This window comes from Lissotriton helveticus, chromosome 9 (assembly GCF_964261635.1).
Source record: "Lissotriton helveticus chromosome 9, aLisHel1.1, whole genome shotgun sequence".
NCBI lineage: Eukaryota > Metazoa > Chordata > Amphibia > Caudata > Salamandridae > Lissotriton > Lissotriton helveticus.
In genome coordinates this window covers 990,196,745-990,268,833 of record NC_136070.1, presented here as the reverse complement: position 1 = coordinate 990,268,833, position 72,089 = coordinate 990,196,745, and the positions used below count along the sequence as shown (strand labels likewise).

The 72,089-nt window shown below is 45.7% G+C and overlaps 1 protein-coding gene across 2 annotated transcripts; it reads right to left on the bottom strand.

The window, feature by feature from the left end:
- Positions 1-12,383: 12,383 nt before the first annotated feature.
- Positions 12,384-31,925, bottom strand: CISH (cytokine inducible SH2 containing protein). Of its 2 annotated transcripts, none has more exons than XM_078661297.1 (3): positions 30,175-31,925; positions 22,502-22,740; positions 12,384-15,283 (listed from the first exon to the last, which is right to left on the bottom strand). In XM_078661297.1, exons 1-3 carry the CDS (start codon positions 30,219-30,221, stop codon positions 14,787-14,789), a joined length of 783 nt encoding a protein of 260 aa, XP_078517423.1. In that variant the 5' UTR covers positions 30,222-31,925; the 3' UTR covers positions 12,384-14,786. The 2 variants fall into 2 exon arrangements, with proteins under 2 accessions (XP_078517423.1, XP_078517422.1); XM_078661296.1 differs by lacking the exon at positions 30,175-31,925 and adding an exon at positions 24,431-24,540.
- Between the last annotated feature and the right edge of the window lie 40,164 nt (positions 31,926-72,089).

Here is a 72,089-nt window from a genome sequence, read left to right as displayed (position 1 = left end):
TTTTGACTATGGCCCAGTATTATGAACGTCAGGAATTGGAAGCAAAAGCCAAGGAGGATAAAAAGGCTAAGGGTTTAAAAACAAAGGTGATGTTAGCTCAGGTTTATGGTCCATCTTATAGAGGTGGTGGTAGAGGCGGATGTGCGATGTTCCATCCTGTCGCACCCTCTTTCCCTCAAGCTGCTTTGTCTTCCGATCAGTGAGCTTATTGTAAGGAGTTTGGACAATGGCGTTTTGAGTTCCCACTTTTGCAAGTTCAGCAGTATCAGCATGGTAGAGGACACATGAGAAGCTGCCCAGGGAATTCAGGAAATAGGGGAGGTGTGGATAAACTCACTAGGTTTGAGGCAGTAGAGAATACTCAAAATTCTTCTAATACTTTTGACAGGCGAAATCAATAACAAATGTCTGATTATTCGACCAATGACTTGAAGGATTCTAATTATGCATAGGAATGCCTAGGATGTGGTAAGGAACCAGTTGAAGTCCCAGTAGATCAGAAGGGTTCCTATGTAGATGCAAATATCTTGGGTTCTACTGATCGGTTTCTGATTGATACAGGAGCTACTCGTAGTGCCCTGTCTAAACAATTGGTTCCTAGGCTCCCCTGTCTGGCTTAACAATAACATCGATAGGATTCGATGGAACACCTTACCATAGCCCACTGTCACAACCACTTGCATCTCAAGTTGATAAATTCACTGCCACATGTCCATTCTTGCTTTCCCCTAACACCCCGGATAATATTGTGGGTCTCGATATGCTCAAACATGTTCGTGCTATGATACGATGTTCCCCAGAAGGTGTGCGTGTATTTTTTGATTGATAACTACCTATGGTCGAGAGGTCTTGTCTCATTAGAGAAGATATTGCTTTGGCATCACTACCTGGTACCTTGTGGGCTACGTCAGATGCTGATGTGGGACACATGGTTATCCCACTAGTTAACATTCAAGGAAAGGAAGGTGCTTCATTACCACGACTCCCTCAATATAAAATATCTCGAGAAGGTGAAGAGGCACTAATACGTATTGTTCAAGATCTGATTGGAGTAGGAGTTGTGGAAGAAGTGCCTTACAATATCTGCAATAGTCCTATCCTTCCAATCTTGAGAAAAGACACTGATACTAAAATATACAGGTTTATCATTGACTTATGAGAGGTTAATAAGATCCTAGTGCCCCAATACCCGGTAGTCTCTAACATCACAACACTTCTTACTATGGTTCCTTCGACTGTTACTACATTTACTGTGATTGATTTGAAGAATGCTTTCTTCTCGATACCTATTCATCCTGACAGCCATTATTTGTTCGGCTTCACCTTGAATAATCGATCATTCAGATTTTGTAGAGCTCCACAGGGGTAAATAGAAAGTCCTAGCATTTATAGCCAGGCATTGAAAAGACAGCTTGGTTCTTTCCCTGTGCCAAAAGGGGTGGCTCTCATACAGTATGTTGATGACATCATGTTGGCTGCAGATACCCCTGAACAGTGTGACGAAGGAACACTGTCATTGCTCTCCTTTCTTGCATCTCACCGTCACAAGGTTTCTAGGAAGAAATTGCAATATTGTAGACAGCAGGTTACTTATTTAGGTCACCTACAGTCTAAGGAGGGACGTGCACTCACACCAGACCGCAGTCAAGCTATTTTAGACACGCCTGTGCCCCATACTCAGAAGGATGTTCGTGCACTGATCGGCCTTACTTGTTTTTGTAGGCTTTTCACATATTGTTATATCCTTGTTGGACCTTTCGACTAAAGACACTCCGATGCCCCTCCCATGGACTACTGAATGTCAGATTGCTTTTCAACAATTGCGTCAACCTCTATGTTCTGCACCAGTATTAGGCACTTCACACTCTATGTACACGAGAGGGATGGTTTTACTCTCTCAGTTTTTACACAGATACACGGTGATAAGCAGCGTCTTTGTGCATATTTTTCAGCTGTCCTCAATCAGGTCGCTCGTGCGTTGCCTGGGTGTTTTCGCTCTGTGGCAGCGGCAGCTGTGTCCATACGTCAGAGTGAGGGGATAGTCTTGTCACATAGATTGCTTCTGTTAGTACCCCATGCAGTTGATGCCTTTTTGAACCAAACCAAAACTCAGCATTTAACTAGTACTCGCTTGACAGGAAATGAATTGACACTTTTGGACCCTCATATCACCTTGAAAAGATGTTTGACTCTTAATCCGGCTACTCTATTGCCATTCTCAGCTACTCAGTCCCAGTCACAAGAGTCCCATGACTGTATATTCCTTACTGAGAAACAAAAAAAGGGTCGTGTTGACCTGCAAGAAACGCCCCTTTCAAATGTTGATGGAGAATTGTGGGTTGATGGGTCCTGTTTGAAACTGCCAGATGGCACAACATCAGCTGCATACGCAATTACAACACTTCAGACGGTAGTTGAGACAGCTCGTATCCCACAGAAGTCAGCTCAGCAGCTGAGCTGACAGCATTAACGAGAGCGTGTGAGCTTAGCACTGACGACTGTTAACATCTACACTGATAGCCGATGTGCCTATGGAGTGGCTCACGATTTTGGGCTACTCTGGAACATCACATGGGACACAAATAGTTCATGGAGAATTAGTGCATAATCTCTGTACAGCTTTGACATATCCTAAGAAAGTAGCGATTGTTAAGTGTAGTGCACAAAAGAAAGTGACTGATAAAATAGGGCAGGGCAATGCCTTTGTGGATCACACAGCCCTTTAGACTGCAATGCAGCAAAGCACTACATTTATGTATGTGGTTAGGTCACAGGCTGAATGTTGGCATTATGCCAGGCAAGAAGTGCCGGACATGCAGCGATCTGTCTCCGCTGAGGGATGAAACCAATGGAACACTGGATGATGAGAATGGTTGAGGAATAAAGATATGACTAAGTGGAGACTACCCGCTGTCTATTTACATCCCATATGACACATGGGCTGGCACATGTTGGAGCATCCTCAATAGCTTACTTATGCAAGTTTGGGATCATCCAGAAATTGCTGACACGGCTAAAAAGATAGTCCAGTCTTGTCTGATTTCCCACAGGAGGATTTGCAATACCAACTGCACCTTTTGAGGTTCCGCAAATGGATTACATCCAGCTTGAACGCTGTAATAACTTGAAGTATGTTCTAGTAGTGGTATGTGCCTTTAGTAAATAGATAGAGGCATATGCTATGAAAGATAATACAGCTCTTACTACAGCAAAGGTGCTTCTAAAAGAGTTCTTCTCTAGATTTGGTGTTTGCCAATTTTTGTGGAGTGACAACGGACCCCATTTCATTGGGCAAGTTGTGGAGTACGTCTTGAAAGGATTGGGAATTAAGCAGAAGTTTGATTCTGCATTCCACCCACAATCAGCAGGGCTAGTGGAGCGATACAATTCCACCCTCAAAGTTAAGTTGGCAAAAATTCAGGCTTACACATCTCTGAAATGGCCTGACGCACTGCCCTTGGCATTGCTGTCCATTAGATCGGTGCCACATACACGATCACACCATATGAGGTGATATTCGGAAGGCCCATGTATATTTGGGGAATTCCTAAGCCATGCCCTATACATGATGTACATTGTGTATTGATGAGTGACCACCTGTCACAGTTGACTGACAGCTTGCTTTCTATTTATCAACAGTTTCGAGAAGCTCTTCCTGACAGGTCGCGAGGTGATGGCCATGATCTACCGCCCGGTGACCAAGTAATGGTCAAAGCCTTCCAGAGGTCGAATAGCCTGGAACCAAGGTGGCGTGGCCCTGAGCAGGTGCTCTTGGCAACCAGAACTGCAGTCCGAGTGACCAATCTGAATAATTGGATCCACTCCACCCATTGCAAAGAGGTGCCATCTGCCCTGGTGGAACCTGCTGCACTCATCGACCACTGTGATATCCTGGACACAGAGAGAGGCCAAGCCACATCACCCGAAGAACCTGAGGGAGTCTTCCTGGACCACATGATTCCTGGTGCATCTCGATATCAGCTGAGACCCCGGAGAGAAACTCCATTGCTGAAAAAGACTGGTTGAGCCACTGTCCTGGGTTAGTGAAGGTTGAGTTGTAAAGGGGGGATCTATTAGTGACATCCGTCTCAACCTTAGTGAAGAAACCTACGGCTGCCCAGGACTTTAGCGTTCCATCTGCTTTGTTGTTCAACTTTGAGATAAACATGCCTATGGAGAAGACACTGACTGCTATGAGGATCTGTGACAAAAAGACTATGTTCATTGCTGGGTTTACTTCTGTTGCTGTCGTTATGCCAGTGATAACTTGGATTATAGAGGAAGTGGCTCCATTTCGAAATACACTGACTGTCACTACTCATGTTCCCATTGAGCATCACTATTTCTCCCTTCCCTATCATGAGCAGCAGCACAGAATGTCCTACCTCAATAATACGTTCATTCAGATGTTGCATCACCCCCATAATGCTACGAACATCATCAACTGTTGGGTGTGTGGAATGATGCCAGCTCATCAGAAAAAGGGAGGAACACCTTTGATTCCCCTGCCATTTTCACACAATGGTTCTTGTCAAGCCTGGTTCGCATTGCTGTGGGCTTCTGAAATTGCTAACATTACTAATGCTAGTGTAGGTTGACTGAATGCCCAGCTCAACAAGGTGTGTTACCCTGATGAGGAAGGAGATCCACTAGCTAATGGAATTGTATGGGAGATGGAGGAGTATCGTCAAGGGAACTCCTCCACATGCTATGTTTTTCCGAACACTCGCACTGTCAAGGGTAATGGGCCTCCTGTTATAGCTGTTACTAGAGCACAAGCAGACATGCGTGAGCTGTATTGGTAGCATTCCTGTGGGGAAAAGTGACTGCACTAAAACACTGAACATTACTGGAATAAACAACAGCAGTTTTATGTCATCACACAATACTTACTTCATCTGCGGAAGTAAAGGCTATTACCACCTACCTGTTGGGTGGTATAGCACTTGTTTTGTGTCCTTTTTGATACCACCTGTGTTTTTGGTTCCTGCATCCTACCATGAAGACTAAACTGTATAATGACATTTCAAAGAGGACAATAAATCACGATGAGGTGGATCAGACTGATACTGCACTGCAGCAATATGTTGACTTTAATTTGGGGTTGTTCTTCTTTGTTGGTGCTGCCTTAAACAGCTGGAAAATCTGGCGCTTGACACGTGTTGTAGAGGCTGTGACCAACCAGACAGCTATGGCACTTGGGAACATCACAGAAGAACTGCAAATTGCAAGAATTGTGACACTTCAAATCGGATGGTGCTCAACGTTGTCCTTGCAGATCGTGGTGGTGCATGTCGCATCATCGGGAGCAGTTGTTGTGTTTTCATCCCTGATCACACCCCTGCAGTTTTTGATGAAAAACTGTAAATTGCATAAAATTGCTGCTGGGACTCACCCCAATACCGGAACATGGACTTTACCCTGTTGACTTTGGACACTATTTGTTACCTGGGGCTCTAAACTGTTGACAATACTATGTATATTCTTTGCGATCCTACTGTTATATTGTTTATGTCTAGAATGTGGTCCAGTGCTTTGTTCCCTTTGTGCCTCTGCTTGTATACCTACCAAACGCAACGTTATGAATATGAACGCCCAATATGTATTAGACCAAGAAGTTAATGAGATGATGCAAATAGATGTTCAAGATGTTTTCCTTGTTCCTTCTAAATCTTAGAGATGTCTTCAGCTAATGCTAAAAGGGTTGTCTGTGGAAATTGGCAGAGATCACTGTTAGCATGAGCTGAAGCCATTTTGTTTGTGGCATACATGTTAGTTAGCCACGTATTTACCATGTGCTTCCCCATCTTCGCTGTTGCCTGCTTCTCTATTACGCCGGAGTCATCATCTATAGTTAACTCTTTCAGCACTGAGCCTGAGCACTGTGCATGCTTAGAAAGGCCTGTAGCTACTAGAATGCACCTGTTACAGACTTAACTGTCAGGCTATTTTAACTGATGTCAGCAACTATGTAACTCCTCTCACTCTGTTGACTAAGTGATTCTCATGTACCCTTATATGTGAATAGCTATTCGTGTGCACACTTGTACCGTCTCTTTTTGAACCTCCATGCTTACACTGCAACTATCACAGTATATAATCACCATGGTTTCTGTACTCAATGTACTGCCTCATACATTGCCTGAGGGCTATGTATCGATGTAGTTCCGCTCATGAGTGATAATAAACTATTTCTTTGATACTACAGCTTCCGTGCCAATCTCTATTTAGTTAGTCTAAAGGACCAGTGCGCAAAGTCGGGCGAACCCTTGCACTGGTGAGCCTCTGAAAGGCTCAATCCAACAATCCAATCCTGGATCCTTGTCAGAGAGTGCAACAGAATAACTTCTGTATGCACTCAACAAGGCTTATGGGCCTATAGTTACTCGGTATGTTCCTCTCACCTTTCTTGAAGACGGGAATCACTTCCGCTCCCTTCCATGATTCAAGGATAGGGGCACCCCTTCAATGGCGTTGGAAAGCGCCAATATGTAGTTAGACCAGTTGTCTTTATCATGACGGAATACATCACCTGGAATTCCGTCAGGCCTGGGGCTTATGACGGACAACTGCCTCAATTGAGGTCGCAATTTTACTTTTAGTAAAGAGGGCCACATATTTAGCTAAGGATGGCTCAAGGGAGAGTGCCAACATGGTGGGACAGTTGGAGTTGCTGTATCAAGCATTAAAATGATCATGCCAAATGCAGGCTGGGATGTTACTGACTAATGGTGATTGACTCTCCAGGCTCCTCCTCGCAACTAGGGCCTAAACTCTTTTTAGATCTTTGAGGGTGCATGCTTTCCCAATTTGTCTCCATTTTTCCTCATCCCACTCCCTTTTCGGTCTAGTAATAGCTGTTCTATAGGGCCTTCTTGACTCTCGTGTGGTGACCATATTCTTTGCCTTAACTACTGCAGCGAGTTGACGTCTCAAAAGTCTAAACTCTCGTGTGACCAAGATTGCTGCTTTGGTCTCCCTTGTCTGCTGGTAGTGTAAGGCAAGTGAACAACAAAATGTAGGGCTAGCTGTTCGAAGTACTGGGTGTGAGTATCAATAATCCCCCCCCCTCCCTCACCGCCCTCCCAAGACCTCTTGGTGGGCTTCAATCTCTGTAAGTTGGGCTATTAAGTCCTGTTTGATGGATGAGAGTTTACCATTGTCTCCCAAAATCCTATGCCACTTAGGGCGGCGTTTATCATTAGTAGGATGTAACTCTTTAGATATAAGTTGGTCCTTGGGAGCGCTTGATGGATTGCCCCAGGGGACATCATACTCAGGATTAGAGGATTATGATCACTGTCAGTGCTATTGGCTACAGATAAATCTATTAGGGTTGACCGCAGCCATAAATCAACTAAATTATCCTCAAAACGGCTCACTCCTGTCAGCCCAATGAAGGTGTTCTCACCTCCTTTATCTGATTTTGTACTCCCATTGGTGGCTCTCAGCCTATGCTCCAGAACCAGTTAATTTAATTGTAAGGCTGGTTGAGATGATTTCTTAATAGGAGATAAATCAGGGGTAGGGTCAGACCACAGTTTATCTTCCTCTTTAATTTCATAGATATCATTCGTGCCTAGGGGCTCGAAGGTTACGTTAAAGTCACCCGACAAATTAGTGGATATGAAGCCCCCCTGTTATCAGGGAGCTCGTCTAGTGATTGCAAGGTGGCTGACCTCCCTCCTTCTCTAGTGCCTCTAGCAAAAAACATTATAAATGTCAAGGATAAAGCCAGTGTCGCCCTTCAGTGGGATTGCTAAAATATCTGGTCTGTTGGTAGGTAGCTGTAGAATTCTACAACTAAGCGCAATGCTAATCCAAGTCAGCAGTTCGCCTGATGGACACCCTTGTTTGGAAGCAATGGCCGGGCAGTGAACCGTTGCATAACCTGACATATAAGTTGCAGTCAGGCTCCAAGGGCCCTATTCACAAAAGCAATCTGAGTCAAAATCCTAACTTTACAACTTTTGGTATTCACAGAAGGCATTTAGGAGTAGTAAAGTTAGGATTCCTAACTTTACTACTCCTAAACTGAGATTAAATCCTAACTTTACGACTTTTGGTATTCACAAAGGGCATTTAGGAGTAGTAAAGTTAGGAATCCTAACTTTACTACTCCTAAATGCCTTTTGTGAATACCGAAAGTCATAAAATTAGGATTTTATCCCAAATTACTTTTGAGAATCGGGCCCCAAGTTTCTTGGAGAATGTAAATGTTGTGTAGGTTGATAAAATCTACCCAGTGTGGAAGGCACATTTCCTTCTAACCCGCCACATTCCATGAGATCAACTTAAGCAAATGGAGGCTTATTAGAGATTGAGAACTGGGGGGACGAAGCTTCACTAGCATGGCATCATTGGAGGACATTGTGTTGGAGGGGGTGGTTACTAAAGTTTGGGAGTGAACCTCCATTCCTGGCATCAGCATTTTAGGTGAACCCATTAGTCTTTTGTCAACCCTAGAGGTTTCTTGTGAAATTTGGTTCGCCTAGCAATGGAATAGCCCATGTCCTATCAGGAAGCTGCGGATTGGGGACTTCACCAGCTGATTGCCTCACCACTGATGTCACTGAAGTAGGACTTAAGGTAGATGCAAGATTGGACTCGGACGACTCCCAGAGACGAACACAGGAGAGCCAGGCAGTGTAGATGTTATGCTGGGTGAGATCGGACAAGGTTTCTCCCCAATGTCTAAAGAAAGGTGTCTCTCCGCTAACATGATCTCCTTAGCAACTACGTTAACAGCTCAACTAAAACTGAGTCCAGTTGGGCCGGCTTGGGGATTAGCAGTGGCCCCCTCCTTCCCCACAGTCTGCCTACACTTGCCCATGGTACAAATTTGACTCTAGTCGATTAAAATAAAAAGACCAGACTCACCATAGCCAAGAGTAGGAAGAATCAATAAAAATAAAAAACAAGAGATGTGGCCCAGTCCAGCCTCTTCCAGGAGAAGACAGCCTGTCTTGGCCTGGGCACATGCCTGGGAGCATCCCACGCTGCTGGATAGGAGAGGGCCTTTTGATGCGCCCAACTGATGCTCTCCCACATACTCCAGGGGCACACTAGGGCTTCTGGTGCTGTTAACCCCCACTCAGGCTCCACAAACAAGGTCAAGCACGTCCCACGCTGCGGGATAGGAGCAGGCCTTTTGAAGCTCCTGCCCGACCCTCCACCCAGCAGCACCCTAGGGTTTGTAGTATTGTTAGCCCCCACTCAGGCTCCATGAACAAGGGCCAGTGCTGCGGTCCTGTTTCCTAGGCTCAGCAACCAGAGTTTAAAGCTGCACAGCACCTTAAGGAAATAACTTGCCTTCAGAGTTTGATGTGCTCTTCCTCCGGTTTCGAAAAGGCAAGTTCGGAGGTGCACTTTCCTTGCCTCAGCAACCAATTCTTTGCTTGTGAGTTTGTAATAAAAGTCGGCCTTGTAAGGGCAGCAGCATGGGCTACATTTAGAACCACTTCTATAATTGTGGCCAGCTTTATCACCCCTGTGATGTAACCAGTCTGACTACAGATATTTTAGTAAGTTACACAATGCCTGTGGTTTTGCTGGCTTTAGCAGCTGCTTTCAGCTGTTTTATGCCACTGCAAATTTTTGTGAAGATTGTTTAAACGGTAATACAACTAGGTTATTTTTAAAAATAAAAAAATTAATTAAAAGGGTGTACAATGGAGCTTGGCCTGTCTGGATGTGCTGTCTCACTTCAGCTAGGCCTATTCTCTTATGAAAATGTCGTCATTATGCAATAACAAGGACTGCCACCATAAGTCTCATTTGATCTTTGTAATCGGTGGTCTTGCGATGGGTAGATTTGGTACATACGCTCTAAAACAATTTTAAGATCACAAAAATCTCGGAAAAACTCCCATGCTTCCATAAACACAGTCAATCTCTGTGCCTGATTTCCATTTCTGAGTCACGGTGTCTGTTCCAACTCATGCCTTCGCAATGGCCAGCATGGCAGGCGTGATGACCTTTACTGGTAGTCCTATCCAATCCTGGATTTCTAGGGGTAAAAGGGATCTTAGACGATAATTGATAGTTGACAGGGGTTAGACGTTCTTCCCAACTAATTACTCTTGGGTGCCTCTGGCACTGACCTTGACACCTATGGTCTCTTCAGGACTTGAAGGCACCAGCAGGAAGAGATAGTAAACATTTTGAGACCTCCTTTTATATTCTTTACTTTCTTCTTCTTGCCCTTCCCTAATCTCCACAGTAGAAAATAGGAGAGTTCTAGCTTGGAAAAGGGGTCAAACCTGCCAGGGCATTGAGGGTTCAGGTGTGCCTAATCTGGCATTTCAGTGAATCAACATCCAAGGAAATGGATGCTCCTTCTCAATGTCTCTTTGATGCTTAGTGGTTCATTTAAAGTGGGCAGGCGACTTGCCAACCCCTAAGAATGGGAAAGACACATGCCTTCCCCAGCGGAGACCTGCTGAGATCCCCTCCTGCCTGTTGGGGATCTTCATGCCTTTAGTGCATCTGTCATCCTCTTATCCACCACCAAATAAGATGCTAGAAACGTGTTCCCCCTGCAGCAAAACATTGAAGCGAATTCCCCTGTTCACCTTTCCACCCCTTTGTACCTGAACTTGAAGGTTGTTTCTTATTCTGGAGGGAAAAGCTACTTAAAGAAACCTGTTCTAGAGAACGTTCTCAGGGAAATTGTTTCCTCTAATTTCTCCCAATGAATGGCATGCTCTGGATGTCAAATCCATGCTGGTGCATGCCCTTTGTGTCGACAAAATTATTTGCGGTATCCCGCCCCCAAGATCACATAGATGTTTTGGTTTTCCTTTTGCGGGCCTTAAGCTCTCTTTCCTTTTCTCCTATCTGTCTCCCATCTATTTATCTTTTATGAGGAACACCTGGCCACACCCTTCTCATTGTTTCTCTCTTCATACACAGTCTTATAACTCAGCTAGCTGATTTATTTACCTTCTCTCTGAATTTACTTGTGTACCCTTTACCCTAATGCTTAACTAATGCAGTGTCTCGTACCTCTTCCTCTACGTATGCTGCAGTACCTCTATCACTATCTAAACCATTCTTCCTACAGCCTTGTATCCGTACTGCTACTTATACCAGGATGCCTTATATATTCTTATATCCTAGTACCTTTACCCCTGCCTATACTATGCAATAGTATCTCTAACACTGCCTATACCTTCTTTCTTCTCCGCCCACCTATATAGCAGTACCATTAGCTCCTCTTATACACTAGTATTTCTGCCAAAGTACCTCTGTCCCGACCTAAGTCATGGTCCAGCAACCTCTTCTGATATACCTTAGTAGTCTACCATTATACACCAGTACATATAGGACCAGCCTATACAATGTTACCTCTACTAAAGCCCTCGTGTTCCATCCGTACTTATAATAAAGATTTTTTACAACCTTCCTCGACCCTTGCATGGCCACCCCTTAAAACTCTCTAGCTCTTCTATTATACACGACTATACTCTAGTACCTAAACCTTCGTTCTTTTATTTTTACACCTACCTATACACCAGTATCTGCAGCTATACAATATTGCCTTCACCTCTACGTATCCCCAGCTACCTCTACCCTATATAGACCCTAGAATGTATTTTTTATTAACGGAGTTTCTACAGCCTGCGGTAGTGAGGACGGTGCTCTCCGTTTTGTTATGTTTTCTCTCCAAAATTCGGTAGACCAATTTTCAGTTGTTACCTTCACTTTAACATGTACAGCTGGCGGTTGCGCCCTAGTTAGTTTTGTGCTAAATAATTGCAATATGTATTACATGCATACACTCACTTCTGGGATAGTTCTTATTTAAAGTGGTCAGATACACGAGCTCTTCTTTCAACTACATACATTTGCAAAAATAAAATGAATAGATGCTGGGGGCGAGGGGGTTTCCTCGTGCCTGCTTAGACAAGTTATCTTTTACCAAGAGCAAAGGGGGCTACTATGAGGCGACCGATTTATGGCCCTTTTGCAGCGCTTAGAGTCCCCACCGATTTGCTTCACTGTTTTAAATGTTATTATTCAGGCACTAAGTTTGAGAAAGATATTCGCACAATGAATTAAATTAGGCGATGTAGAGGTTGTACGGTTTGTTTTTATCTGATGTTTAATGACATTTTATGTCTTTAAATATATTTTGCTCAGTATGTGAATTAAGAATGTATAATGAATTTAATTGGGACATGTGGGCTTTAAGATTTTATTTGATATTTGAATTGTTTTTTATTTCTTTTATATTCTTGATGCTTGCCAAATGTATTTTTTCTTATGAGCTTTTGTGGTCTATATCCGACCGAATAAAGTTCTATTTGAACTCTGACCTTTTTACTAAAACAACTTCTTAAAAAGCGGTACAACTATACCCAAATAACAACAGCACAATATTTCAATACAATTTCAGTTTTTATTTTTCTATATTTTTTTTTAGAAAAAAGAACAAACATATTTTCAAGTCACTTTCCTTCCTTGACCACTTTTTCTCGTGCTTGCATTCACTCTCCCCTCTTGGGGTGATGAGGGTAAGGGGTTGGAATGGGGAAGGGCTTCATTCACACTCCAGATGCAGGGGACGTCTCAAAGGAGTACCCTGCAGACTGGTAACAACCATCAAGCAGCCCCTACCCCGGCTCATTGAAAGGATTGGACAGCACCATCGAAGTACACTACACGGACTCCGCGGCGGCCTCCGGATGCGACCGTCGATCAGCAGCACCATCGAACAGTGTCCTCACCCCCACAGCAGCACATTCACACACTGAAGGACAGAAGAGCACCATTACACTTAGCCAACCTGGGCAACACCTTCACTTAGTGTCCCAGAACAGCAGGGTCAAACTGTCACTCTCTCTCACACCAGTCGCAGTGTATTGTATACTCCCACGAAGCGAGGCAGAGGGTATAAATATCATACATAACCCATCAGAGTTGGGTGAGGTACCCACAGGTTTTTAGGTCACACTGGGTGTCAAAAGGGTGTTTTGCGGTTGGTGCACAGCACGTATTGAGCTAGGATTGTTGTAAATTTGCTACGTCCCACATGGTGGGCAGTTGGTATATTGGCCCTGCAGGGAAGAGATACTGACTTTGCCTAGCCCATGTAGTACCAATTTGATATTTTCGGGTATTTGGGGGTCCTCGCCATCCCTGTGTAGCATGAGACAAAAAAATGTTCAGGTGGCTGATTTTTGTTGTTTGCATTGCTGTCCTTCTACATGTTCTTTTATGTTTTTGGAACTTGCCGTGCTCTTTGCCTATTGTGGCCAACCATTGGAGCATGCTGCTCTATTTCTTGTGTGGTCTGTCTAGGGGAACTTTGTGTCTTTTGTTGCAGGTCTTGGGGATTTGTTGTAATGTCTGCATATTTGTTGTTTGTCTGCTTGGCTTGTACTGTCTGTAATGCACCATATTCGGAAGCAGCCAGTTTGTAGAACTTGGTGTTCTATTTCTGTATGCATGTTCAGTAAATAGGACTACCATTCTTTCTCTGTCTGAGGTTTCTCTACATTATATAATGTTCATTCTGTTTTTTTAGTCTTTTCTAAGGGGCTTGGCCTGCTATCAGTTATCCTCTGCCTATTTGCCTTGCAGTAGGGTCTATGTCTTTGTTCAGGTCTGTTGGTTTTCCTGTGATGTTGTTCTGTTAATTATAGACAGTCCATAGAACTTAATTTGTTGTCTGTGGGAATCGGTCGGTAGGACTTTACATGATGCCTGCCTGTGGTGCTTTGCATTCTCTGGATCTGCTGTGGTGTGTCTGTGGACCTTGCTATGTTGTATGTGTTTCGTGTACGTCTGTGGGCCTGGCGTGTTCTATTAGTGATCATCTGACTGAAGGACTTGCCATTCTGCAGTGGCGTAGCAAGGGGGGGGATGGTCCCTCCCGGGCGGCACTAGTTTTGGGTGCAGAGCTCCACCCCCCTACCCCGCTCTTACCAGAGGCTGTCGCAGGGCAGCAGCCGCAGGAATCGGCGGAACCCACCTTCCCCCGCTCGTACATTCGGCCGCCAAGGGCGGCAAACGTAGGGGCCGCCACAGGCGGTTTAAGGCCTGGCTACGCAACTGCCTTTCTGTTTGTTGGTGCCTACTGTTATTTAAAAGGCTTGCCTGTCAGACTCCTCTTTTTGTTTCCTGAGGTGTTTAGTCTGGCGGATCACCTTTGCTGTTTGTCTGTTAATTGTAGCCTGTCTGTGGTGCAGTAGCGTGTGTGTGTGCTCTCAGTACAAGGATATGTCACATAAAATACACAGTTTGATGTGGCTTTCCCTATCCTAGTTTTGGAGCATAGGCAACATTTCACATCCTATTGAACAACCTTTCTATCTTCAACCCCGTAAAAATAGAACCAACAGTTTAGAAAAAACATAATAAATTGCAAACTATGAAATAAAAAGAATGACTTGGAAAATAAATAGAGTTTGATAGAATACAATCTGTGGTTGAGGAGCTGCGACGGAAGGTGCTTGGGTTCAAGTAGTGTGTGTGCATGTGATTTCCACGCAGCGCCTCCGCTCCCATGCCCTTTGTCCCAGCCTTCATCTTGTCCATAGCGCTTGGTACCCAAAGCCTGAAACCCCAAGTCCCTACCCATCTTTAGTGAGCAAACGGAATCAGGGGAGAAACGGCAGAATGAAGGCAGGTCCTTGCCGTGCCCCCCCAACCTTCCATAGTGAGTCTTGGGTGGAGATCAAGGAGCCCCATTCTTTTCTTCCTCTCGCTTGGCGGGTTGAACTGCTTTAAGCGGTTCTTTGGGACCAGCATTGTTGTTTTTGTGTCTGTTCTGACCATCCTCAGAGCTGGAAGGGATATCGCTGCAGGAATTCCACCATCCGCCTGGGCAGTGGTAGCTCTCCCGCTGCTGCTGGTGGCACACACTGGTTGATGCGCAGTCGGCAGAGGTGCTGGAGGCTGGAGGCCTTGTCCTTGCGTTTCAAAGGCTGGATGAGCTTTAGATGCACAGCCGCAGGCTCTTTGGGCACAGGTGGTGCCGAGGCAGGGGCTGGTGCATCACCACGATGTTCCGCTGTGCAAGACAAGACGTAATGCTGCACCAAGCTAACAACATCCGGGAAGGCGAGGATACGTGGCTTAGACAGGCAGTTGGTGTCCAATCGGAACTTGCTGTCTGAATACTCAATGCGGACATTGGTGGGACCACGGTTGGTCTTGACGGAAAGAGTGAAGAGGTAACTGGGATGGGTGCTATCCCTCACCAAGAAAGTCCCCTCTGGCATCTTCAAAAGCTGCTGCTTAGCTTCGCAGGCCGTGATGGAACCCCAGTACCAACCTGAAAAAAAAAGACCAGAAAAAAATTAGCATTACATTGAATTCACTATCTGATCAGTTAGTGTGTGCCTTGTGAAACACCTGTAAATGCCGGATCTAGCTCTTGCACTGCTTAACTGAATTAATTAAAACACAGGTAAGCCCCATGACTTGATGAAAGATCTCAGAGTATAGGTAGGAACAACAAGTAAGAAACTTCAAAATTAAAGAATCTTGCCCATAACTATTAGACTTCACAAGGATTTAATATTCAGACTTATGGCACGTTCTACTATGTCTAAAAACAGGGTTTGTTTTCCAGACATGGATGTGCGTCACAATATCAAGGAACAAAATATCATCCTGACATAATATTGCAACCAAAATATAAACTTTCACTATATAATGAGAACATGTCATGAGTTTGTAATATGTGAGGTTATAAGCTGTGCATGGCGAGGACGTCTGCTATAGTTACTTGAAAAAACTATAGATTTTCATTGGCTATTTTCAGTTTAAAATGTTACATTTGAACTGACATTTTCACCTAACTATGACGTCACTTTAACCTTGTCTTTTTAAGTGTATTTCTGGTTTTTTTTCCTGCAAAGTAAGATACTTTTACCACATCTAACTATAACGTCAATTTAACCTTTGTGTTTTTTCAATGAAATTAATATATATACAATATATTTAAACAAACAAATCCGCTGATCACCGTGCTTCCTCATGGGGGTGTCGCGTGGGGCCGGGCACGGTTCCCAGCAAAGCAGTGTCAGCAAGACTCCACTTATACAGAGTCACATGCACTCCGGTAGAAAGTGCAATCCAGATTATTAGTGGCGCTACAGACCCTGCAGTGCCTTTCAGCCACCTGGTCTTGTTATACAGTCACAATTGCCACTGTGTTGTTATAGTTCGAACCAGGGCTTACATTAAAAAACAAAAATAGGTAGCAGGGCCTTCCTCAGGAGTCACTGCAGTTTGCACCACCAGTTTGCTCTGACAGAGCTGCCAATGACAGAGTCACATGCACTCCGGTAGAAAGTGCAATCCAGATTATTAGTGGCGCTACAGACCCTGCAGCGCGTTTCAGCCACCTGGTCTTGTTATACAGTCACAATTGCCACTGTGTTGTTATAGTTCGAACCAGGGCTTACATTAAAAAACAAAAATACGCGAGAGGAGGACATTTGACCACAGTGACACTATTGGCCCGAAGCGGCGTCGCCCTGGTGGCGCTACACCTACTTACCTTTTTTTTTATTGCTTTCTATGCACGTGTGGTAGGGGGGGGTTGGGGGGTGTCCGGGGTTGGGGGGGTGGAGTTGTGGGATAGGGTGGGTCGCTGGGGAGCTTCTATACTGAGCCTATTTTTTGAGTCTGCTCCATCATTTGCTGCCTATGTAATTGCTGTTTTGATATTGTCGTGGTGTTCTTCGGTTGTGGAGATGCCACATTCTCAATGCTCATTTGCTCAATAAAATTGGTTGTGAAAAAAAAAAATATATATATATAGGTGCCAGGGCCTTCCTCAGGAGTCACTGCAGTTTGCACCACCAGTTTGCTCTGACAGAGCTGCCAATGACATTGCATACACAACTACAAACCATCATACTCTTAAAAGTGACAATTTCAGGCACCCAAAGCTATAAAAACGCCCTGAGTGGTAGGTATTAGTAATATTTACTTGTGTATTTCATTAATAAACAGCTGTTGTCCTTAACTCTAAATTCTACTAACAGTGCTGCCATGTGCAGACTGTCATAAGTACTGGTGCTGACATTTAAGTGCCGGTGCCAAGCACCGAAACCAGCAGCTCATAATAAGCACTGGTTAGAATCTAGTTACCATAGGAAATTGATTGTTGGGATTGCTAATAACTGTTGCACTGTTTTCACAAATCTTCACGAACGTTTCCCAAAAAAAGAAAGAAACAGTTCATCCACCTCCGTCCCTTCCTTGAAAAATTTGGGGTGATCCATCAAGCAGGGGTCAATATTTAAAGGGGGTCCCAAACCGCGATTTTCCCATGTTTTTTCTATAGGCTATTTTAGACACTGCTAGAGCCAAACAAACTGAATGGAATTACTTCAAATTCGGCAAACCTTACATCTATATGCAGAAAGCATGCTTTTTGGAATCTGTTGTAAATCTGTTTAGTAGTTTTTGAGAAATTAATGTTCACAATGTATAGATATGTGGACAGTTCCATTCGCTGAACTCTTGGAAAAGTCCTGGAGGCACACAAATTCAAATAATAGAGCGACCTGATTGGCAGAGGCGATTATTTTTTCCATCCGCTGCCTCGCGGTGGTGAGAGCAAGAAGCTCCTGTGAGTCTCACAGGTGCTCATGCTCTGATTGTACTGGCTGCAACATGAAGAGCGATATGTTGAAACTGCCAGTATAGGACATGGGGACTCAGTGCCAGTGTCCCAAAAATTATTTTTAAAGAATAAGGTAAATGTTGTAGGGCTTGGGTACTCTAGACCCTCTAGACCTTGTGGTGGTGTCCCAGAGGGTCCACCGAAAGCCAAATTTCAAAAAAACTTATTTGGGGCTGCTGTGATCTTGCAAGATTTTTGCGGGACCCAGCACAACCCCATCTCCCACAAAAGTTCCAAAGAAGCACAGCGGTCACGCTGGATCCCATTAATGCATTAAAAAAATTAATAAAGAGGGGGTTGGTGCCTGTGGGCCGCAGACGGACCCTTGGCCCTGCGGTTAAATACATATTGTGGACAGCCAACGTCCATGTGTGGTGGGTACCAAAGGGGGTTGGCCTGGCCGTAGGCCTGCACCATGGGCAATACACGCCGTGCATAGAGGAAAGGCATGTGTGGTGTGGGATTGCATGCCCCTGGGGGGGGGGTTAGGGTAAGGCCAGGCACTGCACACAACCCCAATCTGCAGCTAGCCTTTGGCTGTGTATGGTGGGGATTCCCATACTTACGTCTGCTAATAAAATATCACTTTGCGTTAAAAACCTCCTAGAAATTTACTGAAAAAAACAGAGGCTATAGTGATATTAGGTATGGTAATAATATCTTACTATACATTAAAAAAAAATTTTTAATGTACTGAAAAATATAGAGGCTACAGTGATATTAGGTATGGTAAGCTTACTTTACATGAAAACAAACTTTAAAAATTCACGGAAAAAAAACAAAGGTCAATGTGACATTACAAGTAGGTGGCTATGTCAGTATAAACATAAAATGTTAACTAAAAAATAAAACATAACAATTCAATTCAAGTTATAATTAACAGAGGTAATTATAACTCTTGCCTTCGTTAAGCACTGCTTATGACCTTACATACTACATCACGGATGACATGTTGTATGACATCACTGATGACGACACTATGCATGGTGGGGGAGCGAGTTATAGTTACTTACGTTCATTTTGTTTAAAATATTTTATTTAAACTGATATTTTCACCAAACTATAATCTCATGTTACACGTTGTTCACATATATATATTCTGGACATATGTTTTGGAGAACGACACTTAATCCTCAATGTGGTGGTAGAACACCCTCTCGTTTGTGAAATGTTGTTCTGTCTGCTGGATTGCAGATTTCACTCACAGGTGTGAACGTCATCAAAAGAGTGAGGCTGACTAATTTGAGATGACTTTCCACTGGCCAAGGGTGGCTATGGAAAAGTCTAAAGACACGAGTTCCTTGTCTGGAAGTCAGTGGTACTGTTTTGCTTGGTCATGACTGCTTCTTCAGTGTCATATAGCAATGTCAAGTTCAGTTTCTTGATTCAGTTTAAACCAATTAACGTAAAGTGATAACCTGTTATAATTATAGATTTTACCAATTAATGTAAAAGGACAACCTTTCGTAATTATAGATTTTGTAGACGATTCACAAAAGCATTTATGAGCATGTAAAGTATTGCTACAGAAGATCGTTTTTACATCCTCTTATATGCCATTGTGAATTGGTACCGACACACCCAAGCACCCAATGATAAAAGTGCAAAAAGGGCACAGACCGTTCTATTTGTACTAACTGCATGTGGCTAGTCCCTGAATAGTCTTGTTTTATAACATTTTGCCAATGAATAATTTGTAAAAAAAAAAAAAAAAAAAAAAAAAGAAGTGCTGGGGCTCTAGTCTGGAGGCAGCTTGCACAGACCATTACTCCTGTTGGTGCCACCTAAAACAGAACCAACTACTAATTATGGGAGTGGGGAGAGGTTGTGAGGTAAAGTCGGCTCAAGATCCTGTGATTCTGGGCCCTCACTGAATCTCCCCGCAAATGAATGTGTCTTAACTGGTGCTTATGAAAAGCGCCGGTGTTGATTATTAAGTGCCAGGTCAGCACAGGAAACCACCAGCTCAAATTAAGCAGTGCCTTTTGCAAGTAAAAATACACGAAACAACAGTTAAAAGAGCACTACATGAGTACTACTTTGCGTACTCAAAGAAACCTTTCTCTATAGGTCTGTTTATGCATTTGTCTATCATTTGGTACCCTACTATTGTATACAAAAACAGCCTGGTTATAAAGAACACATTGTAATCTTTATAAAGTTTGTTAAACAGGTATTATAATCTACTCCTAAGTGTGGCTCTGCTGAATGAGAGAAGTCAGAAAGTGCCTCACGTAAGCACGATCCATGGAGCTACTGGTTGGTACTCACCAGTTTGCTCGTTCTGTCATCATCAGCAACTTTCTTGACAGAAAAGACGTGTGGCCTAACTCTTAGGCTCATGTGAAGTGGTGAAAAATTAATAATAACGTGTTAATTATGGTGTCGTCTATCAAACGTCTAAGCCTCGTAATGTGAAAAGAAGTGAATAAATCTCCTGATTCAAAATTAGATGTGAACGACTATCCCCCAAGTTCTTCCTTTTAGTAGTATCCACACTCAGTTAAAACCATGGATGGTGCTTACGTGAGGCCCTTTCTGACTTCTCTCCCAATTTTTCTTTGGTGGGTGTGAGAATAGCTGTGGATGGTTGATAATTTTTTCATGAGGAACATTTATAGGTGGGAATGACTAGATAATTTAGCAAAGCCACACATAGGAGTGGATTATAATACCCGTTTCCCTGCATAGATGTATGGTACTCCTAAACCGGTAAAAGTAAGACGGCCGAGCGATCCGGTATCTCTCGCACATTCTAACCGACGACCGGAACAGGAAAAAAATACCCGTTTTAACAAACTTTCTAAAGACAATGTGTTTTTTATAACCAGGTTGTTTATGTATGAAATTTGTGAGTGGAGGTCTGTCTGGTTATATTCCCTCTGTTGCTCCTTAGTTTGATTGCTGATTGCTACCCTACTGTTGTAAGTTGATGTATGTATAATATATTGGGATGCCAATAAATTGTTTTTAAATAGTTTTTATTGAATGTCTGCTACTGCAGTGGTCAGGAACAGTTAGGGCTGCAAGATTCCATCACATGCTGCACCCGGAGCAATGGCCCACTTTTTCACAGGACATACAATGGGAAACATCTGAAATCCAACAATACAAATCTGATGCATTTTAAGATTTCCCAATGCTGTGTCCCCAGTAAGAGTTGTGCTCCAAATGGTTTCTATGGAAGCAAGATCCCTGCAGACACAAAATGGGAAATCTTCATCCATATGTTCTAGTCACACCACGTTTTTTTACCCTCACGGGTCTCTTAACAGAACACAGTATTTAAAATCCTTTCACTTTCACACCCTTTTCCGTATAGGGACTATTAGCAGACTTTGGTGATGTTTAAAGGGTTTATGAAACAACCCCTTTGTAATAAACCAGAGATCAAAGCATTCCATGCAACACAAAATGGCATGCCTGTTATGTACTGGTGCAGAATTGAAAAATCTTCAACAGCATGAAATAAGAGGGCTCAAAACATTTACGGGTGCATCCTCACTCCAAATGGTGCCGAAAACCAGCATTCTGGTTGATGTATTGTGTGCTTTTTGAGCCGTAAAGTGCAGGACAGAGAAAGGCAATGAAGCCAAGTCGACCTCAACTCAAGCAGTAGGACCACAGTGTGTAGAATACGTTTTGGAGAACGCCGTGTTAATTGTTTAGAAGTGCAAAATAGATGGCACCTGGGCTGCCCTTGAGAAAGCTTAAGACCAGCAATACCAGCATTTAATGCAAAGTGGACAGGGGTTTCTTGAAGCACTCCCTACTGTGCTAAAAGTCCTGCTTTCTTCCCAATTTTTTTCAAGGAATATTTGTGAGAGAAAAGAAGTTGACTTAACCCCTTCACGTAAAGTGCTGGGAACTAAGTAAAAAGGATTCCCTGTTATCCGCCATTTAGTAAAAAAAACTATGCCTTGAAGCTGAAAAGTGCATGTGTCATGGCTGTCTGTAAGAAAGTGGCATTGGGCCTCCCTGGAATTCATGCTACATTCTCTGTTTTCTATTGCAGGACCCATAGCTGCTGTGCATGGAGATGCAAAAGTGTAACAGAAAAGCTCAAACTCTCAAAATTCCACCAACAAGACTGGACGAGGAAACGCTGGCATAGGGAAAAGAATCTGCACTAGTCACATCTGGTTTTTACGTTTTACCAGGGCCTATAATTCAATCAGCTGAAAACACTCTTCCGTGCTTCAACATGTTACATATAAATATCCTGCAGCTGATGGTTTCATATCACTGCGCAAGCCCAACTGTCCGGGGGTGGTCAAGTGCACTTGCACTAAACACTTATAGATTCTAACCAAGGCCACTGGAATTATGCGGCAGGGAAGGGACAATTTATGCAGCAGGTTCTATTTAATTATGTGGCAAGCACAGGCAAATTATGTGGCATAAAATGACACATTTTGTGCTACTATTACTTCTTAATTTTGTCATTATTACACGTTAACGTGGTTTAGGTAAGGTTTCATCTCCTAAATTCCAGTTTAATGCTACCAGCAATACACAACAGATAGATGACCAGTCAATCTTTGCGAAGGATCTTCCCCCTGTGCTCCAACACACATTTCTGAGTTTTTTGTAAGTTTTGATACCTTTAAGATAGAAACATTTCTGCTAACATTTGCAAATTATGCATAAGTAGATGAATTATGTGGCAAATCCACAGGTATGCTCAAAACGCCTTGGCAGCAACATCTCATAATTCCAGTAACCATGATTATGCCCCTCCTTGTCACTGCTTCTTCACTGCATCCTTTTCAGGACATTCTTTCTGCCACCAATGAAAGCACAAGCAACAAAATTGCTTCCCAGCACTGTGTAAGCGCCTCAATGCCTCACCTGACTCCCTCAAGAAGGAGAATGTCTTGGCAATGCAGAGCAGATCTTCCTCCGGGTCGCGGGCCCGTGGGGTGGATGGAAGATGGCTGATCTCCAGGTGCGAGGTCACGAGGGCAGTGGGAGGGGTCTCTTCTTGGCAGGCCTCTATGGCCAGAGGTTGCATTATCTGTTCAGATAGGAGGGCAGGGAAGCTCGCCAACGACAGCCGTCCGATCTGCTCACCCACCAAAGGCTGAGACCTGCAGGGAGAGGTGGAGAGACAACGGTAGGTAAATAAAACACTCAATGAAAACATAAAGCAATAGAGTCCGTTCGAAATGTTGCATCTGCATCACATAATTCCACATTCAAAATGGCCGCTTTTGTGACCAATTATCATGATACAAGTAGAGACCAATAAGAGGAGACAACAGGATATTAGACAGCAGCCTGTGTATAGGAGAGTGTACAAGATGGAGAGACTGTGGCTTAGTGAGGGTATAACCCAGACAATAGGCCCAAAATGTTAGAGAAAAGGTGTTTGAAAGTAGTAAGTGTTTTGTGCCAGAGGACAGGTCAGGAGGCCCCTTCTACAGGTCAGGAGACCCCTTCTACAGGTCAGGAGGCCCCTTCTACAGGTCAGGGGCCCCTTCTACAGGTCAGGGGCCCCTTCTACAGGTCAGGAGGCCCCTTCTACAGGTCAGGGGCCCCTTCTACAGGTCAGGGGCCCCTTCTACAGGTCAGGGGGCCCCTTCTACAGGTCAGGGGGCCCCTTCTACAGTTAGTCGTGTGTGTCAATCACTGTCAGTGCAGGAATGTGTTTAATGGGGGGGGGGGAGTTCTAAGTGTCCGAAGGTTTGAATCAACAAAGGTGCCAGCAGGTGTACAGCTGCTTAAAAAAAGACGTAGCTGCAACACCCGCTGATCACACACGTCAGACTGAGACATGTAGACATCCCCAACATGTCCCAGATAAGTGGAGGGTGCTCAAGCCTGGCGAACCTACTACGGTAAAACCTGTGCTTTGAGCCTTCATGAACCCTGTCCTCACTCTCTCCTGAAATCCTAAAAAATGTGCGTGGCAGAGCGGTTCCCTTGGCGCGATCTCCATCTTGTAGGTCTTCGCCCTCCCCTTCCTACGGAGGGAAAGGCTGAGCGCCCTTTGTGCAGACCTCATCGCCGCGGTTTCAAAGCACTGCAGAAAGGTGGTGTCAGCTGGCGCAGAGAATCAAAGTCCACATTGATACCAGTGAGTTCACACTCCCAGCAGCTGTCCAGACACCGAAAGGATCCATCAGCTGACCTGGGATACGAAGCCCTACTCAGCTGCAATAGCAATTCCAAAGGTGCTCTGCTGATCGACCTTGGAATGATGAATGGCTGAGTAGGTCGTGTCAGTATTCAGACTCGTGGTTGGTAGGTCACACACAGATGAAAGCATTCTGAAGAAATGCCTTTCTGCGAACAGGCTCCTTTACCTATGGAACTGGTAAAGGGAAAATCATTATCCAGGAGCGTGATTAAAGCGTATCCCGTCCGCTTGGGAAATTTCGCGTGCAAAGGTATTTTGGCTCATTTTCCACCAATGTACTGAGCTGGGTAGGTTTTTGTTTGCACCGTTTTGGGGTTTCAGAAACGCCTCACCTCCATGCGAAGCACCGTAGGCAAACACGAAAACATAAATTGGCAAAATTGTGCAAACGATCAAAAATAACGGGTTGTCGTTTATTTTCGTTTCCACGTTTAGAAGAAGAAAAAAAAGCTCCGGCTCTGTATTCGACCCAAACCTGAACAGTACCTATAAGAGCTGTTTCAGCCACCCCAAACCGCTTCGACCTAAGGTCTCCATTCGAAATGAACGAGGGGCGCTTGATTCCTACGCGGCGTAAAGACAGCTTTTTCGCCCACCCCCATTTCCCTCGTGGGTTCGAGTCCACTGCCAGGACGCACAGAGAAGGTCTGGAGGCCTTTACCACAGGCTGGCTGTCGGCTTCCGTGCACGCTGCAGCGGGTGCTCCAGCCTGAGCCATCTTGCACGTCTGCTTCCTCTCTGAGCGGGGTGAAATGAGGTTATGAGAAACCCGAGCAAAACGGCGAAGCTCTCCAGTAATTCCACGCTCCGCCTTTCCCTCGCTTCGGGCTGTTCTCTCTCGAGTCTGCCCCCTCCTCCTCTTCTACACACGGACGTGGAATATTTGGTATGCTCCCTCCTTTACATCCGTGTCTCTTTGCCTTCTCAGACCTCGTGCCTTTCTCTGCCCTTCACATCTCTTTATTTCATCTCGCATTAATTGATGGATCTTTCCTTTTCTTCTCGGTGTTTCATGTCTAGCGGTATAATAAAACCGCAAATAAAACAAATACAGGTCCCATCGGGTATCAAACATGCATTCACTTCCGTAGCTGTCTGTTTTCCTTTTCCCTGTCTTGCAGACTCCAGATCTGTCTGCCTCGTTCCCTCCTTGTCCACATCCCCAAGCATTAGATGCATCTTTCTCCCTTGGCTTCCACACCGCCGCATATCATATGTGCTTTTTTTTAGCCCTGCTCACCCCTTACTTGCTTTTTCAAAATCCCCAGACCTCAGGTCTGTCTTTCTCTCTCTTCTGTGCCTTACCCACTTTCACACATCCCAGACACCTGGCCTTTCTTTCCCTCACTTGCCTCACATTTCTTCCTACCTTCGCCAGGCTGAAATCATGTATATTTCTCTCTGTCTCATTCTCTCCCTTCCACATCTGTAGATTTTAGAGCCTTGTTTACCTCCCCTCTTGTTGACCTCCCCTCTGTCTCTCTTCTCTACTTCCCTCGTGAACAGACCTCAGTGCTGTCTTTGGTTTCCCTCAGTACCTTCCATTTCTTTCTGCTGTTCCTAGACAGCACGTCTGACCTTGCTTAACTCCCTTTCTCTCCTTCCAGCAACATCCACAGACAACAATGTGTCCTTTATCACCCCCCCCATCTTCCTTTCCCACATCCCCAGACACCAGGTATGTCTTCCTCTCTTCAATGTGTTCCACATCCCCACATCCGAGACAGGTCTATCTTTGTTTTCTCTTTCTCTGCATCTTTCGTCTTCATCCTTTACCAGACATTGTTTTGTCTTGTTATCACCTCTCTGCCCCATTCTCTCCCCTTCCAAAGCCCCCACAGGACTGTCTATTTTATCTCCCCTCTGCTTCCTTCTCTCCCTCCCCCAATCCTCATACATCAAGGTTATCTTCCTCTCAAATCTGCCCTCTACTCTTCCCGCATCCCCAGACACCAGGTTTGCCTTTTTATCCCCTCTGTCTCCGTTTCCCCATCCTCAGACAGTGCGTGTTTCTTTGTCTCCCGACTCTTTCCCGCCTTTATCCCACTCCCAGATTTTTGGCATCTCACCATCCCCCCTGACTTTGTCTCCCTCTCATTCTCCATCAGGCAGACATTCCTTCTTCCCACAGACTCCACAACTCCCTGGCTCTGTCCCTTTCTCAATCCGCGAGACAGCAGGCATGTCTATTCATATTGCCGCCGTTTCCTTGCCTCTCCCTCTCAGTGTCTGTCGTGGACTGTGCTATGCGTCCCTCTAATCCAGACACTGTGCCCCCGGCCCCTCCCTGCTTTAATTTCTTAGACAGAAGAGCTGTCTGGGCCACCTTTCTCCCGTACCATCTGCTAGTCTGGTCCTCGGGGCATTGAGATGCCAGGTTACCTCTGAGCTCCTGAGACACCTGGGCAGTTCTGCTTGGGGACACGTTGCTGCTGCGCATGGCACTTTATGTGTTGCTTCTATGGAAGTGGCCGGACTGTTGTCCTGCTGGACCACTGTCGAGGGAGGGTGGGACAGGCCAGAACTACCCAACATTGCAAACTGGGGCCACCGCCCCAAAATGAAATGCAAGTGTGGGGAACATGAACAACTACACACATTCAGACACTACGTCAGCGTCAGCCCTGCATACATGCAACTAGCGATAGCAGATAGAAAGGTGTCACACACACACATACATCCTACCCGTGTGGGCTCCTGTTAATCTTACTAAAGCAATCACACGCATCCTGCGTGGCACAGACACATACAGCATGAAGTAATCCTTAAGAAGCGCGCACTGAGAGCGCCGCATCGGCTCCAACTCCGTGCACAGATGCAGCACAAAAGAGAAATACTCCTAGCGCTACCTGAATTACGCGTCCCAAACAGACACTGCGAAGGCATAGGCAGCCGACCCACACACCTGACACAAACTGGCAAGAAGATGCAACTGTAGCGGGCATGGACCAAAGCCGGTCCCGCTGCACCTCTCAGGGCGTTGCCCCTCTACCGAAGGCCGTTTAGTTTTCTTTCATGCCTAAATTACAAGTTATGGGCTAGAGGTGGGTTTTTGCAAGGTGTAGGGTCAGTCATGGATGAGGGAAGGGGGGGCTCACGGTGCAGTGGAAGCCACATGAAGTAGGGTGTGTCGATGCGGGCCTTGCACCGTCCAAACGTCGGCTATGGGCAAAGTGCGCCCAGTGACCTCCACTTCATCCCAAATCAAGGTGCATTCTGGTACTTGATGTTCTGCCTTTTCGACTACAAGCACACATATCGGGGTATATGTGATAAAGCAATGTATGTTAAAAAAAGTAATTTAAACAAGGGCATGACACAAAGGTACACTCAAGAGCTTTGATGAAGTACATGGACACATCAAAAGGGAAGGGGCCGGATGACATTTTAAAAAGGTATGTACAGGGCAAATAGTGCACTGAGGGTTTAGTCAGGTAGACATAGGGCGGGAGGTCTTTACACCCGAGAGAAAGTTCTTCATTACACAGGAAGGCATTTAAAGAGAGTTGCCCAGAGTAGGTCACACATGAAGTAAAGTTCCCCAATACACGTGAAGGAATATGAATCAGAGATTCTGAGAAATAAAGATTACACAAGAAGGCAGTACACCTGAAGGAAAGTTACCCATAAGAAAGGTTGCTCATTAAATTTACACATGAAGGAATGTGTTGCTCATAAAGAAAGGTTACACATGGGAAGTTACCTACAGAAAAAGGACACTCATTAAGAAGAGACGCCCACAGCGAAGGGGTTACCCATGGAGAAATGTTACACAGAAAGAAAGGTTAACCGTAGGGAAATGTTATACAGAAAGAAAGGGTACCCATGGGGAAACGTTACACAGAAAGGAGTTACTCTAAGAGACATATTACCCAGGAAGAAAAGATCACCTCAAATAAACGTTACACATGAAGGAAAGTTACCCTCAGAGAAATATTACACAAGAAGGAAAGTTAGACAGACATGAGAAAGGTCACAGCTGAAGGAAATGTACTCATAAAGGCTACACATGAAGGAAGGGTTTGCCCATACACAAAGGTTACACATGGAGAAATGTTCACAGAAAAGAAAGTTACCCATAAAGAAATATTACACGTGAAGGAAAGGTAACCTTAAAGAAAGGTGACACATAGAGAAATTTTCACATATAGGAAGGGATACCGTAAAGAAATGTTACACATGAAGGAACGTTATACATGAAGGAAAGTTACCCCTTAAGAAATGTTATGCATGAAAGAGAGTTACCCCTTAAGAAATGGTATACAATCCCCCTAAAGAAAGCTATATACACAGAGGAGAGATACTCACAGAGGTACACATGAAGGGATATCACCCATAGAAAAATATGAATTATGAAAGAAAGCTTCAAAGAAAGTTAAAATGCGAAATAGATTTACCCATAAAGAAATGTAAACCTTAAAAGATTTACCCATAAAGAAATGTAAAACTTGAAACAAAGTTACACAGGAGGGTGTGTTAAAAAGGTTGTAATGATTGGAACACACAAAGGAAGGCTACCCATAAACATGTTACACTTGAAAGAAAAGTTACCCACACACACGTGAAGTAACGTTACAAAGAAATAAGTTTAGCCCATGCAGCGAACATAGCTGTAACACAGGTGGACATATAGAAGAATCTGGTTACATAGAGAAAGGGGGTTACAGGGGAAGCGAGGTTCCATATGGAACCAGGGTGAACATGCTAGCATTATTCCAAGGAAGCAGGAATACAAATGAAGTGGAGGTGCTAATAAATAGGATTACATGTGAAATAGGGATACAGGAAAGCAGGGGTACCCACACATCTTGCTTTCTGGAACATCCCGGGGACACCGTGATGCATATAACGAGATGCACCTATAGCTGGGAGTTGGTGACCCATGTTTCCATGTGAATTATGGGATACATATAAAACAGGGAACACAACATCAGGGGCAACAGCCGAGGTGGCTTAAACGTGAAAGCTGCATATAAAACAGGAGTACACGGGAATCTGAGGACCGAGCAGGGGATGGGGACATAGGAGGCAAGAATACGCGTGGAGCAGGGAATACGATGTTCCCCTGAAGGAGCCAAGCACACAGCCTGGATACACAGAAGTGAGAGATCGCCTGGGGTCGTGTTATACATGAAACACGGGAGCAAAGGAAGCAAGGGTGCACTGCTACGGCGAAAGCACGACTGCATGTCAGCAACACTGAGAGACGGGAAGCACAGGGCTGGGGCAACATTACACGTGAAGCATGTTGCACGGGATGCAGGGTAACTGTGGAGCAGGGGTACACGCGGGGAAGATTTACAAGTGAGGCACGGCACATGTGAAGGAGGGCTACGCCTAAGGCAGAGCTGCACAAAAAGCATCAGGTATGGGAAGTGGGGTACTTGTGAAGATGGGGTACATGCAGGGTATTTAGAGGTTTTCTATAGCGCTAACAAGACCCGAAGGTATCAGAGCGCTTCACAGTAGAATCTTCACAGGGTAGAATTACAAGTGACGCAAAGAACCATGGGAAGCAGGGCACATGTGGAGGAGGGTTACACCTGAGGCAGAACTCCACCTAAAGCATCGGTCACGGGGAATGGGTACTTGCGGACAACGGGTAAACGCGGGGCAGAATGGCAAGTGAAGCAGAGACACATGGGAAGCACGGCACATGTGGAGGAGGGTTATACCGGAGGCAGAACTCCATATCAGTCACGGAGAATGGGTACTTGTGGGGATACGGAGTACATACGGGGCAGAATAACAAGAGAAGCACAGAAGCACGGCGCATGTTGAGGATGTTACACTTGAAGCAGAACTCAAAGTAAAGCATCAAGCACGGGAAAGGGGGTACTTGTGGGGAAGAGGTAAACGCGGGGCAGAATTATAAGTGAAGCACGGACACAAGGGAAGCAGGGCACATGTGGAGGAGGGTTACACCTGAGGCAGAACTCCGCGAAAAAGCATCCATCACGAGAAACGGGGTACTTGTGAGTAGAAGGGGTACACGAGGGCAGAATTACAAGGGAAGCACGGAGACACAGGAAGCACAGCACATGTGGTGGATGGTTACACTTGAAGCAGAACTCCAGGTAAAGCAAGAGGTAGACGGGGTAGACGCCGGGCAGAATAACAAGGAAAGCACGGCTCATGTGGAGGAGGGCTACACGTGTAGAAGAGTTAAAAGTGAAGCACGGAGACAGGGGAAGCACTGCACATGTGGGGGCATACCTAGGGCAGTATGAAAGGTAAATCAGGGGCATGGAGGCAGAGTAAGCGTGAGGGATGGGGGCCGGCTGCGGAAGATCACACGAGAAGCATGCGGACACTGAAAGCAAAGGTTCACCAGCAGCAGGTGCACCTAAGAGGCAGGCAGTGGCGGCCGAAGCCTACTTACCCTTGAAGGCAGAGAATCATATCCGACAAGGACCAGGAGAAAAGCATGAGAGCTTCGAAGTCACGGGTGGATCGCTGCTCCTCCGTCTTCTCTGCCGGGCGTCCGCTTCAGATCCCCCACGATGCTCTCAGGACCGCCGTGACTCCAAGTCTACGAAGCGACATATGGCCCAGCCAAGTCGGTCACAACGGCAAGTGCCCTCGGCAAAAACACGGCACCTTGGCGCCAAGAGTCTGCTGCCAAATCGGACACAAAGGAATTTCAGGGGGAACCCCCAGATACTCGCGTAACTTCAAAAACAAAAAACAAGATCAGTCCCGAAAATGAAGATAAAAACCGTTGCGGAGCGAGAAGTCATATACGTGAAGAGAAAGAAATAGACCGTAATCTCCACACAGTATTCTAAGTAAGCGTAGAATGCTGACGTGGGCTGGTCGTGCTCACTGCAGACCTCAAACTGGGAGTTATTTGTAATAAAAATGGGGTGAATATGAGAGGCAGCGAGAGAGAGAGAGAGCGCTGGGTCATGCGTCCGCCTCTGCTGCTGGCAGGGAAGGAATGCGTTGCCTGACGTTGAGCTCTTTGCTGCTCGCTGTGGGGATTTTTTTTATCTATTCCAGGAAGAAGCCGATTCCAGGAACCGCATTGTGTGTTCACATCACAGCTCTGGCATTAGTGGAGAAGAAAAACAAACATGTGCGTCGCACACACAGGCACACTTCCGTGGCTCAGACAAACAGGCAAAAAGACACACATTCTGCGGCATGTAACGTTTTACTAAAAAGTAATACATTAGGCACACAACTGAACGTTCAGAAAAAACACCAAGACTCTGAGCGTGCAATGCCTTCACACTTTCACCGGTCGCACTAAAGAACCACATACTATGTCCAGTTGCACAGGCAGACACACATGCAGAAGACAGACATGTAAAATGGGAAAATCTAAGAAAAAACACTTTTAAACAAAACGCTTCAAGGGAGATCCAAACAAATATAACGAAACAAGCAATAACGCATAGACGAGTGAAATAGAAAGGCCAACTAACACAGCAGTACACCAAAGCATACCTCAGACACGCGACACACAAACATACCAACACAATCACATCTACACACTCGCATATACATTAGCAACATTTGAAAGCTATTCTATAGAAACTTCGGAATGCGTACGACACTCACATTTGTACAAAGTTTAGAGTCACTTGTTTTACAGAGATGAAACGTGGATAAACTTGACTTGTTTAGTTTATCAGAGAACACCATTGACTTATAACCGCAACGTGCACCTGCAGAGACCTACTATTCGACAATACAGTACAATAAACAAAGTGATAAATACACATGTTCGATACATAAGTACAATCAAACTATAGACAAAATACACCGCACAGCTCAAATACACATACTAGGGCGATAAAAGCAGTAACCACACGCTGTTATAAATAGAAGCGCCTGCCTTCCTTTTATCTGCATAGCCTACATTAACACCGAGAAGCAGTGTGTGTGGAGGATGGGGAGGAAAGTGAAGTGAACCCCCAGGGTGTTCTTGTCTCTTTGCTGGGTAGAACAGGGAGGAGGGTGGCATGCTGACAGCAGAAAGAGGGCGGGGGGCGCTGTGACAGAAACAGTAGTAACGAAAGCGGTGGGCGCCGTGTGCTATTTTTCTTCCCTCGCCTTTCTCCGCACAGCCCATGGCTGTCGAGGCAGCCGAAGCGGGAGGGAGGAGGGTGCGACTGGGGCTGAGAGGAAATACCTTTGATAGATTTCCAAGAACTTTCCAGGAAAAGTGGGCGGGCCCGGACGCGCCGCGCCAATGGGCGGCGAGCTGGGTCCTTCCTGACGCAGGAGGAGGGACGGATGTGAGTCGCTGGGGCCTTCTGCGTCACGCGAGGTGCTGCGCACCGCCCCTTCCAGGCATTGAGAAAAACCGAGCGAGGACACGAAGACGCTCGGAATTCCAAATATAGCAAACGGCCGCGGGTGCGAACACATGCGCGAGAGCCAAGGAGACCGTCAGTGCAGTTTCCACATATAAAAAAAAAAAAAAAAATCAGATTTGAGCAACTGTAGATTTTTTTTCTGGAGGACCCCGGGGTGCGTATGAAATAAAAATGGTTAAATGTTATATCAGTTTATTTTGGCGCTCAGAGAAAGATTTAAAACTGTGTGGGTAGAGACACCTACCGTGGAAAATTAAATATAAAGTACATTTGTTGCTGCTCCGTGTAAACTGGGCGCGTGCCAGTCCTAGCCCTGGGGCAACACAAACAGGCCTGAACATTCAGAGTGCATTGCAGGGCAGGATTTGCAAAGTCACAAACAAGACTTTGGTAAACCATGGCTTAGCCAGGTCTGCTTCGTCATTATACATGAGTGGAAAATGAGGGTTCCTGGGGATTGGCAGACCGAAGTATGTCCACTCCTTGGGTGCTTCAGGCAGGCATTCTGTGTATGACCTAATTTGGGAACTGAGTGGAGCCTGCTGGTTCTCCAAAGTAGACTTGAGATCTGGCTATTCTCAATTTACTGGGGATGAGGAATCGCAGTATGTTATACCTTTTCATCACCGACATTGGTCTGAGAAGCTACAAGATGCTCAACTTCAGGTTATCAAGTGCTGCAGAGGTGCGGTGGGGCTACCAGCCTTCGTCAATGTAAGCAACATACTGGTGTATGATAAATCTTTGCAGAAGCATAACATGAGACTTGGATGTGTTCTCCTGTGGATACACGAGTCAAGGCTCACGCTACACCAGAGCAAATACAAATTCCTAAAACAGCAGATCAGCTTATTTAGATATACCGTTTCTGCAAAAGGGGTGACCCCGACCCCCTCAGATCCAGAAAAGATTTGTGACATAAAGGAAGCGTCTAAGAAATAAAGTGGGGAGGGTCACAAGGGGAATATTTAACGACCGCAGCACCTCTAGCCCCTACAAACACTAGAAAAAACATGAAAGAGGTGCCAGGTCCTCAAGAACTGATGGTGTGCCGTGTCAGAACTAGACCCGAGTGTCCATCAAACCACATATATGAAATAACACTGGGCTAAAAATTCCCATCAGCCCACCCATTGGCGGAATATCGTCATGTGGGATATAGTTCATAAATCCAGATCTCGTCCAGCACACCTGGTAGTGATACTGAGATGGATTTTGAAGCCGTATTATTAGACCACAGTGTTTTTCAAATGGTACTGATGGAGTGCAGTGCTTGTGAAAAAACTAGAGTGAAAATGGAGTGAGGATAAAATTGGCTCATAGGACAAAAAATGAGTTTAATATATATTGTCTTAGGGTCAAACTAAAACAACGCCAAATAGTTTAAAATAATAACTATTTCGTGGCGCAGTGCAGTGGGGTCGACATGTTTCAGCTTAAAATGGAACAACTGTCCAAGCTTTCTTCAGGACCAGATAGTAATAGCAACTGCAGATGTGAACAACAATGCTAGTAAAGTTGTACAGGTATATTGATTTGTCCTACCAGGAACTTGGAGCCCCAATGTTAGCTGGCAGGTATCTTATCATACGTTCTTTCCCAGCATTTCGTGGGAAGTTACCTCACCTCGCCCGGCACCCGCTCGGGAAGAAGGAGGCCCCGCTCTGTCCGTCGGTGCCTCAAGGCCAGCGTCCGAGTGGGAGTGGAGGTGGAGGGAAACACCAAGGACTTTGCCTAGTTAACTCTCAGCCCCGACAGAGCTCCAAAGTGTACCACCTCTCTGATGACCGAGGAAGGAAGCGTCCCCGCCATCCGATAGGTATGAATTTTTAAAGGGATGGTCAACTATTGTGGTAGTTTCATCAAGGACTTGACCACTCTGACTCACTGCTTCAGACCTCACCAAATCATCAGCCACTTGGATGTGGGGCAAAGAGTATGAATGGATATTCCAAGTTACCAAAGATGCCCTCTTAGCTGACATCACACTAGTTTATTTTGAGCACGTGAGAGGCAATCATAGCCGAGGATGCCAGCCCAAAAGTATTAGTCGGCGTGTTAATGCAACATCAGGAGTGTGGGGAATGGGCACCCGTGGCATATGTGAGACAAACATTGACCCCAACTGAACAGCGATACTTGCAAATAAAGCAATCACAATACAGTGGGAGTGCCAGCACTTCCACATATACATGTACAGCCATCCTTTTGTTGTCACAACTGACCACAAACCCATGATCCTAGGACTGGCATCAAGGTCACCCACACACATTGAAAAATGGATGCTACAATTGCAGGAATATGACCGCCAGGTGGAATACTGCCCTGTATACCATGAGCTGGTGGCATATCCAAACTGCTACTTCCTACGGGGACACCGCCTTGTCATTCCCAAATGCCCGACCACTGAGGTGGTGCAGCTGGCCTATGCTGGCCCTATAGGGATGGTCAAGAAGAAAAACAGGCTCTGGAGTAAGGTATGGTTCCTTCTCATGGATGAATTAGTCAAGATGATAGTATGGTCTTTAAGCTGCTGGAGCTCCAGACCCGGTAGCTCCGGTCATTGCAGAATAAGAACCTCAGCAATCATGGGTATGTGCAAGTCTTGACTTAGATGGGAGAGATATACTCTTGTCCTCATTAACAACTATTTAGTGTGCCCAGAAGTGGAGAACCTCAGTAGCCATGGAGGCCATGAAATGCTCCCCAAACTAGAAAAAGTATGGCCTTTCACGTCCTCCTCAAAGAAAGCCGGACCAACACTGGCCATGCTTCAAGGGCAGGATATAGGGACATATCTGCTGTCTCTGGACATAAAAAGACTCACAGATGATGGACGGAATGCAGAGCAAATCAAACATTCTCCCCCAGTCAATAGATCTGGGTTAAATCCATCAAGCACAAGAGGCTCACTCCTTGGTGGCCTCAAGCCAATGAAGAGGGGGAAAGATTTATGAGGACATTAAATAGTCATTAGGATAGCCCACTCCAACCAGCAGTCGCACAAGTAGGCAGTATACTTGTTGCTACGAGACTTCCGACAAACTCCCCTCACAACCACTGGACAACACAAGGACAGGGTAGTACTGGACTATATCCTTAATCATCCAAGATGGACACACACCCTGATAGATAATCGTCAGGTGCTGAGGAGGAGATATACGACCGGCACTCGAGCCAACAGGTGAAGATAGATAAAGGTGCCTGATCTGTAAGTGGGTGAGCAAGTGCTCTTCAAAGATCGCTTCCCAGGGGGCAAATTCAGACTCCAATTTGAACGACTCCCATAGGTAAATATTTAGAGGCAAGCCACAAAGGTGGCAGTCCTGAGGGGAGAGGAAATGGTCCTCAGAAATATTTCCCATTTCAATAAATTCCAACCCATGCACCCTGCAACTGGAGAGAATCCCAGTGATACGGAGTCAGAGCGAGAAGATGAAGATTGGTTATATTACCGTCAGGAAGAGAAACTCACAATGGCAGTTTCTACTATTGAAGTGCCTGAGCAGACTCAAAGTTGTAAACCTGAAGCTGAAAATGCCCTAGACCGAAGTTAGGAGGCGAGGGTGGATTCCCAGGAGACTCTAAGGAATTGAGAAGGGCACACCAGGTATTGTCTCAGAGGCTATCCAGCCCGTACAGGCGGCTGAGAGATCATGTGTGAGCAATCACAATGTATTCTGATAGGACTAAACTGGTAGTTCTGGGGTGCACCCCAGTTTTCTGAGGGGTGGGTTATTGGTGGGTGATGCTGTTGGTTTTGAATTGAGGTAGTTTGTGTTCATGTGATATTGCCATGCTCTAAAAGAGGGAAGGAGTGTAGTGAATACCAGTGATGTAACGGGTATACACTCAGACCTTTAGACCACTGAAGGGGAAGACGGGGGAGTTCCATTTGTTCAACCGCCATTGTGGGTGTGTCAGTGTGGTCCCCCCATCACGTGGGCCACCGTAAATAAAAGTGGGCACAGCCAGGAGAGGTCAGGAACACCACCTGGGCCCAGAGAGCATCGCAATCCTAGCTTGTCTGTGCCTTTATTTACAGGCAAGAGGCATTGCTTTCGGTGAGCGAGCCTTGAGCTGCATGCTACGCTGACCCCAACACACAGTCCAGGACTGCAGGCTTAAGGGATTGGTAGCTCAGGCAGTGGGTGGTGTGACGGTCAGCTCACTAGTGGAAGACCCCAGCCCCTGCGCTAACTCCGGACGGCGTGAGCGCGAGTAGAAAGAAATATGGGCGGAGCTGCGCCAGGACCGTCGGCGCCTAACCGTGACACGGTGTGTGTGTGTTCTTTGCCCCGTGCACCAAGGCCTCTTACGCCTCACTAGACGGGCAGGTGGCCCCCTTGAATGCTACATTGGCGACGAAGGTGGGAGCAACGCACGCCTGCTTGTGCTGCCTGCTGGGCAGCACTTCATCGACCAAAGGCTGCGACACACGCTACAAGCCACACCACAGGTGGCTGAGGCCCTCACCAGCTGCGCGTGCAGCATCCAGGGAGAAACAGGACACAGCTGTCCTTCCTTTCCAAACTCAACCTGTCCAGGTGTCCAGCACAGCATCCCCTCAGGTGAGTCATGCACGCCGCAGAAGAGGGCCCCCACAAGCGCACCTTGGCCCAGGCTGGCCTGCCCACGTGCCACACGGCCGTACACACACATGGTCCACGCAACGCCCAGCGTTTCCCGCACCACTGCTTAGCACACCAAGGCCCACCACTGGGGCGAAGCACCCTCGCTGTGTCACCCAGTGGTACCCACCGCTACCACCATGGGAGATCCGGATAATGACGCGCAAGTCCCGGCGCCAGCGACCACGCACCATCCTTCTTCAGGAGTCCTGCCTCCATTCAGCGAGTCAGCAGACCCTGCCACGGCAGAGCAGAGGTGGCAGACCTGGCTTGGCCGGCTGGACAATTATTTCATTGCCACCAGGGAAAAAGTCTGGGCAGTGAAACGCTCACTACTTCTACAGTATGCAGGGGAGAAGATCTACCCGCTTTTCAAGCATCTTCCTAACACAGGGCCTCCTGAGGACTACGCAGCAGCAGTCACCGCCCTAACCGCACACTTTGACCCTCAGCTGAACCTAGACTTTGAACATTTCAGGCTGAGGCAAGAGAAGCAAAGGGAGAGTGAATCAGTGGACGCTTTTCATCCACAGCTAAGAGAACTTGCTTTTACTCACCTCGTGGGAGACAGAGCCGCGGAGGAGATCAGGGCCCAACTGATCCTGGTAATACGCAGCAAAGTCCTGCGTGGCCTCATACTCAGGCAGCCAAACATACCCACGAACGGCATCTTTGTGCTGGCACGCTCCCATGACCTCTCAGCAGCACGGGCAGAAGAGATGGACCTTGCGCTAGTGCGAGGTGCTGACAAAGGTGCCGTCATCAAGACTGAACAAGCTGACGCCGTCAGAACGAAAGACAAGGCCCACAGACCACGGGATCGCCAGCCATAAACACCGAAGAATCAATGTGGGTATTGCGGGTATGAGGAACACCCCCAACAATCATGCCCACCACAAGGGAAAACATGCACCAACTGTGGTATCGCAAACCATTTCGCCTCAGTATGCCGTAAGAAAACACAGCGTAAAGAAGGGAACAGACCCAAACAGATGTGGAGGATGGTCTGCCAGCTGTTGTGTGTTTCGTTAACGTCCCCACCAGGAGGAAAGGAGAAAGAACACACAGTCTACCAGGAGAATGACTCTACATCAGAGGATGAGGAAGAGACGTACCTAGTCTCATTCACCCAAGCACTGAAAAGTCGAAGAAGGCCCCAGCCCCGATGCACAATACAGATTGCAGGGTCAGAAGTCAACACGGTAATTGACACTGGCGTCAGTGACAGTCATGGGGATCCAGCAATATAACAAGTTGAGGCCAATACCTGAGCTCAGACCGTCAAAGGCGAAGATCTTCGCATACGGAAACAGCTTTCCACTATCCCTCCGAGGCAAAATGAGAGTGCCAATGAGGTCCAACAACACTGAAATTATGATCGATATTCACTTTATCAACCAGGAGGCAGACACACTGCTAAGTAGTCACACCACAGAAGACCTGGGACTGGTGACATTCCCCAGGAGCGTACAGGCTGACCTGAAAAAAGAATTGCTCAGCCAGTTCGAAGACCTATTCAAGGGACTAGGACGAATAAAGAGGGCCCCCATCAAATTACATATAGACCCAATCCGTCACGCCAACAGCGCCAAGGCACAGGAGGATACCTTTTCACCTCTGGCCGCTGGTAGAAGAAGAGCTGCAGAAGCTCGAAGATCAAGGGGTCATAGAGAAAGTGACCGGGCCCACACCATGGGTGTCACCCATGGTGATCGCCGAGAAGCCTCGCCAACTGGGGAAGATCAGACTCTGCATCGACATGCTCCTCACCAACAAGGCCATTCGACGCGAACGCCACATAACAAAGACCATGGATGATATTGTGGCCGACTTGAACGGTTCCAGATGGTTTTCGAAGCTGGACCTGAATGCAGGTTATCATCAATTACTCCTTGCGAATGACAGTCATTACATAACCACATTCAGCACACACCTGGGACTCCGAAGGTATAAATGGCTGAATTTAGGCATATCCTCTGCTGAGGAAATATTCTAAAACGCAGTCTAGGAAATCCTAGTCGGTCTGTTGTAAATAAAACAACGGTATTATTAAGCATTAGCTGAAGCCATAATGCATCAGTCCAAATATCTAGTATAGGGATTCCATTTTGTATTTCGAGTCCGCCATTTTTCATGCCCTACATTGCCATGTGCTCAATGTTCTGATTGTCCTACCTCTCTGCCAGTTACACTGTGGATTCTACCTAGCAACAGTTATTATTAGTCCTTCTTGAGAGTGTAGCGCATGCTCAGCAGAAGTAACAGTTGTTCCTTATTAGCATAGCCCTCCCATGTTCTAGAAATACTGTTAGCTCCACCCACTGATATATTTGGAAATGTCCTTACGTGGTTGCAACCTCTGTCTAAGCTGTAAGCTGAACCCCTTCCACTGTGTATAAAAGGGGCCATGTGCTTGTATTCAGTGTGCTACTCTGTACAATACTGTAGAAGTGTTGTGGAGGTTGTATCACCACCTTTAAAGGTTTATTAAACTATGTTTTTGTATTTCCAGTTTCCTTGCCAACTTCATTTGTAAGTCTAAGGACTTTGTACACAGAAGGGCGAACCCTTTCGGTACCTTTGGGCCTTGCTGAGGCCTGAACTCATCAATTGGCGCCCGTCACGTGGGGCTCATCGGCGACTCGGAGGCTCGAAGGACTGGTCGTGACGAAGGAGTGGAACTCTGCCGGGGAAGTGATCACTGCCAGCGGCGTCTTTAGTCCTGGCATCCTGAGGTATTTCTTCCTTCCTTCCGATCTGACCATCTGGGTGGCGCCGGTCTTCGACTGAGACCTCTTCTGTCGGTTTGCTTTGGATAAGCTGTTTGAGCAAATTGTGGAACTTGGCAAGTGGAATCTGGACGCTCGTGCTTGGTAAGGACCAATGTATGGTAATTACTGTGAGTGTTTATGGTAGCCAGTGATTAGCAAGGCAGTTTTAGGATACGCTTGCTGTGGCTTATGGATATGGATATGGATATGGAGATGTTTGGATGATCGATCATATTATGATTATGAATATGGGTATATATGCGTTGCAACACATATAGGTAGGCAATGTGGAGATTTTTCTCCAACATATGGTTGTGAGCGGCGCAACGATTAAGTGCCATTTTTCTGTATAATATTGCGTATTTCGCACTATTTCTAGCATGTCTACTTTTAGCGCACTACGTAAGTGGTGCTGCTGTGGAAACCGGTTAAGTCTTGAAGAATCGCAGCCGGCTCCCCCAGAAGGGACGCCGAATAGGGATATGTACATTAAGTTTGGTCTTTCCCCTATAATGTACAGCACATTGTGGAGGAAGTATACCAAGAAGGATCCTGAGTTGAGATGGCCTTTGTATGGTTCGTTTGATGTGCGCAAAATTGAGTATGTGGAACAGTGCCTGTGTAAGCGCCGAGCGAGACAAGATATGTTTGAGAGTGTGCGAATGTGGGTGAAAGAAGTACGTGAGCGTGAGAAACGTGAACATGCGCTGATTGAGAAAGAGCAGAGGAAGAATGTGCGTGAGAAGGCGCAAGAAATGAGACAACGTGAACAAAAAGACGCGGAAGAAAAACGGGAAAAGGAACGTAGATTGCAGATATCTGGCCAATATCCCATTCGTCGGCCTCTTTATCCTGTCCTTAATAATTCTGATGATGATTTTTCATTACTAGATCGTTCTCCGCCTCCGTATGCTGGCCCGTCTGCTCCGAAAGGGGAAGATGAGGATTCTGGATCATTTAAAGATAAGGTAGACACGCGGTCTAAGCTAACATCTGATCGTATGGCGGAGCTCCGACAAATTTCTTATCGTATTCTTAAGGGTACAATTCCTCTTGCTGAAATATTGTTGTCTCTTGAAAAATGGCCGGACAGGGAAAAAATTTATTTTCTTGAAACCTTTTCTGATGAAGTAGTCGGGGCTTTTCGAAAATATTCTCCTGTTCTTGAACCTGATGACATAATACAAGATAAGAAAGAATTGCGTAAAGGTCTCTTTTCTCCTTCCCAGGCAGCTGATGCAGTTCGACGGTTATTCGTATTGCGGGATGAGGCGTCTCGGTTACGAGAAGAAAAACGACAAAAGACGGTGGACGACAAAGAGACGGGTTTGAGTGGCGACGGGAAACAATCACCTATCTTTTCTTCAGATAAGGTCGATATTGTGCATGTTAAACCTATGCGAGAGGCAGCGCCTTTGTATGTTCCTCCTAAAGGAGCGGGTACTAGTTCAGATAAAGATTCAGCTGATGCCCGAGGGTATTTTATCTATAATTGGGTATATACTCCTTGGAATAGAGCGGATGTTATGGCCTTAAAGAAAGCGTTACCTGACCCACGGAAAAATCCTGCTGCCTTTTATGAGGAAGTTGAGGGGGCTTTGAATTCTTGTACTATGACATTAGCTGACGTTGATTTATTCTTTGGTCTTATATTACCCCCTGACATGTGGAGATCAGTACGGAAAATTGATGATTTAGTGACGTTTAAAGCTAAATGGGAAGACATTGAGGAGGAGGACAGAGCTAGGAAACCTGCGCAGAAACCACCCCAGCTCATTCTAGACCTCCCTGCTGCTATTTTGATTAAATTAAAGACGATTATTCCCCCTAAAAAGATTGACTGGACTATGTTAGCATCTTGCAAGCAAAAGACAGATGAATCAGTTTCTGACTTCTTTACGCGATTTGAAGAAACTTTTCATGATTTTAGTGGTCAGTCTCTGACGGATGACACGGGTCGACATCTGTTTGTAGACAAATATGTTTCAAATTTATTACCGGGAGTAGCAGCTCGGTTGAAAGCGAGTGAAAGCTCCTGGACGACTTCGACTCCGGCATCCCTCCTGACTATGGCTCAGTATTACGAGCGTCAGGAATTAGAAGCAAAAAGTAATGAAGATAAGAAATCTAAGGATTTGAAAACAAAAGTTATGTTAGCACAAGTGTATGGACCACCCCAGAGAGGAAATAATAGAGGTGGTCGGGGTTTTTATGATTCTACATATAACCGCACAGACTTGGCTAAAGATCAATGTGCGTATTGTAAGCAACGAGGCCACTGGGCCAATGAGTGTCCTTTAGCGCGAGAACACAGGGCTATGGGACGGGGTAGAGGTTTTGGGAGAAATCGTGGGGGTTTTTCTGGACCACGAGGTAACCTAAATGATAGGGCTAGATTCGAATCTAGGGAGCAACAACAAGGAGGGTCTAATACCTTTGATAGACGAAATCAGTATCAGATGTCTGACTATGTGCACCCCGAAAGTCATGATTCCCAATATGCATAGGATTGCGTAGGATGGGGGGAGGAATCAGTTGAAGTACCAGTAGATCAGAGGGGTCCTTATGTTACAGCACATGTTTTGGGTTCTACTGATCAGTTTTTGGTTGATACAGGGGCTACTCGTAGCGCTTTGTCTAAACAATTGGTTCCGAGGGCTCCCCTGTCTGGCTTAACGATCACATCTGTAGGGTTCGATGGAACACCTTCTCTTAGCCCATTATCCCAACCCCTTGCATTTCATGTCGACAAATTTACAGCACCATGTCCATTCTTGCTTTCCTCAAACACGCCTGACAACATTGTGGGTCTAGACATGCTGAAACATTTTAGAGCCACAATCCGCTGCTCCCCTGAAGGAGTACGCGTGATTTTAAATGACAATTACCCTGCAAAAGAGAGAGTGTGTATGGTCGCTGAAAGTGCTGCATTAGCCTCTTTACCTCACACGTTGTGGGCTACTTCAGACACTGATGTGGGACAGATGGTCATTCCTCCGGTTCACATTAGTGTGAAGGAGGGAGCTGTGTTACCACGCCTGCCTCAATATAGGATTTCACAGGAGGGTGAGGAGGCGCTCATACAGATTGTGCAGGATCTCATCCGAGTGGGGGTGGTGGAAGAAGTCCCATACAATGTTTGTAACAGTCCTATTTTACCAATCTTGAAGAAGGACACTGATACTAGGGTATATCGATTTATTATTGATTTGAGGGAGGTGAACAAGATAGTGGTGCCCCAATACCCTGTTGTTTCTGACATCACGACACTCCTTACCTTGGTCCCACCAACAGCGACAACATTCTCGGTTGTCGACCTGAAGAACGCCTTCTTTTCGATCCCTATTCACCCTGATAGCCGTTACCTTTTCGGCTTCACTTTGAATAATCGATCGTATAGATTTTGTAGAATTCCACAGGGCTATACTGAGAGCCCTAGTATCTACAGTCAGGCGTTGAAAAGACAGTTGGATTCCTTTGTCTTCCTTGAGGGGGTAGTGCTTATTCAATATGTCGATGACATTTTGTTGGCTGCTGACACCCCTGAGCAATGTGAGACTTGTACGTTGTCCTTGCTTTCCTTTTTGGCTTCTCACAATCATAAGGTATCTATGAAGAAATTGCAATTCTGTAGACCTAAGGTGACCTACCTAGGCCACCTTTTGTCTAAGGAGGGGCGTGCACTTACATCAGATCGTATCCAAGCCATCCTGGACACACCAACACCTTCTACACAGAAAGATGTTCGAGCATTTTTGGGTCTTACGTCCTTTTGTAGGCAGTGGATACTGGGGTTTTCACATATAGTCAAACCACTGTTAGCGCTATTGACAAAAGACACTCCAATTCCCCTTCCTTGGACAGATGAATGTGAAAACGCTTTCCAACAGTTACGTCAGGCCCTTTGTTCAGCACCAGTGTTAGGCACTCCTGATTACACGAAACTTTTCACATTATATGTACATGAGAGAGATGGATGTGCGTCATCTGTGTTAGTACAGATGCACGGGGACAGGCAGCGTCCGTGTGCATATTTCTCGGCATTGCTCGATCCTGTCGCTCGGGCATTGCCGGGGTGTTTTCGTTCGGTCGCAGCGACAGCTGTGTCAATACGTCAGAGTGAGGGAATAGTGTTATCTCACAAGCTGTTAGTGTTGGTTCCCCATGCTGTTGACGCCCTTTTGAATCAAACAAAGACGCAGCATTTAACAAGTGCCCGTCTGACCGGATATGAACTAACGTTGCTGGCTCCCCATATCACATTGAGGAGATGTGCTACGTTAAATCCAGCAACATTGTTACCATTCCTGACGACTCAGCCTGAGGCACAAGAAGCACATGATTGTATTTTTGTGACTGAGGAACAGACAAAGGGTCGTATCGATCTCCAGGATACGCCTTTCTCAGATGTAGATGGAGAATTATGGGTGGATGGCTCCTGCCTGAAGCTACCGGATGGTACGACTTCGGCAGCATATGCCATCACTACTTTGTATACTATCGTGGAAACAGCACGCATTCCACAGAAATCAGCCCAGGCAGCGGAGCTGATCGCATTGACACGAGCATGTGAGCTTAGTGCAGAGTTGTGTGTGAATATTTATACAGATAGCCGCTATGCTTTCGGAGTAGCGCACGACTTTGGCCTGCTCTGGAAGGAAAGAGGTTTTCTGACATCACACGGAACACAAATTATGTATGGAGAATTGGTGCACAATCTTTTGACTGCCCTGACATTTCCTAAGAAGATAGCTATAGTGAAATGCAGTGCACATAAGAAAGTTATTGACAAAGTAGGGCAAGGAAATGCTTTCGCTGACCAAGTAGCACGAGAAACTGCAATGAGACCTGACTCCACTTCAATGTATGTTGTGAAGTCACAAGCAGAACGATGGCATGATGCTAGGAAAGAAGTGAGGGAAATACAGAGAGTTGCTTCTGATAAAGAACGAGAGCAATGGTCTGAAAATGGAGAACTGGATGATGAAGGTTGTTGGCGCAACAAACAAATGGATAGGTGGAAGTTGCCCACAGCTTTTGTCCAACCTATGGTTCAAATGGCACATGGGCTAGCACATGTTGGAGCTTCAGCGATTGTGAAATTGCTTGCGCAAGTTTGGGAGCATCCAGAGATTGCTAGCACGGCCAAGAGAGTGGTACAGACCTGTATGATCTGTCTTAAATACAACCCAGGGAAAGGAACACGGACTCCAGCAGGAGGATTTGAAATACCTACTGCACCTTTTGAAGTCCTGCAAATGGACTATATCCAACTTGAACGCTGTAATAATCTAAAGTACGTCTTGGTAGTGGTGTGTGCTTTCAGTAAATGGATTGAAGCCTACCCTACTAAGGACAATACTGCAATGACTACAGCAAAGGTGCTACTTAAGGAGTTCTTCCCTAGGTATGGTGTTTGTAGACTATTATGGAGTGATAACGGGCCTAATTTTATAGCAGACGTTATCAAGTACGTTCTGAGAGGTCTGGGGATAAAACAGAAGTTTCATGCAGTGTTCCATCCACAGTCGGCTGGCTTGGTGGAACGCTACAATGGAACACTGAAGCTTAAACTAGCAAAGATCCAGGCTTCCACTTCTCTGACTTGGCCCGACGCTTTGCCTTTGGCATTGTTGTCAATAAGATCAGTACCACACTCCCGAACCGGCCTTACACCGTATGAGGTGGTGTTTGGTCGTCCCATGAATATTTGGGGAGTGCCCAAACCAAGTTCCGTATATGATGTACCTTGTGTATTGATGAATGACTATCTGGCACAATTAACTGATAACTTGGTTTCTATTCACCAACAGGTTCGAGAAGCACTCCCTGACCGGTCCACAGGTGAGGGTCATAGTCTCCGACCCGGTGACTTCGTCCTCATCAAGGCGTTCGAGAGGACGAGTGGCCTGGAGCCCCGATGGTGCGGTCCCGAGCAGGTTCTGCTCGCAACAAGAACGGCCGTCCGAGTGACCAACCGGAAGAACTGGATTCACTCCCTTCATTGTCGCAGAGTGCAACCCGGATTGGTGGAGCCTGCCGTGTTGACTGACCATCGAGAAATCCTGACTACAGGGAAAGGCCCTGCTGTGGTACCTGATGAGCAAGAGGAGTTCTTCCCGGACCCGACGACTTCTGGAGTAAGAAGATACAACCTTCGACCCAGGAAGAAGTTTTCTGCTGTTTAGACTGCTGTCAGAACGGCCTCTTGGTTGGTGCAACGGAGAGCCGATGAGGCAAGGGGGGGGGATCAGCCTTGCATTAGAGTAGTGACACCCGTCTTGGCCCGTTGGTGAAGAAAACAACAGCCGCCTTGGGGGAAGAGTTCTGACAGCCTTTTTTTTAGTTTCAGGAAGATTTGCGAGACATTTGTTCAACATGGAGAGAAAGAAAGTGATCTGCGCCTTCGGATTTATTGCTAGTGTGGCAGTTGTTGCCATTATCACGTGGTTTGTTGAGGATGTAATTCCTGCCCGTGATCTATATGTGGTTTCTACACCGGTGCCAGAGGAGCATTTCTTTTATACGCTCCCCTATCAGGAATCAAAACACCGCTTGTCCTTTGTAAATAACACCTTCATTCAGATGCTACATCATACCCACACTGCTACAAATGAAACAAATTGCTGGATATGTGGTATGATGCCAGCGCACCAGAAGAAGGGGGGAACACCGTTTATACCTCTCCCTTTCTCTCATAATGGTTCTTGTCGTGCCTGGTATACTCTTCTATTTGCCACAAGAAAGCCTGCTGTTGGAAGATTACTTTTTAGACTAAACAAAGAATGTCACCAGAATAAAGACGGCTATCCACAAGCCAATGGAACTATATGGGAGTGGGAAGAATATCGACCAGACAATGAGTCTACTCCCTACATTTTTACGAACACTAGAGACACTGTCGAAAGTGAAAAATTTGTGATCTCAGTTGCACAAGCACAAGCGGACTTATGCGTACAAAGTGTTGGGAACATCCCTGTAGGTGTTAGTGATTGTATTAAAGTCTTAAATATAGATGGTCTGAATAATAGCACATTTTTAGCATCCCATAATACATATTTTGTATGCGGTAATAGAGGATATTATCGATTACCAGCTGGCTGGTCAGGAGTATGCTATGTATCGTTTTTATTACCACCAGTGTTTTTAGCACCTGCCACTTATCATAAAGACTTGAAATTGTTGAATAATGCCACTGTGAATAGATACAAACGTACTTTATCTATCGATGATGTGGACCAGACCGATACTAGTTTGCAGCAATATGTAGATTTTAACCTAGGGTTATTCTTTTTTGTTGGAGCTGCCCTAAACAGTAGAAAGATAAGAAGATTAACTAGAGTTGTAGAGGCAGTGACCAACCAAACTGCTGCAGCACTAGGAAACGTAACTGAAGAGTTGCAAATTACTAGAATTGTTGCCCTGCAAAACAGAATGGTGTTAGATGTCATATTAGCAGAAAAAGGAGGAGCTTGTAGACTTATTGGAAGTAGCTGTTGTGTCTTCATCCCAGACAACTCGCCTTCTGTTTATAATGCCATAAATAAACTGCATAAAATAGCTGCTAACATACATGTTGATAATGGTACATGGACCTTCTCTAGTTGGTTTTGGACCTTATTTACTACATGGGGTTGGAAGATCCTCACTGGCCTTTGTATAATAGTAGTAATTCTTTTTTCTTGCTGTATGTGTATTCAATGTGGTCCTATGATATGTTCCCTTTGCATTACCTCTTGTATACCCAATAAGAAAGCTGTTTCCGAAGCTGCTTATCAAAAGAGTCTAACTAAAGAGATTTCTAACATTATGAGCATTGATATTCAAGATGAGTTTGATGACTACCCTATGAAATGGAATGGCTTCAGCTAACGCTGAAAGGGTCGTCTGTTGTAAATAAAACAACGGTATTATTAAGCATTAGCTGAAGCCATAATGCATCAGTCCAAATATCTAGTATAGGGATTCCATTTTGTATTTCGAGTCCGCCATTTTTCATGCCCTACATTGCCATGTGCTCAATGTTCTGATTGTCCTACCTCTCTGCCAGTTACACTGTGGATTCTACCTAGCAACAGTTATTATTAGTCCTTCTTGAGAGTGTAGCGCATGCTCAGCAGAAGTAACAGTTGTTCCTTATTAGCATAGCCCTCCCATGTTCTAGAAATACTGTTAGCTCCACCCACTGATATATTTGGAAATGTCCTTACGTGGTTGCAACCTCTGTCTAAGCTGTAAGCTGAACCCCTTCCACTGTGTATAAAAGGGGCCATGTGCTTGTATTCAGTGTGCTACTCTGTACAATACTGTAGAAGTGTTGTGGAGGTTGTATCACCACCTTTAAAGGTTTATTAAACTATGTTTTTGTATTTCCAGTTTCCTTGCCAACTTCATTTGTAAGTCTAAGGACTTTGTACACAGAAGGGCGAACCCTTTCGGTACCTTTGGGCCTTGCTGAGGCCTGAACTCATCAGGTCTACCGGGGGTGTTGAACGTGAGTGACAATATCCTCATCCACTCGCAGACTGCTGTAGAACACTATCATCACGTGAGAGCCACATTAAAAAGACACCTGGACCACGGGGTCACCCTACACAAGGAAAAGTGCCAGCTGTTTCAACAACGGATAGAGTTCTTTGGCTACACATTTACACAGGAAGGCATACAAGTGGACTCCCGGAAGTCCCAAGCCATCAAGAACGCATCAGCCTCTCTTCATGGCTGAGGTCCGCAGCTTCTTGGGGATGGCTACGTACTGTGGCCGCTTCATTCCAGATCTAGCCACCATCGCAGAGCCACTTTGAAACCTCACCTGAATCGATGCCATGTGGCAATGGGGTCCCGCCGAAGACACAGCGTTTCAAGCCATCCAGAATGCTCGCCTCGACCACACCATGCTGGTGTACTTCAATCACGCCTGGCAGACAGAAATACTTGTGGATGCCAGCCCCGTTGGTTTAGGAGCCGTCCTCACTTAGGAACAAGAGCCAGGACGATGGGCCACTCTAGCATATGCCAGCAAGGCACTATCCCCGACTGAGAAGAAATACCATCAAATAGAAAGGGAAGCCCTGGCAATCCACTGGGCCTGTAGACACTTCCATTTGTACGTCTGCGGACACCCATTTACCGTCATCACGGATCACCAACCCTTGGTGCCGCTGTTCAAAGGATCAGCACCCCACCCACCACCTCGTATCAAACGGTGGGCCATCGGACTCCAGCACTACGAAATGGACGTAGTCTACCGACCTGACGCCAAGAACCTGGCTGATTTTCTTTCGAGGCACCCAGACACGACAGAAGTAGAAGGTGCAGAACCAGACATCAACACCATCATAGCCCATCTGAACATGATCTCGGCACTCACATGCCCTCAAGCATTGACCCTCGAAAAGGTGGCTACAGCAGCCAAAAGAGACCCAGTAATCACCAAAGTCCAGGACGCTGTCCAAGGAGGACGATGGCTTCAATTCCTACACTCCGTGAACTCATGGTCGAGCTCGGAAAAGGAAAGCTTGATGCCCATATGTGGAGTCAGAAGCGAGCTGAGCCTCACCCAAGGAGGCATCCTACTCAGAGGACCGCGCATCGTCATCCCTGCATCCCTTCAACTACGGGCAACACAGCTCGCCCACGGAGGGCACCAAGGGGAGGAGAAGATGAAGGTCCACATGCAAGAAAAGGCCTGGTTCCCGGGTATCGATGCATGCGTGTAAGAGACAGACTGGAAATGCACATCCTGTCAGGTAACGAGTGGGCCCGAGAGGCCCGCAACCATTCACTCTGAGGAACACGGGTAAAGCCCCTGGGAGAAGTTGAGCGTGGACTTCGGGAGTTTCCTGGGTCACACTAGCCTTAATCGACAGCTATTGAAAATACCCAGTGGTGGAAGTCATGAACTCAACACCTTTCCTGCATGTTGGCCCAGTTCTAGAGAAGATATTTGCTAGGTTTGGTTGTCCAGAGGAACTACGAAGTGACAACGGACCCCCGTTCCAAGGGCACGAATTCCGTGAGTTCCTACAACATCATGGCATCCGGCATAGGTGCATCACCCCGCAATGCCCAAGCCAATGCGGAGATTGAACGTTTTATGCGGACAATCAATAAGACTTCGCAACACAGTAGCGGAGCAAAATGACCAGGAAGCAACAACTGCTGAAGTTCCCCCTCACAGCTCAACGTGCCAAGCACCCTGGGCGTTAATGTTCAACGGCAATCGCCGGGATGGCCTCCCCATCGCACCATGGTGGTCCCCCCCTCCCTTTGACCAAGAAGGCACCCTCTGGCGAAGAGAAAAGTGCAACACCACCGCCAGCCAGGCCCGAAGAGCAGTATCCCGTCAGCTACAGCAAGGAGATACTGTCATCATGAAAGACCAGAGGCCAGGAATGAAATTCCAGACTCGATATGAGCATGGTTACTGGATAGTGGTCGACGCAAAGGGGACCATGGTGACTGTTGAGAAAGAAGGGGAAACAGTGACCCGCAACATCTCGTGGTTTAAACAAGTGGACATGCCCACCCTCCCCACTGATGTCGCTTGCCATGCCAAAGACCCAATGCCAGCCAGGAAGAACCCAAAGGAACAGAGGACCACCATCCGGGGCCAGCTCCATCGCCTGCAGGTCTGGAGGCAACCCCTGAGGCTCTAAGTCCGCATCTGGTGCCCTGCACCCTGGACCCTGCACCAAGCCCCCACCCTGGACCCTGCACCAAGCCCCCGCCGGGGCCCATCCAGGTATGCCCTGAGGGAGAATCCCCCACCGAGCATGCGCCTGAGAGACTTTGCCTGTCAAGTAAGTGAACTGTGAGATTCTTGAGATCCAGTCAAGAACTGAGTTAAGATGGGATGTGAAGGTCAGCACGCTAGTGTTTCTGCCGGTGCGCGCCGGAAGATCCCAGCCCCTGCTCTCACACTGGACGGTGCGAGCGCGAGTATAAATCAATATGGGCAGAGCTGCTTAAGGCAGTCCATGCCTAACCGTGACACCGCATGTGGGTTCCTTGCCACGCGCACCAAGGCCTGCTGCACGCCTCACTAGACGGGCGGGTGGCTCCTGTGAATGCTACAGGTGGGGTTAAGATGACAGGGTTAAGAACACACAGGATTTGACCTCTTCTAGGGAGCACTGTGGCCCTGGGGGAAGTGTCTAGGTTCCTAGAGTTGTTGTTAGTGTAGAGAAATGCAAAGTATGGTACATGTACACTGATCCACTCTAATGTTAAAGAGAATTAGTATCTGGGAACAGACGAGCTTGAGGTTTCTCCCCAACACATGATCTTTGGGTGAGTGGTGCACGTCAGGGACTAGTAGAAGAAGAATATGGTAGTTAGTTTTAGGGGTGAGTATGAGGTGACAGTTTGTCACGAAGAGGAGGTCATAGGGAGCTGCTTTGCTTGTAAGTATTTTCCTTACCTTCCCTCGCCACGATCAATCGTAGGCTCAGTGGATTTCACTGCTGTCTCCCATCACTCACCCTAAATGGGCATGGGTTATGCTGCAGCTTCTGTTGTTTGTCAGCTTCCCACCGCTCATATCCTCCAGGGGCCATCTTCCTCCTTTTGTAGTGCCTAACCCTATTGCTGGTGCCTCAGTAATGCTGCATGCAGGAAGGGTTAAAAACCAGGGTATACTGTTCTGTAGCATTGTCTTCTCAATATATGCTTTTTCCTAAACCTATCAGTAAAGAATTATTTAAATTCGATTCCGCTCTAATGTTGTATTCCTATTGTTAATCTAAATTATTTCCAAATTCAAGATGGCCACTCAGTCCTGGATTATCTCACATGCTGTTTGACACTAATTAAGAGGAGTCTATTTGGAATGTAATTGTGCCTGCTTGATTCCGTGCTCTCTCAGACTATTTTCTCTAGCTTGTCCCTTATTTTCTTCTTGCTCTTTGCCTTACTGCTTTGCCTGTACTCCTGGAAGTGTTTCATTTCATATTCATCTCATAACTTTATTCGGATAAAAACATATCCATAAAAGAAGAGACACATTATACAATATTAAAACATGCGTAGTTACAGTGTCTTAAAAATGTACGCACATAAAAGTTCAATACAATACAGAGCTATTAAAATACAAACATACAGTATTCATCGAGTTACGAGCTCGGACAGCAGTTTTCAAAAAGGCCCCCACACAAATCATTAACTCAACCTCTCTTAATTTGAGGAGAGTCCTGTATGCTTCTCTATGATCAATATAGAACTGTCTCTTAAAAAAGGAAATAAGAGCAGTTTTGTATATTACATCTAATACTCGCAAAAAAATAAGAAATGTAATAGGGATTGGCCTGAACGCCCATCACATGGGCAGGGAGAAAAATCAAGGTTAGCTCAAATACCCATAGAGAAGCACAATAAGTACGTAACAGCACCTGCCCTTAGATGAAAAAGGAGGCCTCGCTCCCAGCGGCCCATAGGTCTGGTTAGATAGCCAGCCAGTAGATGGTCATTCACAATGTCCAAAAACAATGTCACACTAGGTCTACTGGTCTCTTTGGCCATCCTATCCTCATGGAAGCATTTGTATAGGGCTGCCTGAAGCTCCCTTTTGCTTACAGTGTCAAGAGGGTTATGAAAAACGTTTCCATGGCTAACCCTGCATAAACTTGTTCTCACCCCTGCTAACCATGGAATATCCATACCTTTCTCACATTTAAGGAACTCTGCTATAATGTCTCTGGTGAGGGCCGTCACCTTATTTTTCCATATAGCTATCCAAAATAAGGCAGAGTGGGCTCTAATGTACTTTTCGACATAGTGTAAATTTAGTTAGCTATGACACACATATTGGGGCACAGAGATTGGGGCTCACAGGAGCTTACGGCAAAACCTGTTCTCTTCATTCTTGGATATTATAGCAATTGGAGATGCCACAAACCTCTGCCCCGTAAGTTGCTGTAGGTGTGCACTGAGCCTTAATTATTTTTAAATAAGTAAAATGCCCCCCCCTTCCGGTTGAGGTAAGCTGTGTACTGTGTTAATCGAATTAGAGAGTTTATTCCTGCAGTAAACAGTATGGTCTGTCCACAGGCCGTTAGAAGCAAAAAACAATCCCTGATATGGAAAAGTGCTTGTGCATTGTAAACTTTGATTACCAACAGAGAGGGCATTTATTGTGTGCTTCCTAGTTCCACAGGCCATGGTAAGAGATTTTGTAAAATTAGTGCCTAAATCTTATGAGGCCACAAAATCCACAAAGCCCGTACTAAAAGGTGCAATGCTTTCGGAGTGCGGCCCATTAAGACCGCATCATCTGCGTACAATAGGGATGGTAGGATGGACCCTTTAATTCTTAGGACATCTTTAGTAAGGGTTTTTAAAAACGCATGTTAATTATTAATATATAGAATACAACGTAATGGGGCTAAAACACACCCTTTTCTTACCCCTCTAAAAACATCAATATCGGTTAGAAACTTCCCCATGTGTGTTAATTGTCACCCTGGCCATCAAATCTCTGTGTTAATAGGCTAAGAAATGCACTAGTGTCTCATCCATTCCACTCTTTAAAATTACAGACCACAGCCGTGATCGGTTGACATATTCAAACACTGAGGTCAAGGCCATGAACGCCAAATAGATGAGTGAGCATTAAGCAATGGTGTATTTCCCAATATTTAAATTTAGATTGAGACGCTGTTCTATTGTGCCCACACTGTTTTTAAAACCATGGTGACATGGGTGCAGAATTGAATTCTCTTCAGGCAAGTCTTTGATTCTGTTACACAGGACCCTACCCAAGATTTTCAGTGTGGTATCTGTCAAAGAAATGGGCATGTAGCAGCCAGGCTGGTAACGGTCTCCCTTCTAGGTCGAGCCTAGCGCAGCACGCAAGCTCTGCTCTAGGAGATGACCTTCAGGAATCGGTCTGCACTTTTGAAACACTTGTGCTTGTGCTGGCATCCACCTTGCGGGAGCGAGCAGCGGCGCTCAGGGGCCATCTGTTTTTAATTAGCATGGCCACGTGCGCTTGTTTATATTTGCCTGCTTGAGGTCGCTTTCACTTTGCTAGTCATGCGCCTTGGGAGCAGCCACTTCAGCGGGTCAAGTAAGAAGCAGACCGTACTCTCGCTAACATTTTAGGGAAACATACCTCCACTAAAATCTTCATCGGATACCACATTTAAGAAAGCATTTGACCAAGTTATGGCCCTGTTTTTGTAAAGCAATTTTACAAATAATGAATGTTTGATTTGTTATTAACAGGGTTTAGCGTCACTCGCCATGGGCCTCCTTTAACCCTGAAAGGTTGCGCTAGCCTCATCAGGATCTCAGATTGTGAGATACGTTTGTTTGCATGTGGATATCTGTTGAGGTGCATAACTGGGCTTAATCTCAATTGCTAGCAAGACTTGCTTTACATCAATGGGGCTATTGCACGACCTGAGGGGGTGCTTGTGAACATTTTTACATCATCGGAGTATCTGCTAAGCAGATAGTCTCCTAAAGTACACATGGTGGACAAGGCAGTACGTCTGAAAATGTACATTTTGCGAAGGCTTTTTTAAATATGTGCTCCTTAGATTTTCTTGCATTCGCAACATTGTGTAAAATATGCTCTAATCGTACACGGAAGTATATAATTCAAACAATTTGACTTAAAAAAACTTTTTGGGCATATTTACCTCTATCCAATAAACAGAATTGTCAGTTGTATTCCAATTTGGAAGTGGTAAAGCTGACTTCAGTATTTTAATAAGGAAGCAGTACATGTGGCCTGCTGGATGAGCACAAATAAATTAAAACTCAACGCTAACGAGACGGAAGTGATCTTTTTTGGCAAAGGCCCCCCCTCCTTCTGTTCTCTGGTGGCCGACAGAGATGGGACAGGCTCCCTCGCCTAGCCACTCGGCAAAAAATCTGGGAGTGCGGTGGGATGACAGCCTGTCCTTTGCATCGCACATCCAGCAAATAGCTGGCTGCTGTCTGTGTAAATTGAGGAATCTACGTAAGATTCTGCGACTCTTACCAGTAAGCTGCCGAAAAACAGTAATCCATGCCACAGTTACTTCTAGGCTGGATTACGCTAATGGCCTGCATCTGGGCTTACCTAAGTACCTTATACAGCTACTGCAATTGGTCCAAAATGCGGCTGCGAGACTATTAATGCGGATCCCTTTCAAGCACTCGGTCTCTCCGCATCTTCTCTTCTCTCACTCCATTGGTTACCAGTAGCAAGCCGAATCAAATTCAAGGCACTTACACTGGCCTTCAACTCTCTGTTTGGCACCTGCCCAAACTATCTGAAAACTCGGCTACCAAGATACACCCAAGCTCGTTCCCTCCGCTCCAACAGCCGTGTTCAAATCACAGTTCCTCGAGCAAATAGAGCTCGGCTGGGAGGACGGACTTTTTCGGCCAATGTGGCAACACTTTGGAACTCCCTGCCCCCAGCTCTTCAGCAGGCCCCCTCCGAGCTCTGTTTTAAGCGTATGCTGAAAACCTGGCTCTTCGCCCAACCGCGCTAGACGCTAATACCCCCTAGTCCTCATGGTCAAATCCTGTTCTTGTTAGCGCCAGGACACCTCCTTGCGAGGTAGCTGTTCGCGCTTTACAAAACTCCGTATTATTATTATTATTATTACATTACACTGTGATTAACGTTGGCTCCAGGATGCTTCCTTTAATGCATTTTTCAATGTTGCTCTACTAATGCAGCAATTCAGAAATATTTATTTATTTAAGGATAATTCCCAATTCTCTTAAGTACCCGGTGAAACATTGTTTTATTACTTAACAATTCTAAATCGTCATATTTTTCTGCCTTCTGTGGTTTATTTGTGGAGTTTTCTTTTTTTTTTTTAGTAAACTGGTGCACCTGTTGGTATTTATAGTCGTGTCAATTTTTTACTAAACTTTTTGTCTTGGCACCTACACTCTTATTTTTTTTTTTTACTTAGCAGGGTTTCTTTTATAGTTGATACAGTAAAAGTATAACAAGCATTGGTATAGCCAATAGGTCTCGCTTTTGGAACCTTATAAGTATTTAGTTATGCAGCACAATATCCTTGGTGCAGCAACATCAACTGTTGCATGGCTAAACACTTATAAGGTTCCAAAGGCTAGACCTATTGGCTATGCCAATGCTTGTTTAAAGATTGGTACAATAAGAGAGGTTGACCATGTGCTTAGTAACCGGGAGCAAACTAAGTTATTAAAAACATTAAACAGGAGCGGGGCCCAAACATCTGTATTTTATTTAATGAGATCTATTGGCACCCCGTCAGGCCCTGGGGCCTTGTTGCCCATACTCTGGTTTATTTATTTATTTTAATTTTATTTTTATTTTATTTAAGAAGTTTTATAGGGAAACAACCTTTACAACGCAATTTTTACAACGAACTACCATTACAACGAATTTTTTACAACGCAAAAACTTTTACAACGCATACCATTACAACGCAGGATTTTACAACGCAAGTACCTTTACAACGCATACCATTACAACGTAAGTATTGGTAAGTATATAATTATTTTTAAAATATTATATGTTTGGGTTTTTGGGTAAAGGGGTATTTTTAGGGTTCAGGGTCAGTTTTCAGTTTTTGGGTAAAGGGGTATTTTTAGGGTTCAGGGTCAGTTTTCAGTTTTTGGGTAAAGGGGTATTTTTAGGGTTCAGGGTCAGTTTTCAGTTTTTGGGTAAAGGGGTATTTTTAGGGTTCAGGGTCAGTTTTCAGTTTTTGGGTAAAGGGGTATTTTTAGGGTTCAGGGTCAGTTTTCAGTTTTTGAGTAAAGGGGTATTTTTAGGGTTCAGGGTCAGTTTTCAGTTTTTGGGTAAAGGGGTATTTTTAGGGTTCAGGGTCAGTTTTCAGTTTTTGGGTAAAGGGGTATTTTTAGGGTTCAGGGTCAGTTTTCAGTTTTTGGGTAAAGGGGTATTTTTAGGGTTCAGGGTCAGTTTTCAGTTTTTGAGTAAAGGGGTATTTTTAGGGTTCAGGGTCAGTTTTCAGTTTTTGGGTAAAGGGGTATTTTTAGGGTTCAGGGTCAGTTTTCAGTTTTTGGGTAAAGGGGTATTTTTAGGGTTCAGGGACAGTTTTGGGTTTTTGGGTAAAGGGGTATTTTTAGGGTTCAGGGACAGTTTGGGGATTATTGGGGTACAGGGTTAATTTGTAAAAATAAAATAAAATTATATTTAAATTAAATTAATTAAATGTAATTAAATATAAATTAATTATATTTTAATAATTTAAATTAATTTAAATTAAAAAAAATATTTTTAGGGTTCAGGGTCAGTTTTGGGTTTATGGGGTACAGGGTTAATTTGTAAAAATAAATTAAAATTATATTTAAATTAAATTAATTAAATAAAATTAAATACAATTTAATTATATTTTAATAATTTAAAATAATTTATATTAAAAAAAATATTATATACTTACCAATATTTACGTTGTAATGGTATGCGTTGTAAAGGTACTTGCGTTGTAAAATCCTGCGGTGTAATGGTATGCGTTGTAAAAGTTTTTGCGTTGTAAAAAATTCGTTGTGATGGTAGGCGTTGTAAAAGTATGCGTTGTAACGTCATACATCCAGTTTTATATAGCGCTTGCCTGAACCGAGGGTATTGGAGCGCTTTACAACAGTTACAATGCAGAGAATCACAAAATACAGTAATAGTGTAGGTCGATTAGCAGCAAGTTCGGTTATGAGGCTTGCGGACATAGATTAGAAGCTGTGAGAGGTGACTGTTTCCACACTCTGGCTGCTCCTATTGGGTCCCTAGGGAGAGGTCGAGGAACAGGACTTTGAGCTGGCTTTTGAATTTTTCAAAAGAGGTAATAGTTCTGATGTGGGGGGGAATAGAGTTCCAGATTTTGGTTGCGCTCCCGGCAAAGGATCGAGCCGGAGTTTTTTGTTTTCGAGTTTTCAGTGCAATGAGTAGAAGAGAGTTCGAGCTTCTGAGGTTCCTGCTCGGACCGGCTTTTTTGAGTTTGGCCGCCAAATATTCAGGCTTGCCGGTGTGCAAGGTTTTGTGTGTGAGGCAGGCTGTTCTGAAGCTAGCCCGCATTTCCATTGAGAACCATTTAAGTTCTCTGAGTGCCGGAGAAATGTGATCAAATTTCTTGAATCTGGTGACCAGTCTGGCTCTCTTAGCTGAGCTCTTGATGTGTGAGGTCATGTCCAGTTTCGGGTCTAGCGTGATACCTAGTGATTTGACAGAGTCGGCCATGGTGAGGTTCCCATTGAGCGCATCGATAGCCTTAAACCATTCAGCAATTATGGGGTTCTCCTCTTTGTTCGAAATGAGGAGAACTTCGGTTGTATCCGGATTTAGTTTAAGGTAGTTGCTAGACAGCCAGTGTTGGACGTCTCTCAGTATGTCATTGAGTCTTTGGATGTCCTTGATAGAGGAGGATTCCAGGTAGATCTGCCTATCGTCTGCTTAAAGATTGAAGCAGATTTCGGCTTTTTTGAGGAGTTTGGTGAGGGGTTCCATGTACATGTTGAAAAGTTGTGGGGAGAGCACTGAACCTTGTGGGACTCCCTTGTTGACTGGATGCTGGTCGGATGCAAAGTTTTTGATTTTGATTCTTTGAGTGCAGTTGTGTAGGAAGGATGAGAACCATTCGAGGACCACCTCGCCAAGTCTGTCTCTTTCTTGGAGAGCCTTAATGAGAAGTTTGTGGTCTACCGTGTTGAAAGCTGCTGATTGGTCTAGGAGGATGAGGAGGCAGCAATAGTCTGAGTCTAGTGATTTATGGATATCGTCGATGATGTTCAGGATCGCGGTTTCAGTGCTGTATCCTTTTCTAAAGCCAGACTGATGGGAGTTTATAGCTTCCGCAAAAATAACAATCGATGGACGGAATGTTGCACAATGGCAAAACATTCACCCCCATCTGGGTTTAATCCATCGTTATTTTGCTCACCACACCATCCCAGTTCCAAGCCATGTCTTCCCTGGACCGGAATCAAGCATCCTAGGACCGGTTTCTGGCTATCAGCCTTCATCAGCCAGGATAGCTTGATTCCAGTGGCATGGAGAGCACGGGACTCACGTCTGAGCATACCCGTCCCACTTGGGGTGACAAATGCAAAAACAACAATTGATGGATGGAATGTTGCACAATGGCAAAATATTCACCCCCAGTCACAGATCTGGGTTTAATCCATCATTATTTTGCTCACCACACCACCCCAGTTCGGACATGGCATATGCAAATCAGTCTTGACCCTGTGCCTCATGGGAACAGTCCAACCCGAACTGCCAAATCATGTCTTGCCTGGACCGAAATCAAGCATCCTAGGACCCGTTTCTAGCTATCAGCCTTCATCAGTTGGCTTCCTCCACTTCGGCCAGATACGTCATTGCTCCCTTAGAGATGGGCAGCAGGGGTGTCTCGTCATCATGAGACGAGGCTGCATATATCACTGAAAATTGTGCCTCCCACTCTTCACTAGTTATGTTGCAACTAATTGGTGTTAACATCCGACCCTTCGCTCGCATATCTTTTACAGCTGCCCTGAAACGTTTACTGTTTTTTTGGCTTGCCACATTGGCAAATGAATCCCATTGTTGGTCCAATACCTCTTCCTTCCTCAAGAAGATGACCATCTTATATTTTGTCCTTAATAAGGTCACCACTTGCGGGTGTAGGAGAGTAGGGTCTGCTATCCTATGGTCACCCCATTTTTTGCTTTTTGCTTCACTGGTTTTCGACTTAATGTGGCTGTGGGCCTGCTAATCAGACCCACAGCCCTGCTGTTCTCTCTCTAAATTTCACACCATGTACTTTAGGTACATCACCAATTGGGATTTGAGTCACTCTTATGAGTCCCTGTACAGTGTACCATAGGTACCCAGGGCATAGGTGCACCCAAGGCCTGCCAGGGGCTGCAGCATATCTTTTGCCACCCCTGGCTGGCCATCCAAACTGACACAACTGGCTGATCACTCAGCTGGGGCAAGGCCATGTAATCACCCCTTGCTTAGGTATAGTATTCCTATATCTAACCTTATCTGGACACATATGCACCTATAAGTCACTCCTATGGCAGGCCTTAACAATCCTGAGGGCAGAGTGCTTGGTTTTATGTGAGATGGTGCTCTAGCATGAGCTGAGCCTGTCTGCCGTTTTCGGAACCATGTCCTTATAGCTGTTCTAGGATATTGCATTATAATCCTCGCGGTTATTGCTAACTTTGGTTTGGCTTTATCAAAACATGTCGTGTAAGGTGTCATACGCTTTGGAATACTACCCCCTTGCCAGTTCTGGTGACGGGGGTAGCATTCCACCCTTGTAGAGGGAGAAAACATGTTACTTTCATTAATCCCGGTTAAAGTTAACCAGAGTCTCAGCATCACAAAATGGATGCTGCTGCCACAGATACAAGTCTGACCTCCTGCTGCTGGGAGCCCTTCCAGCGAGGGAGGCTTGGACAATAGGGTTCCTGTCACAGGGAGGTGCTAGCACCACCCCAGACAGGAGATAGTGGATTGGGGCAGGGAGGGCTGAATGAAACGAGACACTGCCTGGGGCACACAAGGTGTCCCATGCATAGGCCAGTTCAAACCGGTGCTGGGGCACTCCAGCCCCAGCTCTGGCGGGAAACTGGAGAAAGGGAAAGGGGTGTAACCTCCCCCTTCCTGGGTCCCAGCCATAGGAGGGACCTAGCAGGTAATCCAGCCCCTTGATTTGGAATAAAGGTAGGAGCTGTGTCCTTAGACTTTAGATAATCCTGACTGAAACTCTGATACAAAACTCTGGACCCTTCGACATCCTACTCGACGTAGAAGACTGAAGAATCTCCCTTGTGGTCAAGGAGTGACCACCCTGTGCAAGCAGGCACCATCAAGCGCTCAACGGTTTGCTTTGTTTTTGCTCCCGCCGGAGCTCGAATGACAGAGCCTGACAAGAACCGGACGTCCAGACATCCAACAGCCCGATCCACAGCCACAGCAAATCTGAGACCCGTGGAGGCTACGAGAGAAGTGGGACCGGCCATCTTGGAAAGCCAGCAAATTGCTTTCCATGCAACTTCTGAGGCACCCTCGAAGTTGTGCATTGGGGATTGAGAAGCCCCAGCCCCGAGCATCCTTTGCACCGAAGATCACCTCTCCACACTCACCGAGTGCTGCGTGGGGTCCTTATGCATTTTCCTCCTCAACGCGTCTGTCCGGTCACTTGCCCGTTGGCTAGTGGCCTCTGTGACTACGAACCTTTGATTTTCTAATGCTGGTCTGGTTGCTCCAGACTGGTCCTTGCTCCCCTGAAAAGGAGCAGCCCATCAGACCTTGCTGGTCTGATCCAGAAGCCATCTTAGATTCCTGCGTGGGTTGCATTTGCCAAGGCCTGTTGATTCCAAATTGAGAACCGACACCGCCATCAGCGAGAACCTTCGTGGGACAGTCCGTGCCCAGCTCCTGGTCATCGTCGACACCTCCTGGTCCACGTGGCAGCGGAGACAAGCTTCACGACATCACCTGATTGCAACCCGACATCGCCTGGTTCCTTCCTGGTTCCTTCCTGGTCACTGGCTAGTGATCCAGACTCTGTCCACTCTGCTTTCAGGTACTCTACATCTTCGATCCACCCTTGGATCCAACCGGATCCTCTCCTGGTCGCCTGCAGCATCTTTTCTCCAAGGCTCCATAGAACTCCACAACGAAACCCGACACCCTTTGACACCTATGCACCTGCTTCCTGTGGGTGAGGTAACGCGAGTACTGCGGTGCTCCTGTAGAGATTTACACTCCTAGTGTCCTAGTTTTAAGTGGTTAAGTTCTAGTCCAGTCGGAAGACTTTCAAATCTGCAACTTTCTAACTTTACGCACCCATTGACTTCTACAGGTGCACACGTGTGCATTTAGACACTGCACCCGCATCCCATGGGCCTCCTGTTCCCTAACTGCTGTTAGTCCAGTGTAGCCCCAGCTATTTCCAAGGCCCTAGGCCTTACCATTGTTCGTGACGTGGTACTTATACCACTATTTTAGTATATGGTTTAACGGGCCACCAGGGCCTATCCATATTTGTGCAACTTTTGTATGTTATATTAAGTTACTTGTTATACGCTTGTGCTCCTGTGCTCATAAAGAGTTAAGGGGATCTATTTAGAAATAAATACATATATATTTTGAATATATAACCTGTGTGGTGTCCTTTCATTTGGTATAAAAGGTTTGCATATGGTAAAGCAGCTGGCTTCACATGCCCTCTTGAGTTTAGCCTAAGACTGCTTTTGTCCATGCTACCACTAGGATAGCTGGTCTTTAAGGTTGACTTTACAACCATCACCATAAGGGTTGTTTTGACTGGTGCAAGGTGCTCACTAGAATAGTGAACATCATATACCATGCCAACTTCTCACATTGGTGTGCAGCGGTTGGGATTTGAGCTTGCTGTTGTTTTACCAATTGTAATCTTTGATATCATTTGAAAGATCACATTAGGTACCATAGGTACATATAACAAAGCTTAAAATACTTAAGTTCTACTGAACTTAGTTATTGTAGAGGAAAGGGCCTTGCACACCCTGACTACAACTCCTAGAGAGGTTCTAGTAGGTAAACACTCAGTGTAGGTTGGTGCACACACCACACCTCACTAGACATGTCTGGCACAGGTGAACCTTCTGGTTCTCTACCTGTGGTAAGTGACCTCCCTAAGGCACCCTCCAGATATGAGATGCTCAACTTCCGAGAGATGAGGTCATTGTGTACCTCCAGGAAGTTGAAACAGGGTTCCAACCCTACCATCCAGCACCTGATAGAAGTCCTAGAGGCTGCTGATCTTGAGAAGGCCTCTACACCAGGCCCCCCAGATAATACAGGTGAAGGTGTCCCCTCCACAGAAGATGACTCCCTAACCCCAGAAGATGGTGAGGAAGTGGAGGAAGATTCAGATGGAGATGATAGCCAGGTCCAAGTCAGGAGGCTTAGCCAGGCTAACCTAAGTTTACATGGGAATGGAGAAGGGTTTCACCTTTCCAGACCTAATAGTAGACTTCTCCCAGACAATAGAAGGGAAAGATCTCCTTCCAGAGAGTCTCTCCTCTCTAATGCCTCATGGGGTTCTCAAAGGGGAATGACTTCCCCCCAGAGAAGAGAACATGAGGCTAGTATGAGAGCTGTCCAACTTCAGATAGAAAAGGAGGAAACAGCCCTGGCCCAAGCTAAACCTGCTTTAGCAAGGGAGCATAAGTTAAGTGGATTAGATTCCACTGGTGGCAGCAATATCCCTAAGGATAAAGACAGGTCCTATGATCATAGAAACCTGAGTAAGATTGTGCCCCCCTACAAAGATGGGGATGACATCCACAAGTGGATAACTGCTTTGGAGAGGGCCTGCATGGTACAGCAGGTTCCCCAGAGTCAGTGGGCAACAATCTTGTGGCTCTCCTTTTCAGAAAAAGGAAGAGACAAACTCCTCACTGTTAGTCATGAGAATGGTAAAAACTACACAGTCCTGAAGAGTGCTCTAATTGATGGGTTTGGCGTAACCACTGAACAGTACAGGTTAATGTTCAGAGATACCCAGAAGACACAGACTCAGGACTGGACTGACTTTGTTGATTGTGCCACTAAGGCTCTGGAAGGTTGGTTACTGGGAAGTAAAGTTAAGGACTATACAGGATTTTATAATTTGATAACGAGAGAACAAAGCCTTAATAATTGTCAGAACCAGTTGTTGCACCAACACCTGATTGACTCAGATCTGACCTGTCCCCAAGAATTGGGAAAGAAGGCAGACAAATGGGTCAGAACCCGGGTTAAGCAGAGACCCCAGAACCAAGGTGGTGACCAGAAAAAGGCAGACCAGAAGGGTGGAGATCAGAAACAAAAAGACCAGAAGTCTTCTTCAGGCCCCCAAAATACTTCTAATGAGGGGGTTCCCAAAATTCCAAGAAAAAGAAGAAAGAAGGTCCAAAGAAACCTTGGTGTAATTATTGTAAAACCGCCTCTCACTGGTTTAGTGAGTGCACCAAGTAAGGTACAGTCCCTACCACTGCAGCCCCTAAGGCACCTGCACCTCCTAGTACAGTCAGCAGTGGTAGTTCCCAACCCAAGGCTGTAGTGGGGTTAACCATGGGTACTGAGGTGGATACTGGCCTAGTTAGGATTCCTACTCAGGCTGTCCTGATCTGTGATGTGGACATGGCTATGTCCACTACTGTAAGTCCCAATACTTTGGGCAAGTACAGAAAGACACCTTTGATAAATGATAAAGTGGCTCAAGCTTACAAGGACACATGTGCTAGTGTCACTATGGTGACACCTAACTTTGTGAACCCTGGACAGATTGTACTGGGTGATAATTACCTAGTGACCAATGCTAGCAATGCCACTACTACACATAGTGTGGCAGTTGTTCATTTCTCCTGGGGAGGGGTAACTGGCCTCAAATGAGTTGTGGTAAGTGCAGACCTCCCAGTTGAATGTCTTTTGGGCAATGATCTAGAAAACTCAGTATGGTCAGAAGTGGAGTATAGGACTCACGCAGAGATGCTAGGTATTTTAGCACATGTCCTTGCTGTGACCAGGTCACAGGCCAAAAAGTGCTTACCTGAACCTGTGCTGGATCTTGAAACTATAGACCAGACACAACCCAAGAGAAAGAGCAAGAGGGTTAAGGCAGTGCTTTCCCCCCTGCTTCAGGTTGAGGATCAGCCCTCCCAGGAGGATGATTCTGTGATCCAAGAGGGAACTGTCCTAGAAGAGCTTGAACCTGATCAGGTTGAGTTTCTTGGGACAGGGGGACCCTCAAGGGCAGATCTGAGTCAGGCTCAATTAGCTTGCCCCTCTCTTGAACCCCTCAGACAGCAGGCTGCTGCTGAGGCTACTGGGAATGCTCAAGGTACCCATAGAGTGTATTGGGATGATGGGCTCCTTTATTCAGAGGCTAGAGACCCCAAGCCTGGTGCTTCCAGGAGGTTGGTGATACCTCTGCAATTTAGGGGCTTCCTTCTTACCTTGGCCCATGATATTCCCTTAGCAGGACATCTACGCCAGAACAAGACTTGGGACAGGCTTGTCCCTCACTTTCACTGGCCCCATATGTCAGAAGATGCCAAGGAGTTTTGTCGCTCCTGTGTTATCTGCCAAGCCAGTGGCAAATCAGGTGGTACAACAAAGGCCCCCCTCATAACACTACCTGTGGTGGGGGTACCCTTTCAGAGAGTGGGGATAGACATTGTTGGCCCAATGGACCCCCAAACAGCACCTGGGCACAGATTTATACTGGTGGTAGTGGATCATGCCACCAGGTATCCAGAAGCTATTCCCCTGAGGACCACAACAGCACCTGTTGTGGCAAGGGCCCTACTTGGAGTTTTCTCCAGAGTGGGGTTTCCAAAGGAGGTTATCTCTGACAGAGGTGCAAACTTCATGTCGATATATATTTGACTGCTATGTGGAAGGAGTGTGGTGTAAATTACAAATTCACTACACCCTACCATCCACAGTGCAATGGGCGTGTTGAAAGATTCAACAAGACCCTAAAAGGGATGATAAAAGGGATACATGAAAAGCTAAGGCGAAGATGGGACATCCTTTTACCCTGCCTTCTGTTTGCTTACAGAGAGGTCCCACAAAAAGGGGTTGGCTACAGCCCTTTTGAGCTTTTGTTTGGGCATCCTGTAAGGGGACCCCTGTGTCTTGTGAGGGAAGGATGGGAGTTACCTCTCAAACAGCATAAACAAGATATAGTGGACTATGTACTTGGTCTCCGCTCCAGGATGGTTGAATATATGGAGAAGGCTTCCAAAAACCTTGAGGCTAGCCAAGAACTTCAAAAAGCTTGGCATGACCAAAAGGCTGTGCTGACTGAGTACCAGCCAGGACAGAAGGTGTGGGTGTTGGAGCCAGTGGCCCCAGCAGCACCCCAGGACAAATGGTCTGGACCCCACACCATTGTTGAGAAAAAGGGAGAGGTCACCTACTTGGTGGACCTTGGCACCCCTAGGAGCCCCCACAGGGTGCTCCATGTCAACAGACTCAAAGCATATATTGACAGGGCAGACATGGACTTGCTCATGGCTACAGATGGGGAACAGGAGGAAGAGAGTGACCCTCTCCCAGACCTGTTGACTCAGAACCCTGGTGATGGTTCAGTTGATGGAGTGGCCTTGGCAGGCAGGCAGGCAGCCTCACTGGCCAGCAGCAACAGGACTGCAGACAAGTTCTGCAGGCCTTTAGACATATGTTTTCCCTAACACCTAGTCAGACTAACTGGTGCACCCATGAGGTGGACACTGGTGACAGTCTGCCTGTGAAGAGTAAGATCTACAGGCAACCTGACCATGTCATGGACTGTATAGAGACTGAGGTGCAGAAAATGCTTGAGTTGGGAGTAACTGAGCCATCAGAGAGCCCCTGGGTCAGCCCAGTAGTCCTTGTACCAAAACCTCACACCCAAGATGGTAAGAGAGAGATGAGGTTCTGTGTGGACTATAGAGGTCTCAATGCTGTCACTAGGACAGATGCTCACCCAATTCCAAGAGCAGATGAGCTCATTGATAGATTGGCTTCTGCTAAGTTTCTGAGCACATTTGATTTGACAGCTGGCTACTGGCAAATCAGGTTAGCTGAGGATGCCAAGGCCAAAACTGCTTTCTCAACCCCAGGAGGTCATTATCAATTTGTGGTAATGCCCTTTGGTTTGAAGAATGCACCTGCCACTTTCCAAAGGTTGGTGAACCAAGTCCTTGCTGGGTTGGATGACTTTTGTGCAGCTTATCTGGATGATATTGCTGTCTTCAGCTCCACCTGGGAGGATCACCTGATCCACCTGAAGAAGGTTTTAGAGGCCCTGCAAAAGGCAGGCCTAACTATCAAGGCCACAAAGTGCCAGATAGGGCAGAGTAAGGTTGTGTACCTGGGCGACCTTGTAGGTGGGGGTCAGGTTCAACCTCTGGGGAGTAAGGTCCAGACCATACAGGACTGGGCTCCTCCAACCACCCAGACACAGGCCAGAGCTTTCTTGGGCCTGTCTGGGTACTACAGAAAATTTGTCAAGAATTATGGGTCCATTGTGACACCACTTAATGACTTGACTTCAAAGAAGATGCCAAAAAAGGTTCAGTGGACAGTTAGCTGTCAAAAGGCATTTGATGACCTGAAGAAGGCCATGTGCTCTGCACCTATCTTAAAGAGTCCTGACTACTCCAAAGAGTTTATTGTCCAAACAGATGCTTCTGAGTTGGGGTTGGGAGCTGTGCTTTCACAACTTAATGTAGATGGTCAAGACCAGCCCATTGCTTTTATTAGCAGAAGGCTGACCCCTAGAAAGAAACGTTGGTCAGGTATTGTGAGGGAGGCCTTTGCTGTGGTTTGGGCCCTGAAGAAGTTGAGACCATACTTGTTTGGCACTCACTTCAAGATTCAGACCGACAGGGGTTTTTCATCCTCTACAGTTTCTCAACAGGGTGTCGCCCTTTTCTTAAATCGGAATTTGAATGCAGAAATTATACAGTCAGAAGAGGGCGGCGCAGGCCGTGGTGCTGGGTCACATGTTCAGTTATGAATAGACATAGGCCGATTACTTTTGTCTGTTTTTATGCTCCAGTGGATAATAACCCTCAGATTTATGAGGATCTGTTTCAATCATTGCTTATGGTGGGAGGGGACATCGTTATTGGGGGCAATTTTAATATCCTTATGAATACAAAGATGGATTCCACTACTTCTTCTAAAAAACAGCTTAAACCCAAATCGCGCAGAGCAATCACTAATAATATGACAATACTTGATCTGTGTGATCCATGGCGTTTACAAAATCCACAAAAAAAAGAGTTTACCTGCTGGTCGGGTAGGTTTACGTCCTCTTCTCGTATTGATTTTTTCTTGGCCTCTAGGCAATTACATTTTTCCTATCAGAGAATTCTTTATAATGGCTTTTCAGATCATGCGATGTTGGCTGTTGAGTTTGTTTTGGGAGAAGATATTAGAGCCCCTAAGCGATGGTTATTTAATAAGGCATATCTACAAGAGGATGAATGGGTTGCTTCTCTTAAATTTGAGATCTCAGATTTCATAGCTCGTAATCCAGGCACTGCTCCTTTGTATATTATTTGGGATGCATTGAAAGCTTTCATTCGTGGTATTGTGATAAGTAAGGATGCAGCTGATTGGTCTGCTATCAGGATATCCAGAAATTTGCTACAACAAAAAATTCAGACATTAACTTTGCATCGACAATTTAATCCTTCGAGCTATATCCAAAATCAATTAAATGAAGCTAAACGTGAACTTAGTTTTAATCTATTCACGCAAAGTGAACACATTTTTCGTAGACAATCACAGAATATCTACGAGGAAAGCAACTTTACAGGCAAACTCTTAGCCTGGCAGGCTAAAGAGCAAGCCGCCGCAAACCAGATTCGTTGTCTAAAAGGTCCCGTTAAAAATAGTGAGATATCACAGTCTGCGGCAATTGGCTCTACAATGTTCTCTCATTATCAACGGATTTATAGCAAACATCAAGATATAGACCATCAAAAGCTCTCCAATTTTCTTGGTAGATAGCCGATGCCTTTTCTTTCAAAGGTTGAGCAGGAGACAATGATGAGTCCATTCACCATGGCAGAATTGGAATCGGTAGTTAAGGACTTATCGATTGGTAAGGCTTGCGGCCCGGATGGGCTTCCTGCTGAATTTTTTAAAGCTTTTTTCAATTCTTTTTCTGATTTATTACTGCAATTGTTAAATTCTGTGTTGAACGGTGGGCGAGTTCCAGATTCTTTTCATGAAGGCACAGTAGTGATCTTTCTGAAGAAGGGGAAAGATTCTAAAGATCCTAATTCATATAGACCGATTACATTATTGAATTCCGATTATAAAATTACTACCAAATTACTATCAATCCGTTTTAATACCATTGCTGCTGATCTTATTCACCCCGATCAAAATGGTTTTATTGCAGGTCATCAATTAATCACTAATACACACTTTTTGATTGAGGTATTAGATTATTTTCAGATAAGAAGTATTCCCGCTTTAATTTTATTATTAAACGCAGAAAAAGCTTTTGATTTGGTGGTTTGGGCAACACTTTTTACTATTTTAGCGCTCTTTAGAATTCCTACACAAATTCTTAGCTTAATTCAAAATGTATACACTGGTGCTAAAGCCAATATAATGATTAATTCCATTATGGTGGGCTCAGTCTTAGTTCAACGAGGTACCAGGCAAGGCTGTCCTTTGTCACCTATTCTTTTTGCCTTTTTTATTGAGCCACTAGCCACTGCAATTCGGAATTCTGTTAATATTGCTTCCCCGATTATTTCTATGGCTAAAATCAAACTATATGCGGATGACATTATGTTATTAATAAAACCCGACCTGCAATCTCAGATCCATGTTTTACAGATTTTTGAAGAATTCGAAGCCTTGGGTGGTTACCGGATCAATAAAAAAAACCCTGAAATTTTGGTCTGTGGGGGCTCAGATCCAGAATTACATCCAGATTTACTCAGCTGTATTAATCCAAGACCCACAAGGTATTTGGGAGTTCTGTTTTCCTCTTCAGTACCAAATGTATATATACTTAACTTTGATCCTCTTCTTCAGAAGGTCCGCTCCATGTTTGCTAGATGGAACTTGCTGCCATTATCCATTTCGGGCTGTGTTGCACTGATCAAAATGTCCGTTCTTCCGCTTTTCAATTTCTTATTTTCGACCTTTCCTTGTTTTTTGCCTGGTTCTTTTTTCGTAAAAGTTGAATCTTTGTTTTCAGGTTTTGTATGGGAAAAAAAAAAATCCCCGCATAGCAATAAGGACACTTTATGCAGATACAGAGCAAGGAGGTCTTTCGTTACCAAATATTCAAGACTATTATAACGCATATTTTGCACAATATTTGGATAGATTTAAAACTGAAATACAAGGTCCATTTTTATTTATTAACTTCTTTATCGATCAAATTTGTCGCGAGGCTCAAATTCCCTCCCCCCTCCAAGTGCCTAAATCTCCGAAACTCGTTAGATATAAGACTATGAATTGGTTCTTCAAAAGAAGGGACGCCGTGCTTAAAAGATACTCTCTTCCGCAGTTTAATTTAATGACTCCCTTAATGTATGTTTTAGTTTATATAGGGATTAAAATCGGATCAGAAATCGTAGTTAATTGGCATCGTGCTGGGTTCAATACATTATCAGATTTTTTAAGAGATGGAACGTGGATAACTCAGGAAGAGATGTGACAATTAATTCAGGGAAACTTTCTGTTAATTGGCTCTTACATCATGATTTATAAATGTGAGAAGTTGGCCTGATATATGATGCTTCCAATTCTGGAATCACCTTGTATCAGTCCAAACAATCCCTTATGGTGTCTGGTTGTAAGTCAACCTTGTAGACAAGCTATCTTAATGGTAGCATAGACTAAGCAGCCTTGAAGGCTTAACTCAAGAGGTCGTGTTAAGCGAGCTGTTTTACCAATCACAGTCCTGTGATATCAAATGAAAGGACACCACACAAGTATATATTATAAAAATATATGTATTTATTACTTAAAATAATCCCCAGTATTCTTTATGAACAAAGGGGCACAAGCGTTAAATCAAAAGCACAGTATAACATACAAAGTTGCACAATTATGGATGAGGGCGGGGGGCCACTCAGACCATATACTAAGAAAGTGGTATAAGAGATACCAATCGAACAGTGGTTAGGCCTAGGGCCTAGGGAATCGCTGGGAGCAGTCGGGACAAGCAATGCTGAAGTCGGGAAAAGCCCGCGGGATTCGGGTGCAGTGCTTAAAGCACACGCATGCACCAATGCAAGTCAATGGTGCGTAAAAGTTACACAAGCAGTGTTTAAGGATACTTCCGCTGAACCTAGAAGGACAAAACTTTAGTCACAGACCCTAGAGGTGTGTACCAGTGTGGGAACACCGGCGTTGCAATGTTACCTCACCCACAGGAAGCGGGTGCATAGGGTCGAAGTGGCGTCGGGTTTCGTCGTGAAGGTTCTGGGTGCTTGAAGATGAAGATGCTGCAGGCGATGGGAAGGAGAAGTGTCCGGTGGGATCCAAGGGTGGATCCGGATAGAAAAGTACCTGAAAGCAGAGGGGACAGAGTCTGGGTCACTCAGCAGTGACCAGGGTGGAACCAGGACGGAACCAGGCAATGTCGGGCGCAATCAGGTGGTTGTCGAGGAGCTTCTCTCCGCTGTCACGTGGGCTCTGGGGCATCTACGAAGTCCAGGAGCGGTTCACGATCTGTCCCACGAAGGCTCTCACCGTCGGCGCTGTCGGCTTCAAGATTGGAGCAAACAACACTTGGCAAAAGCAATCCACGCGGAACTGGGAGATTGCTTCTCACTCGGACCAGGAGGGACAGAGTGGGTACTCCTTTTCAGGGGAGTGGGTGCAAATCTGGAGCAACCAGAATCACAAGTCATATTTCGGTTTTCGTTGGCACAGGGGCCACAAGCCAGCTGGCAAGTGACCTGGCCAACGCGTTGAGCCAAAAGAAGCAGAAGGGCCCCACGCAGCACTCGTCGAGTGTGGAGGGCTGAACTTCGGTGCAAGAGTGGCTCAGGATTGGGGCTTCTCAAACCCCGGTGTACAGCTTCGAGGGTCACTCGTGGGCTGCACGGTCAGCGTCTCGTGGTCTTTTCAAGATGGCGTGCCCCACGCTTCCGGTCGCCTCCACGGGTCTCAGCTCTGCAGGATCTGGATCGGGCTGTTAGAAGGCAGGCAAGCTTGATCTCGTCAATCTCTGTCGCTCGAGTTCCGGCGGGAACTGCAACAAAGCAGACGTCGATGGCTGGATGGTGCCTGTTTGCACAGGGTGGTCACTCCTTGACCACAAGGAAGATTCTTCAGTCTTCTACGTTGAGTAGGATGTCGAAGGGTCCAGAGTTTAGTTTCTTAGGTTTCATCAGGATAATCTGAAGTGCATTGGCACTGCTCCCACTCTTATTTGAATCTGGGGGGCTGGATTACCTGCTAGGTCCCCTCCTATGGGTGGGACCCAGGAAGGGGTTGGATACACCCCTTTCCTTTGATCCAAGCCGCGCTGGGACTGGGGCTGGTGTGCCCCAGAACCGGTTTGACCGGATTATGCAAGGGGCAGCCTTGTGCTCCCCATGCAGTGTCTGATTTCTTTCAAACCTCCCTGCTACAATCCACTAACTCCTGTCTGGGGTGGTGTGACACCTCCCTGCGACAGGAAACCCTTTGTCCAGGCCCCCTTGGCTGAGTTTCAGTCAGCTTCAGGGGGTCAGACTTGTGTCTGTGGCAGAAGCATCCATTTTGTGGATCTGAGGCTCTTTTAGAAATTAACCGCATTTGAGTAAAGTAACATGTCTTTTCCCTCTAGAGGGGTGGAATGCTATCCCCGTCGCCAGAACTGGCGAGGGGATAGTATTCCAAATCGTATGACACCTTACACGACATGTTTTGATAAAGCCAAACCAAAGTTGCTCTATAACCGCGAGGATTATAATGCACTTAATAGTATATGGTATGGCATTATCCTGAAACAGCTTAGGGATTTGTTCCCGACGGCTGCAGACAGGCTCAGCTCATGCTAGAGCTCCATCTCACATTAAACCACGCACTCTGCCTCCAGGATTATTAAGGCCTTCCATAGGAGTGACTCACAGGTT

Excerpts from the sequence above, each read along its gene's own strand:
- CISH (XM_078661296.1), bottom strand. The coding sequence starts at position 24,510 with ATGGCTCAGGCTGGAGCACCCGCTGCAGCGTGCACGGAAGCCGACAGC. Across the intron at positions 22,741-24,430 it reads AAGGCCTCCAGACCTTCTCT|GTCTCAGCCTTTGGTGGGTG; the intron begins GTGCGTCCTGGC and ends CTCTCCCTGCAG. Across the intron at positions 15,284-22,501 it reads CTCCTTCTTGAGGGAGTCAG|GTTGGTACTGGGGTTCCATC; the intron begins GTGAGGCATTGA and ends TTTTTTTTTCAG.